The sequence below is a fragment of the Ovis canadensis genome, chromosome 1, assembly GCF_042477335.2.
Source record: "Ovis canadensis isolate MfBH-ARS-UI-01 breed Bighorn chromosome 1, ARS-UI_OviCan_v2, whole genome shotgun sequence".
NCBI classification, from domain to species: Eukaryota; Metazoa; Chordata; class Mammalia; order Artiodactyla; family Bovidae; genus Ovis; species Ovis canadensis.
The window spans coordinates 34,110,888-34,182,976 of record NC_091245.1 but is presented as its reverse complement, the minus strand read 5'-3'; the positions used below and the strand labels follow the sequence as shown (position 1 = coordinate 34,182,976).

At 38.9% G+C, this 72,089-nt stretch overlaps 1 protein-coding gene across 3 annotated transcripts; it reads left to right on the top strand.

The window, feature by feature from the left end:
- The first annotated feature begins 16,489 nt into the window (after nt 1-16,489).
- On the top strand, nt 16,490-58,322 carry MYSM1 (Myb like, SWIRM and MPN domains 1). Of its 3 annotated transcripts, none has more exons than XM_069592827.1 (21): nt 16,490-16,595; nt 20,936-21,011; nt 22,636-22,706; nt 24,699-24,776; nt 24,867-24,890; nt 26,003-26,081; nt 28,933-29,031; nt 31,351-32,117; nt 36,426-36,556; nt 37,727-37,830; nt 39,584-39,661; nt 41,277-41,365; nt 43,832-43,886; nt 44,225-44,275; nt 44,996-45,070; nt 45,868-46,056; nt 46,699-46,831; nt 52,623-52,728; nt 52,903-52,960; nt 53,952-54,129; nt 54,229-58,322. In XM_069592827.1, the coding sequence occupies exons 1-20, from the start codon at nt 16,531-16,533 to the stop codon at nt 54,117-54,119; spliced, it is 2,496 nt and encodes an 831-aa protein (XP_069448928.1). In that variant the 5' UTR covers nt 16,490-16,530; the 3' UTR covers nt 54,120-54,129; nt 54,229-58,322. The 3 variants fall into 3 exon arrangements, with proteins under 3 accessions (XP_069448928.1, XP_069448921.1, XP_069448931.1); XM_069592820.1 differs by having other exon boundaries at nt 53,952-54,115; nt 54,229-56,680; XM_069592830.1 differs by lacking the exon at nt 24,867-24,890 and having other exon boundaries at nt 53,952-54,115; nt 54,229-56,680.
- The last annotated feature ends 13,767 nt before the right edge of the window (nt 58,323-72,089 follow it).

Here is a 72,089-nt window from a genome sequence, read left to right as displayed (position 1 = left end):
CTATCCGTTATAATGAAGTTAAGATTTGATGAAATGTGGTCATTACTGTATAAATCAGAACATAATGCTAAAATAAAGAGGTCTAAAATTCCTTTTCAAATGTAAATATACCACCCTTCCCTGCTGCTGCTAAGTCACTTCAGTCATGTCCGACTCTGTGCGACCCCATAGACAGCAGCCCACCAGGGTCCCCCATCCCTGGGATTCTCCAGGCAAGAACACTGGAGTGGGTTGCCATTTCCTTCTCCAATGCATGAAAGTGAAAAGTGAAGTCTCCCAGTTGTGTCCAACACTATGGTGACCCCATGGACTGCAGCCTTCCAGGCTCCTCCATCCAGAAGAGTATTTATAGTTGAGGAATTTAAGTCCTAATGGGTACATAAAAATAAGTAAGGTAGGAATAATTACACAAAAGCACTTGTAAATCATTTTTGTTCATAATAATAAAGCAATGAAAACTCACTGCTATTTACTAATTAATAATAATGTATATACACAATTCATTTCCATTTACTTCACCTCCCTGACATTTTTCAGGATCCCCTCTTCTGGTCACAATAAGATGGGTGTAAATTGCTTTACACACCTATAGATAATATTCACACTAAGAACAGTTGTATTTTCCAGAATTTGGTCTTCCATCCACATATTCAGTTTTGTCTTCAACTTTCAGCATGGTTTCCCAGAGATGAAGTGCAATGTATGTGCTTATGATAAAAAAATGAACAACAAATAAAACTTTTCTGGGGAGGACATGTTTTCAGTATTCTCAGCTGAGTATATCTGATACGTATATCTCAATCAACAAACCTTCCAATTGGTAATTTCCTCTCCCTCATGCCCTGCATACACCCAGGGCTTCAGCCACAGCAGGTTATTGCAAATCCCCAGAAGTGCCTTGCCCTGTTTGTGCCTTCTTGTCTTTGCTCCTGCTTTTTCCTTTTGCCTGCAATACACTCTTCCTGTCTCTCTATTTGGAAAACTCATGCTCGACTTTCAAAACCCAGGTCTAACAGTGCTGTCTTAGCCTGGACTTCTCCAGGAAAAAAAGACATGAGACCAGAACTTGAAGAGGGTAATTTAACCGAGCGCCAAAGGTTATAAATGAGGACTGGAAAGAGTTTAATGATGAAGAAGTCAAAGATAGTAGAAAAGTTTGTTATTGCTTTGATCCTTTCTGTGGGCAAGTTGGGCTCCATCCTGCAGGGATCATTTGAGAATCTGCATAAGATATACTTCAGAATTATTACTTGTGGGATGGAACAGAGGGGCATCAAATCCTGTTCCCCATCCTTATAGGATGTTAACATCCTTGCTTTCTCAGACTGTGCATGCATCAGAGAAGTCCTGGTACAGAAAATGAGATACTAAATAATCTGTAGTGCTATCAGATTATACCTGAATGAAGCTCGTTACCTTGGTAACAGCTGGAGAAAAAGGTGGGCAAAGAGAATGAGGCCATGAAGAAGAGGTCTTGCTTTCCCAACATGTACAGAATATGTCTTTCCCCATCAGACTTCCAGAGTACCAGGCACAGTCCTCTGTCTCGTGGCATTTGTTCTGTTATTTTCTAATGAACAGTTTCTATATTGGGTATGAACTTCTTATCAGTGCTGACAAGATGAATACAGACACTAACCAGCATAAACCATATAGACTTAGCCCTCTGCCCCGATTGAGTCAAAGCACACGTGTTATTTTGTTTTACTTAAATTTTTTTCTCTTGGGTATTTTACCTTCTAGTTTTATTGAGATATAATTGACATACAACCCTGTTAAAGATGTATAACTTCATGATTTGACTCGTATACGTAGTCGCTCAGTCTTGTCTCTCTTTGCATCCCTATAGACTGTAGCCAGTCAGGCTCCTCTGTCCATGTGATCTTTCAGGCAAGAATATTGGACAAGGTTGTCATTTCCTACTCAAGATCTGACTCACATACATCATAAAATTACCAGAGTAAGTTTAGAGAACAACCATCATCTCATAGAGATACAAAATTAGAAAAAGACATGAAAAATGTTTCCTTGTGATGAGAACTCACAGGATTTACTCTCTTAACTTTCATATATTAACAGAACATTAACACAGGAGTGTTACTTATATGTGTCATGTTGTCCATTACATCCCTAGTACTATTCATCTTACAACTGCAAGTTTATACCCCTTCACTATCTTTATTCAAATCCCCCGCTCCCTCACCACCTCCCTGCCTCTGGTAACCATGAATCTGATCTCTTCTATGAGTTTAAAACACACATTTTCTTTTATTTTTTAATTAGTTAACTTATTTTAATTGGAGGATAATTACTTTACAATATTGTGGTGGTTTTTGCCATACGTCAACATGAATCAGCCACAGGTATACATGTGTCCCCCCCCATCCTGAACCCCCTTCCCGCCTCCCTCCCCATCCCATTCCTCTGGGTTGTCCCAGAGCACCAGCTCTGGGTGTCCTGCTTCATGCATCGAACTTGCATTGTTCATCTATTTTACACATGATAATGTACATGTTTCAGTGCTATTCTTTTAAATCATCCCACCCTTACCTTCTCCCACTGAGTCCAAAAGTCTGTTCTTTACGTCTGTGTCTCCTTTGCTGCCTTGCATGTAGGATCATCGGTGCCATCTTTCTAAATTCCATATATATGCGTTAATATACAGTATTTGTCTTTCTCTTTCTGACTTACTTCACTCTGTATAATAAATAAGCTTCAGTTTCATCCACCTCATCAGAACTGACCCACATGCATTCCTTTTTATAGGTGAGTAATAGTCCATTATGTATATGCACCACAACTTCCTTATCCATTCTTCAGCCAGTGAACATTTAGGTTGCTTCCATGACCTAGCTATTGAAAACAGTGCTGCAATGAAATTTGGGATATATGTGTCTCTTTTAGTTCTGGTCTCCTCAGGGAACATGCCCAGCAATGCCATTGCTGGGTTGTATGGCAATTCTATTCCCAGCTTTTAAAGGAATCTCCACACTGTTCTCCATAGTGCCTGTACCAATTTGCATTCCCACCAACAGTGTAAGAGGGTTCCCTTTTCTCCACACCCTCTCCAGCATTTATTGTTTGTAGACTTTTTATGATGGCCATTCTGACCAGTGTAAGATGATAGCTCATTGTGGTTTTGATTTGCATTTCTCCAATAACGAGTGATGTAAAACACACATTTGAAATTAATGGGAAATGTTATGGTGGTTGGTCTCTCAAGCAGTTGACATGACTGCTCAGAAAAGACGTTATGATGTAGTGGGAAAAAAGTCAGGTGGACTGAAAACAAAGTCAGCAGAGGCAAAACTGATGACACATGATCCTGGGAAAAGGAATCATTTTGACAGAAGTATCAGTTACATTTCATGGGATTTTTCTTTTCTGAAGAAATATGACATGTGTCATGTGATTCTTAAGAAACAAAACGCATTTTCAACCACTCAATAAATAATCTTTAATAAATTTCAGTGAATTCATCCTGCTGAAATCTAGCTTTAATCTCATTAGCTCACTGCCATGACCCCCAGACTCACTAAGCATAAGAACTAATGTTCTTATAATGACACCTAAAACTCTACAAAACGTGGTCGTATTTCTAGTTTGGCTTCTCCAAATACTCTCCCGTTTGCTCAGTTTCCTGCATGCTGGCCTCTACGAGGCACACTCCCACCTGGAGTCTTTGCACTGGTTGTTTCTTTCACCTGAAGCCTTTTTCCTGACATCAAGGGGGCACCTCCCTCAGCTTTGCAAGACTCTGCTCAAACGCCACCTTTCTAATAAAGCCTACCCACAGCCCCCTCTAATCCTGCCATACTCTGCCACTCTGAACTTTTGAGCCTCTTATCCTGCTCTCCATTTTTCCTTTTTTCATAGCATTCAATCACATCTAACAAATATACAATTAATTGTTTATTGTTTATTTCCTTTCCCTCTCTGCTAGGATGTGAGTTCCCCCAAGATAGGGAACTTTGTCTTTGCTACTCATTGTCATATCCCAAGCAGTCTGAACAGTGCCAGACGTATAATAGCTGCTCAATAAACACTTTATTGGCTTGAACTGAATATCTTGAAGTTCTGGAGATAATATGCTTCCTCATGCAGAAAAAAAGTCATTGATGAAATTCTCCAAACTTTGACTGTACACTCACTAAGTGCTAGGCGTGGATAACCTAGACATGATCCCTATCCTAAAAAAGGTCCCAGGCTACTGTGGACACAGGTACAGTCACAGACGATCACAGGCCAGAGAGATGGCACCCTGACACAAGTATGCACATTGGCTGTAGGGTTGCAGAGAAGGGGATGTTTGTATATGAGTGGTCAGGAAGATGTCAAGTGAGGAGACAACACTAAAGCTGACTTTTCACATAGAAATGGAGCTACCATGATGATTAAGGGACGGACATTGGACTGGACTTTGTGCACAGGAATTCTACCACACGTGAGTTATAGAAATGACAGTCAGTGTGGATGTTGATCTTCAACAGTCCTTTAGGATCAACGCAGGGTAAACTATTTTCCTCAGTTTATCTTCTGCCTTCCCTCATTTCCCCCTAAAAGTATAGACTATAAATAAATAGTCAGACTGTAGAACTTCGTGTATCTCTCCCTCAGTAAGGAAAAGGGACTTTGGGAATCTGTTTAGGCTTATAATTTTCCCCTTCTCGATTGGGTTTTGTGCTTTTGGTCAGGATCATAATTCAATTACTATATGTATTTCTCATTTAAAATATCCATTGATTATGTGTTTACAAAGTTTTTTGTTTCCAATTAAAACAAAACTTTGGCCTTATTCTTTCCACTTAATTCACCCAGCCATTCAACAATTTTTAAGTGCTTGCTATGTACAGGCATTGTGCTAGATGTCAGGGAGAAGAAGACCAGAAGCATTTTCCCTTCCCTTAAGAAGATTTTAATAGCAGGACCGGCAAATGTGAAGAAAAGAGAAAGAACACTGAAGCCTCATATGTTGTGTGAGAGAAGGATTTAGGGCAATGATCACAGAAAGCAGGTCAGGTGTAGCCCACCCAAGTGTTTGTTTGGTTCAACAGTGTTGGGTTTTTTTCTTTCTTTGAAAAAACAAAAACAAAACAAAACCTGAATTGCTTTTCACAAATTAATCTTGATTTCTGGCTGGTCTTAAAAGAAAAATCAGATCTGACAATTCCAAGCCAGAGCTTCAAAAGGGCAACAGAAAGCCAGAGTTCAGGCAGGGCCAGCCCCTTCAGAGGGAGTGGTGAAGCAAGGGAAGGAGGGAGAGAAGCAGAGTGCCCCTGAGAATGTGGATGGGCTGGGAATGGGGGAAGAGATGCAGATTTTAAAAAATGGAGGTCATGTTTTGTCAGTGGTCCAGTGAACTATGTGTAAACCTATATGAACTCTAACACTGCCCATGACAATGTTTAATAAATGTCTGCGAGATGAGTAAGAACATGATCAAAGAATTTTATCCTATAAGAGATTAATTCATAGGTCATTTTACAAATGAAGAAGCAGGAGTCTGGAGAGGCTGAATCATTTGCCTGTAGTGGTTCCCAGACTGTATCAAAGGCTGGAGGAAACAGAGGGGAAGTGCAGCATGGAACGGACAGAGGGCATCTGCTGTTTTACCTACCCAGCGTCCACTTCTCCTCTCTCTGGATATGGGACCCTTATTTTGGTTGGGGAGCCACCATTTCTCCTATTCCATGTGAGGCTGGTGAAACTGAGTCTATCTGGCTTCTGGAATGGCATGTGACCCAAGCCTGGCCAGCCACACTGGAGTTGCTGAGAAAAAGGCATAGTTTTTCCACAGGGGACTGTTGAGAAGAAAAGATGCAGTTCTGAATGATGCTATTAGTACCGAACCTGAGATAGCTTCCTTGGTGGCCCAGATGATAAAGAATCTGCAATGCAGGAGACCTGGGTTCGATCCCTGGGTCAGAAAGATCCCCTGGAGGAGGAAAAGGCCACCCACTCCAGTATCCTTGCCCAGGAAATCCCTTGGACAGAGGAGCCTGATGGGCTTCAGTCCATGGGGTCGCAAAGAGTTTGTCACGACTCAGCAACTAACATTTTGCGATAGCATGATACAATGAAAAGATGATAAGCTATATTTCCTGGATAAATTGCTTCATTATTTTAAACCTTAGTTACCACATCTGTAAATGGAAATAACCATTTCCTTACCTCAAAGGGCTGTGAACAAAGAACGCATGTAAAATGCCTGGCACACAGTAGGAGCTCATTAGTGCTGGCATCTTTTCTTTTCCTTCCGAATAATGTCAGATGGATGTAACACTGCTGTAATTAAAGTGTAAGAAGTGCGTTGGCAGACTTTCCTTACAACATATTGGGAACAGCTTTTTCAGTAGCTACCTTATGTGATTTCAGGGAATTGGGGAGGGGAAATAAAATAAAATGCAGCCTGCTTTCCTGGAATAATTCAAGCCATATCTAACGCTTGCCAAGTGTAGCCTATAATTCTATGTCTGCATTCATCTATTATCTCACCTCTATTTAGATAAAGTGGTTTTCCTCCCCACTAACTGCCCATTTTATTTTTAAAATGAGAGCTCTTTTGAATCCATGGCAATCATTTAGCTGACAGTTTGGATCATAATGTAATAATAACATTAGTGAACAGTTGTATGACACTTCCCGCTTTTAAAGCACTTTACAAATCTGAGCTAATTAGCATGGATATTAACATGCCAGCTTTTTTTGTGGATTAATATTGCCATTATACTCTGCTGTTTCAATAAAAAATGCAGTGATCTTTTTTCACCAGAAATGAGGGAAAAGGAAATGAATAAGCTGCCTCTCCAATGGACTCAGACACAATGTAGCAGAGATATGAGATAGACACTTCATTAACTGAAAGTTCAGGAGGATTTACAGGTATGGTACCTTCTGCTAATTCTGTTTTAGGATCAACAAAGGGAATAGAGTGTATTAATGGAGGGCAGAAAATTTGTAAACCCAAGACAGGTTTCCAGCCTTCAGAATACACTTTCTACTTATTTCTAGGCCAAAACACCTAAAAGAAGAACCTGATTGTGATTTATTCTTAAACCAAATGAGGAAAATATCAATTCACATAATATTGCAAAATACCCTATTCTTTCTGTTGTAAATGGGAATGCAACAAAGTAAGTGTAGAGTGAGAAAGACTTGGCTTGGAATCCCAGCTCTGGTACTCAGCTATGTAACTGTATCTGAATCTTGGTTTCCTCACCTCTAAAGTGAAAGCGATCATGCTTATTTTGCAGGATTCCTATGAGGTCTAAAAATGATCTTGCCTTACACACTCTTAGGGGTTTAATGGGTTGTCATGTTAGCTTTGGTTCACTCTCTGTCTGCAACTCATCTTCCTCCCTTTCCCCATCTAAAATTACTCTGACATTCATTCAGTTTATAGGAAAGCAGAGAGTCGCGATAAATTAAAATGTTCTTTCCTATATTCATGTTACATATTTTTAAACAAATAATTAAATTTTAAAGGGACCAGGAATAAATATGAGTTCATTTTAATGGGAAAAATCTAAACATGATTACTTGAAAGCTTGTCTTTTACATACTATGAAAATGTAGAGATATCTCAGTTATATTTGATCATTTCATCCTGTGCTGTTTTCTCTCTCTTTCTCTCTCTCTCTTTTTTTTTGGGGGGGGGCATGCTATGAGGCCTCTAGGACATTAATTCCCTGACCAAGGATCAAACCTAGACCCTCCGCAGTGAAAGAGCAGAGTCCTAACCACTGGGCCACCAGGGTATTCCCCCAGAGTGTGTTCTTTGTATGAAATTAGTAAAAAGTGATGCAAAGAGGTGTGACAGTGGGAAGGTTGCTTGGGACAGTTTTACCTGTCAAGGCTTCCTTGGGCCAACTTCAACGTCTGACTTACCTTCTCAATGTGCAGAGTGGTCAGGCCCGAGAAGCTGACTGACACTACTAGGAAGGCTTGCAAGATTGATGTGGCCACCAGTCTGGGTTATCGTTCCTTCCATTGAGCAATTTATAGACTGCTGCATGTCTATAAATCTCACATCAGCATAATCAATCCAATCTCTTGTTTCTATGCGAAGATCATTCACAAAATCTGAAGGTTGCTATCTGAGAGGAGAGTTAAATATGTTTTCAATGTAATGGTTCTGTACTATTAGTCATGGCCTTGTGTGACCATTTACTCAACAGAAAACAAATGCCTGTACACCTTTGCCTTTTATTGCTTAAAAAAATGATACAAATAACAAATAAATTCTCATTGTTAAGGTTCAAACTTTGTTTTCTTATTGTAGTGATTATTTTAGGGTTTATGCTATACAACCTTAATATGTAACAATGATGAAATAGTCAAGTGGTATTATATCACTTTATATAATAACTTCACAAAAATATACAGACAGACTTCATTCTATTGTACTTCGCAGGCACTGTGTTTTTTGCAAATTGAGGGTTTGGGTCAAGGCTGTGTCAAGCAAATCTATCTGTACCATTTTTCCAATAACATTTGCTCACTTCATTTCTCTCTGTCACATTTTCATAATTCTCACAATATTTCAAACTTTCAAGTACTATATATTTATTATGGTGATCTGTGATCAGTGATTTTTGATGTTACTATTGTAATAGGTTCTTTTTTGGTATTTTTTAAATGATGTATTTTTAGACATAAAGCTATTGCACACTTAATAGGCTACCATATGGTACAAACATAACTTTTGTGCACTGGAAAACCAAAAAATTTTTGTACTTGCTTCATGTAATATTCTCTTTATTGTGGTGGTCTGGTACAGAACATGCAGTATCTTTGAGGTATGCCTGCACTTGTATCCCTCCCTTTCGAGACTTTATATTATTGTTCTCATATATTTCACTCATATATATGCTGTTAATCTCACATTACATTGTAATTACTTTTGTTTAAACAGTCAATTCTCATTTAAAGAGATTTAAATACTGATAGGAACAGATTGAAGGGACAAAAGAGACAATTAAATAGTTAATCCCACTAGGGGATTATAAGTAGGAAAATACAGGAGATCTCTGTAAGTTAATAATTACTCAAGAAAGCAGATTTGCTTAACCACAAAAGCAAGCAGGCTTGCGTAGCAACAAAACCTTGCAACAGAAGCACAGGACATGCCCCCAAACAATAAAACAATGGATGCATGAGACCCCCATACTGTCCAGTGAGCTCAGTACATTAATGATTTCTAGAACATGCTCTCCACACACCTAAAAAACAGTAATTTTTGGACCTAGCTTGACCACAAAGGGACAAGAAAACTTCCTTTTTCAACCTGGAAGAGGAGCTGATGATGAAAACATTCAGTTCAGTTCAGTCGCTCAGTCATGTTCAACTCTTTGCGACCCCATGGACTGCAGCATGCCAGGCCTCCCTGTCTATTACCAACTCCTGAAGTTTACTCAAACTCATGTCCATTGAGTTGGTGATGCCATCCAACCATCTCATCCTCTGTTGTCCCCTTCTCCTCCAACCTTCAATCTTTCCTGCATCAGGGTCTTTTCAAATGAGTCAGTTCTTTGCATCAAGTGGCCAAAGTATTGGAGTTTCAGCTTCAACATCAGCCCTTCCAATGAATATTCTGGGTTGATATCCTTTAGCATGGACTGGTTGAATCTCCTTGCAGTCCAAGGGACTCTCAAGAGTCTTCTCCGATACCACAGTTCAAAAGCATCATTTCGACGCTCAGCTTTCTTTATAGTCCAGCTCTCACCTCCATACATGACCACTGGAAAAACCATAGCCTTGACTAGATGGACCTCTCTTGGCAAAGTAATGTCTCTGCTTTTTAATATGCTGTCTAAGTTGGTCATAACTTTTCTTCCAAGGAGTAAGCGTCTTTTAATTTCATGGCTACAGTCACCATCTGCAATGATTTTGGAGCCCCCCCAAGAAAGATAAAAAAGCAAAGAAAGACAAAGAAGGTCCTCTGCCTCTCTTTACTTTTTCTTTGATTGTAAAACTGTTGCCCAGTAAGTTCTCAGGGTGTGGCATTTCTAGCCACCCATGTGTAAGCCTCACAAGCCTCCTGTTCTAGTAAATCACTTTTCATCTACCACTTTGCTCTCACTGAATTCTTCTCTGTGCTGAGATATAAAGACTATAGGATCAGAGTTCTTCAGAGACCCCTGAAATGACACTTAATGGTTTCGATACTAAGAAAACAAATCTTATACATTTACCATGTCATTACCATCCCTGTACTCTGCCTTCTTTTACAGGGATTCAGATTTCCATCTATCATTTCTTTCTGCCATATCATTTCATTTCTTTCTATAATTTCTTTCTTTAACATTTTTTGTAGTAGATAGGTTGATGATGTGTTCTTTCAGATTTTGTATCTCGAAAAGGCTTAACATTGCCTTCATTTTCGAAAGATATTTATACTAGATATACAGTTCTCTAAGCTGCCTTTTTCCTTTCAGTAATTTTAAAATGTTGGCTTACTGTCTTCCTGCTTCCATTGTTTCTGACAAGAAATTTATTGTCATTCTTATGTTTTTTCCTTTGTAGGGAATGTGCCTTTATTGTCTGAAAAGCTTGCTTTTCTATCACTGGTTTTGAGAAATTTGATTACAATGGGCCTTAGTATAGTTTCTTTATGTTTTCTAATGCCTAGAATTCTTTGATTTTCTTGGATATGTGAGTTTATAGTTTTCCTGAAATTTGGAAAAATTTTCCTTTTCTCCTTCAAATACTTTTCCTGATCCCTACCATCCATTTTTCAGAGCCCCCAACTGAGCGTGACGTTATCCTACAGCTCATTGACTTTTCTGCTTATTTAAAAGTGTTTTCATTTCTCTGTATGTTTCATTTTGGATAGTTCTTTGATTATATGCTCAAGTTCACTAATCTTTTATTTTGTAATGTTTAATTGTTACCTGTTTGATATCTAGTAGACTGAAGTTGAAGAAAGTGGAGAAAACAACTAGACCATTCAGGTATGACCTAAATCAAATCCCTTATGACTATACAGTGGAAGTGAGAAATAGATTTAAGGTACTAGATCTGATAGACAGAGTGCCTGATGAACTACGGATAGAGGTTTGTGACATTGTACAGGAGACAGGAATCAAGACCATCCCCAAGAAAAAGAAATGCAAAAAAGCAAAGTGGCTGTTTGAGGAGGCCTTACAAATAGCTGTAGAAAGAAGAGAAGCGAAAAGCAAAGGAGAAAAGGAAAGATATAAGCATCTGAATGCAGAGTTCCAAAGAATAGCAAGGAGAGATAATGCAAAGAAATCAGCAATCAATGCAAAGAAATAGAGGAAAATAACAGAATGGGAAAGACTAGAGATCTCTTCAAGAAAATTAGAGATACCAAGGGAACATTTCATGCAAAGATGGGCTCAATAAAGGACAGAAATGGTATGGACCTAACAGAAGCAGAAGATATTAAGAAGAGGTGGCAAGAATACACAGAAGAACTGTACAAAAAATTTCTTCACGACCCAGATAATCATGGTGGTGTGATCACTCATCTAGAGCCAGACATCCTGGAATGTGAAGTCAAGTGGGCCTTAGGAAGCATCACTATGAACAAAGCTAGTGGAGGTGATAGAATTCCAGTTAAGCTATTTCAAATGACACTGTGAAAGTGTTGCACTCACTATGCCAGCAAATTTGAAAAACTCAGCAGTGGCCAGAAGACTGGAAAAGGTCAGTTTCATCCCAATCCCAAAGAAAGGCAATGTCAAAGAATGCACAAACTACGGCACAATTGCACTCATCTCACATGCTAGTAAAGTAACGCTCAAAATTCTCCAAGCCAGGCTTCAGCAATACATGAACTGTGAAATTCCAGATGTTCAAGCTGGTTTGAGAAAAGGCAGAGGACCCAGAGATCAAATTGCCAACATCTGCTGGATCATCGAAAAAGCAAGAGAGTTCCAGAAAAATATCTATTTCTGCTTTATTGACTATGCCAAAGCCTTTGACTGTGTGGATCACAATCAACTGTGGGAAGTTCTGAAAAAGATGGGAATACCAGACCACTTGGCCTGCCTCTTCAGAAACCTATATGCAGGTCAGGAAGCAACAGTTAGAACTGGACATGGAACAACAGACTGGTTTCAAATAGGAAAAGGAGTATGTCAAGTGGAAACAGTGTCAGACTTTTATTTTTCTGGGCTCCAAAATCACTGCAGATGGTGATTGCAGCCATGAAATTAAAAGACGCTTACTCCTTGGAAGAAAAGTTATGACCAACCTAGATAGCATATTAAAAAGCAGAGACATTACTTTGCCAACAAAGGTCCATCTAGTCAAGGCTATGGTTTTTTCAGTGGTCATGTATGGAGGTCAGAGTTGGACTATAAAGAAAGCTTAGCGTCGAATTGATGCGTTTGAACTGTGGTGTTGGAGAAGACTCTTGAGAGTCCCTTGGACTGCAAGGAGATTCAACCAGTCCATGCTAAAGGATATCAACCCAGAATATTCATTGGAAGGGCTGATGTTGAAGCTAAAACTCCAATACTTTGGCCACCTGAAGCAAAGAACTGACTCGTTTGAAAAGACCCTGATGCTGGGAAAGATTGAGGGCAGGAGGAGAAGGGGACAACAGAGGATAAGATGGTTGGATGGCATCACCGACTTGATGGACATGGGTTTGGGTGAACTCTGGGAGTTGGTGATGGACAGCGAGGACTGGCGTGCTGCGATTCATGGGGTCACAAAGAGTCGGACACGACTGAGTGACTGAACTGAACTAAACTGAGTGTGTATATGCTAACCTCCTAATTTATCCTTCCCCCACCATTCTGATTGGTAACCATAGTTTGTTTTCTGTGTGTGTCTTTTTCTATTTTTTAAATAGGTTCATTTATATCTTTTTTTAAATTCCACGTATAAGCGATATCATATGATATTTGTCTTTGTCTGTCTTACTTATTTTTGTATTCTTATAAGTACTCTTGAGCTTTTTTTGTCAGGGGGAAGGAAGGTATAGTTAAATTTACCAGAAGCAGTTTCATCCTTTCAGATCCTATCTTTATGCTCTGTGTGAATATCAATTTCTTCTAATTTTTCCCATTTTTTTTCCTCCATATTAGCACAGGGCCTTCTATTTTGTAGTCCCTAGAATCTAGAACACTACTTTCAAATTTTAACTAATCAATATCTTCAAAAATGTGGTATAAGAGAGTATTCATTCTGGGATAAGTGCCTCCCCCTGTGATCCTAGAAGGATGGGGAATGTATTAATAGAACTTATTATATCATCTTGAAATTGCATGTTTGATAGATTTTATGAGAGCAACGAATGAGTCCATCTTTTTCAATGCCATTTCTCTGAGTACAGTAGGAATATAAGTATTTATGAACTCTGAATTTTTTATTCTAGATTCAAATGGGTGAGAAAATGAGTCTTTAAACAAATTGCAGAGGTTTTTTTTTTTTTTTTTTTTTTTTGCAGAACTCTAGAACAAAGAATTTTAAATAATAGACTGGGCTTCAGGAATCCACTCAGGTTATATATGGGGTTATAGCTGTATCTCTGTAGGTGCATGCATGAGTGCTAAGTTGCTTTAGTTGTGTCTGACTTTTTGTGACACTATGGACTGTAGCCCACCAGGCTCCTCTTTCAGTGGGATTCTCCAGGCAAGAATACTGGAGTGGGTTGCCATGCCCTTCTCCAGGGGATCTTCTGGACACATGGACCAAACTCGTGTCTCCTGCAGCTCCTGAATTGCAGGTGGATTCTTTGGGGTTGGGCTAAAGCTTCACAGAGCCTGTTTCACATAAGTCAGCAAAGCAGGAGCATAGTGTGGGTTATGTGTGGGGAGGCTTCAGGCTAGTCCCCCTATTTAAGAGGCCTTTACATTTAGAGGCCTTGGGGGCATACTTGAATTCTGTGCAGGACTTCCTTTCCTTCTTTCCACATATATTTTAATGCCTAATGATGGTGGCACTGGGCCGGAAAGCCTTCAGTTCCTTGGTGCAAGAGATGCTGTTCTCATGGTGTTCTCTGTCATGGTCTAGTGTCATTTGATATCACGGGTGTCCAAGGTTCCCATCTGGCCTGCTATGTAAAGGTCAATAAAAGGCATCTATATTCTTTTGATTATCTGGGTATGCCCATCTTTCTATCTTACTGTAAATCACATCCAACAAATACCTCAGAATGCCTACTCTGTTACAAGCAAGCCAGCTACCACTAGAACTGGTCATTGGATAAGTCCTTTGGCAACAGGTAAAGCATCCTCACATGCACGTGACACCACCCTCAGGGCAGAAAGCAAAGAGGAACTAAAGAACCTCTTGATGAAGGTGAAAGAGGAGAGTAGAAAAAGTTGGCCTAAAACTCAACATTCAAAAAACGATGATCATGGCATCTGGTTCCATCACTTCATAGCAAATAGATGGGGAAATAATGGAAACAGTGAGAGGGTTTATTTTCTTGGGCTCCAAAGTCACTGCAGATGGTGACGGCAGCCATGAAATTAAAAGACGCTTGCTCTTTGGAAGAAAAGCCATGACAAATCTAGACAGCATATTAAAAAGCAGAGACATTATTTTGCTGACAAAGGTCCATCTAGTCAAAGCTGTGGTTTTTCCAGTAGTCATGTATGGATGTGAAAGTTGAACATAGAAGGCTGAGCGCCAAAAAATTGATGCTTTTGAACTGTGGTGTTGGAGAAGACTCTTGAGAGTCCCTTGGACTGCAAGGAGATCAAACCAGTCAATTCTAAAGGAAATCAACCCTGAATATTCATAGGAAGGACTGATGCTGAAGCTGAAGCTCCAATACTTTGGCCACCTGAAGTGAAGAGTCAACTCACTAGAAAAGACCCTGATGACGGGAAAGATTGAAAGCAGGAGGAGAAGGGGACAACAGAGGACAAGATGGTTGGATGGCATCACTAACTCAATGGACATGAGTTCACGCAAGCTCCAGGATGTGGTGAAGGACAGGGAAGCCTGGCATGCAAAATTCCATGAGGTCACAAAGAGTTGGACATGTCTGAGCGACTGAACAACAACAACAACAACAACAACAACAACAACAACAACAAAGCATCTGCAGGTTGACCTAAGGATGGGGCACTATACAGTTTCTGAGCACTGGACACCGGATCTTCCTCTGTGATAAACTTTGCCTCCATCTTCTGCCATCACATTCATAATACAGCTCATCTATGGCTTGAGCATAAACAAAAATGAGATGGAAAAAACTCACAACAGTGTCGGAAGAGGACTCATTCCATGAATCGATTGACTCATTCATCAGTATAATATTTACCAAGCACCTACTGTGTGTCAGACACTTTGCTGAATGATGATAGTATAAGGACTAGTGAAAAGACTAGCAGATACAGTGCTTATTCTTAGTGAATTCATCAACCAACAGTGGAGGCAGACAAGTGAATGAACAGCTACAATAACGGCAGTGATCCAAGGGAGAATAATCCATAAGGCCAACATCTAATTTCTTGAGAAACCATAAATTATTTGAGAGAAATGGCATTTGTCTTTCACAGTTCCCAACTACATGATGTGTAGAGGGTAAGCACTCAGTAAAGAGTCAAGAGGCCTAGATTCTGGTCCCAGCTGTCTTTGACCAGCTATCTTTCCTTTCCATTAGTTATTTCAGTTTTCAGAGCCTGTTTCCTCATCTGTAGAACTCATCTGTAGATAATATCAGTCCGGATTAATTCACTGTGCAATTGTGAAAATTAGTGGTCATGAGAATGATATTTTAATTAATTGTAAAGATCTCTACAAAATAAAATATGTAATCATAAGTTATACCCTTAATTTTTTTGATAAAACAGATGTTCAGCACTTCAATAAGTACTGAATAATTCCTTAAAAAAGAAAAAAAGGAAAGGAAAGAAAACCAGCAGGTAAGGATCACTGTTGCCACCTTCACAGTTCAAAGCAGGTCTAATCTGTTATTTTCAGCACTCTAGATAAAAATATTAGCTCTTCCCTGGTGGCTCAGACGGTAAAGATCCCCTGGAGGAGGACAGGGCAACCCACTCCAGTATTCTTGCCTGGAGAATTCTCATGGACTGTAGCCCACCAGGCTGTGTCCATGGGGTCGCAAAGAGTGGGACCTAACTGAGGGACTAAGCAGCAGCAGATTATTATTATTATCCCCATTTTACAAATCAGAGAAGTGAGGCGCCAAAGAATTTATGCAAGAGCACAGTCTCTTCAAAACCCAAGCCTGCGCTGCTTGCCAAGGCTTTTGTTGAAGCTTAGTCTTTAAGATGTGCATGACTATTTCGGGATTTCTCAGCAAGAATACCGAAGTGGGTTGCCAGTTCCTACTCCAGAGGATCCAATGTAGGGATCGAACTGGCCTATCGCAACCGGATTCTTTAGCACTGAGCTGCTCCTCAACAAAACCCCAGAACCCCAGAACTCCTTAGCATCTTTTCTCCGAAACCCCGCTTCCCCAGCCTGGAAAGAACTGGCCGAGCCGTCGACTCCGCCCCATGACGTACATGGCCCCGCCTTCAGGCCCTCCACTTCTCGCGGGATCTCTCGGGAGGACGGCTGGGGTCAGGTCCCATCATGGCGGCTGAAGAGGCAGATGTGGATATCGAAGGGGACCTAGTGCCAGCGGCGGCACAGTCTGGGTGAGCAGTTGAGACTGGGCTTGCAGAGACGAGGAGGGGCACGGCAGTGAGGAGGTACCCTCCTAAAGGCCGCGGTTCCGGCAAGGGCCGGGGGAGTGGAAAACTATCCCCTGGGCCAGGGTCTCCTGCCGGCCTGAGAGGCGCGCCTCGCCCATCCCGTCTGTGGGCTCCTCCTGAGCTCAGAGGGCGGGTACCGTAGACTAGCGTGGGACAGCCCATTTACCGGGATCCTGTGAGGGCGCTGACCGCGCCTAGCACATTGCATACTCTTAAGCAATTAGATTGCTTCTTCCCTTACTTCCTCTCCAGAACCCGCCTCCTTGCCACCGCCCAAAAAATAATTAGAACAGGGGCGGTCCCTGGACAGAACCCAACTTAGGAATTCTTGTTCCCTCGCTTGCAGGCCGTGTGACCTTGGGCGTGTCGTTTTATCCCTACTAGCCTCTGGTTTCCTCTTCCACGTAGGGGTAGTTGTGAAAAACTTCCCGACATGCAGCGTGATCTAAAAGAAAGGGGTGGGACTTAACAGTTTGACAGCTGTGTATTGACCCAGCTAGATGGCACCCCACTCCGGTACTCTTGCCTGGAAAATCCCATGGACGGAGGAGCCTGGTAGGCTGCAGTCCATGGGGTCGCGAAGAGTCGGACACGACTGAGCGACTTCCCTTTCCCTTTTCACGTTCATACACTGGAGAAGGAAATGGCAACCCACTCCAGTGTTCTTGCCTGGAGAATCCCAGGGACGGGGGAGCCTGGTGGACTGCCGTCTATGGGGTCACACAGAGTCGGACACGACTGAAGTGACTTAGCAGCAGCAGCAGTTACTAGCAGTGTGACTTTGGGCCTCAGACAACTCATGTGTAAGCTGACTGTCATGTTATGTGCTTCATACGGTTATTGTGAAGATCAAATGAAATGATTTGGGGATGTGCTCTAGTATAAGAGAGGTGCTCTGTAAGTGTTGTGTTCTTTACCTTCCCACCACGGATAGTATTTTGAGGACCCAGTGAGAGGTCACCATTTAGTACCAGTTCCTGCAGAGCAGGCCAGTGTGACTTTTAAAAAGCAGCCTCCAGCTTGAGATATCTAGCTGTTTGACTCCTTGCTTGCAGAGAAAGAAATTGATACATGCGGTTTTAAAGATGTGCTTTCAGAATTCTCTTTTAGTAATAGAAGAGGCTTAGACTGGTCAGGATCAGAAGACCTCAGTTCTCAACTCAGCCAGCTGTGTTGCTTATAACTATGAACAAGTTCATTAGAAGTCTCTACATTAAGCCAGGTAAAATTGTGAGGCTTAGACCATTTTTGACCTATAAAATAGCAATTTCACATGATCCAGCCTAATAATAGCACCTTTGTAAATTGTGAAGAAGAGTACCAACCCTGTCCATGAGGGACTGAAACAGAGCCGTTTAAAGTTTTCCTGAACTTAAAACACTATAAAAATGAGAAGTAACTAAGTCTCCTTCAGCTGTTTAGACAAAACAGTACAAGTCTATACAAATGAACAGAAAGCCTTTGATAACAGTCTTTCACATTTGTGTAGATCAAGTTAATCTTGACCAAGTGCTTTTGCATGCGTGGTTTGATTTACTTTCCACAATAAGTGTATGAAATAGGTGTGAGGGATTCTTATCTGAAGTTCAAGGCAGATGAGCTGCCCTTGGAAACACTAAAGATTATCTGAGAGCACTGACTCTTCCCCTTTTTCCATGGGTTTTTCTTTATTTTTATGATTGTGTTTTATTTCTCTTTTTCTTTTTTCTTTCCTTTTCTTATTGTTTGTTTGAGCCCAAAGTCTGCTGATGGCACTTACAGTCACATTAGTCTCATGAAACCAGTAACTGGTTGTTGGTTCCTGATGGTCATCATCATTGTCTCACACAATTCTGTAGAGCATCATGAACATTACAGTCTAGTGACAGTTGTTCCCTAGTGTTGGTACTCTAATCATGTGGAATTTGGTGTGAGTAAACACTTAGATGCCCCTCTGAATTTTTCAGTTATAGCTGATCATGACATCTTGAGGGTTAATTGAAAACACACTTTTAAGTCCTTGCTAAGTGCTGGTTACCAAGGTTAGAAGATGCATTGAAGTGTTTTGTTTCCCTTCTACCATTCTTTCTTATCCTCTGTTTCTTCTACTTGTTCTTTAAATCATAGTATTTCCAAGGAATTTTTGTCATAAGACTTCTTACTAACCATACAGTCCATCTCTCAAGGCTTAAATTTCTGTTTAAGTTGGACCATATGAAATTTTCCCAATGTTCTACCAATTTTGACCCACACAAATGACATTTAATCTTAAATTCCATCTAATAACAGGCTGATATTGCCCAAATCTGTCACCAACTCAAATCTCTCTCATGATCTTCAGATCCATTTATCCATTTTCCTGAATCTATTTGCCCTTGGGTGAGCCACAAGCTCCTCAATCTCACTTTATAGAAACTTTCCTTACCCAACCTGCCTCTTCAAGTTCCCTAGTTCAATAAATGGCACCATCCACCCACTCATGCAGGGAAGAGACCTAGATTTTAACCTTCTTCCTTACCTCTCTCCTATTAGAGAGTCTGTAGATTCTGAGTATCCTCTCAGATGTGTTCACTTCTTCCTGTTCACATTGCTTGTGCTTTAGGTCTAAGTTACTGTCACTTCTCTCTAGTATCTATGTAATCACTCCCTCTTAACTGCTTCTTGTCTCTTTGACCCTCTTTTAGTCTTTTCTGAAGTTAGAGTAGTCTTTTCTTACATCCAGATCTGATGATGGTACTCCCAACTCCCTAGAGACCTGTGTGATCCATACCCCACCTACCTGTTCATTCAGTCATTCAACAAATATTGATTAGCATTTATATGCCTAGCTCTGGGTTTATAGTACTCATCCAAACTAAGTCCTTGCTTTTATGGAACTCACATTCTTATTGGATGAGACAGAGAATAAACTTTATATTATAGCAGTTTCTAAGAGGAATAGCAGTTTCTAAGTATAGACTGGGAAAAGTCACTAACTAGGAAACTTTTATAACTTCAAAACATATAGAAGCAAATTTTAAATTTAATTATATCACAGATTGGGCCTCCTCAAACTTAACTATTCATATGAAGTGAACAATGTGACTTGCAGTTCAGTTCAGTCGCTCAGTCGAGTCTGACTCTTTGTGACCCCATGGACTGTAGCATGCCAGGATTCCCTGTCACCAACTCCCAGAGCTTACTCAAACTCATGTCCATCGAGTCAGTGATGCCATCCAACCATCTCATCCTCTGTCATCCCCTTCTCCCGACTTCAGTCTTTCCCAGCATCAGGGTCTTTTCCAATAAGTCAGCTCTTTGCATCAGGTGGCCAAGGTATTGGAGCTTGAGCTTCAGCTTCAGCATCTGTCCTTCCAATGAATATTCAGGACTGATTTCTTTAGGATGGACTGGTTGGATCTCCTTGCAGTCCAAGGGACTCTGAAGAGTTTTTTCCAGTACTGCAGTTCAAAAGCATCAATTCTTTGGCGCTCTGCTTTCTCTATAGTCCAATCTCACATCCATACATGACTACTGGAAAAACCATAGCTTTGACTAGACAAACCTTTGTTGGCAAAGTAATGTCTCTGTGTTTTAATATGCTGTCTGAGTTGGTCATAGCTTTTCTTCCAAGGAGCAAGATCTTTTAATTTCATGGGTGCAGTCACAATCTGCAGTGATTTTGGAGCCCCCCGAAATTAAGTCTCTAACTGTTTCCATTGTTTCCCCATTTAAATGGTGGAAGTAACTATGACTCTCTTAAGTGTGACTTTAGAGAGTTCTAATTAGTTAAAAGGCTGAGAATTAACAAAGTTGAATCCCTCATAGACATAGAAAAGCCCCCAGATAACTCAAGTTAATTTTTGTTATGTGAGTTAAAACAACAGATTTGTTAGATCTCTTCACTGTACTGTCCTCCTTCAAGTATTTTCTTTTGTTTCTTCTATTTCGTCTTGCTTTTTCTTCCATTTTGAGAGTGGTACTGTTAATGGGTGGCTTTTATGCTTTAGATATAACCAGGAGAGTCATAAAGTTGAATTCCTGTATAGATGTGCATATTCATCAAAAGAAATCTGAAATGTTGGTTCATAGCCACAGAATATGTTGTGTGTGGTTGCTGTTTGGACGTAGTTTTTTCCTCATGGAGTTGTTTATTCTTGGGAGACAGAGAAGTAAACAAACTTGATATTTGGCAGTTGAAATAGGATGGAGAAAGGAACTAAATATTTGTTTACGTACGAAACCTGTCAGTCACTGTGCTGTGTAAATTATATTCATTAATTGGTATAATTTCACTTTTATACCTATTTTCTCAATTATTGCAGAAGTGATGAAAATACAGCATCAGTTTTACAAGATCATTATCTTGATTCATCATGGAGAACTGAGAATGGTCTTATTGTAAGTATTTTGTGGAAATATCAGGTATATTAAGCTATTACTCAGTGCGCAGAGTATCTCTCTCTCTCTCTCTTTTTTTAACTTGGTGCTAGTTCTCAGTGGTCACAGAGGTAAGACAGTGAAACCTTTTTCTTAAATTAAAAATAGAAGGAATTTATTCTTTTTTCCTTTGAAAAAATGGCCTTCTGGGAAACAACTTTGGAGCCAGCTAGATTTAGGCACAAATTGGTGCTCTACCACTTATCAGATTTATGAACCACAGTTTTTTCATCTAAAATATGGGGATTGTTGCATGATTCATTTCTTCATTTAACAGTTATTTATCGAGTCCTTGGGCTTCCCTGGTGACTCAGTAAAGGACCCCCTGCCATTGTGGGAGATGCGGGTTTGATCCCTGGGCAGGAAGATCCCCTGGAGGAGGAAATGGTGACCCACTCCAGTATTCTTGCTTGGGGAAGCCCATGGACAGAGGAGCCCGGCGGGCTACAGTCCATGGGTTCACAAAAGAGTCACACACAACTTAGCAACTGAACAACAACTATTGAATACTTACTATGTGCCAGACACCAGGCCAGGTTTGGGGGAATACAACCATAATCAAGACGGACATGGTGAGGGAAACTGAGAAGGTGACATTTAAGTTGAAAGTAGAAGTAGGGATGTGAAGAGTAGAGGAAAACTATATGCAGAAAGAACAGCAGCACAAAGGCTGTTGTTGAAATCCAGTATCTAGAATATAGTAGGAAAGGGGGAGAGGTGACAGGTTGGGGAGGCAAATGATGGCCCTGTCACACTAGCAGGAGGCAGGAAGAAAATGAAAAAGACTAGTTAGGAAACATTTCTAGGGACCTAAGCAAGATTCGGTGATGGCTTGGCCTCAGCTTGTGGCAGAAGTTGACAGATTTGAATTATGTTTGCGTGGTAGAAATGCTTGTTATATTGGGTTTGGGGATTGAAGGAAAAGGAAAGAATCCAGAATGATTTCTGGGTTTCAGGCTGGAATAGCTTGGTGACTAGTAATGCTGCTTACAAAATTGGGAAGGCAGGAGAAAAGCTGGTGAAGGTTATGCTTTGGTAAATTTTGTTTTGAACATGTGAAGTTCTAAGAAGCCTGTTAGGTATCCAAGTGGAAATTTTGAGTGGGTAGTTAGTTATAACCGTCTAAATAGAGCTTGGAAAAGAGACTTGGCTGAAAATGTTTACGTTTTGAGAGTTAAAAAGAAGTATGGAGAGATTGTGGCTTAAGGGGAAGAAAGGAATTGTGGTGAGTTTTGGAAATATTAATAGGTGAGATATCTAGCAAAAGCTTAGTAGTATCTTAATTGTTCCTCATGCAGGATAACCATTATTACTTTATCATGAGTAGGAGCCAGAGCCTAGGAATCTAAGGCTCAAGTCTCTTCTTTCCCACTTAAAACGTTAGTTACTGCTTCTATGAATGCATCTGTGAAGTAGTGATGCCTGTCTCAGCATTATCGTAGGAGTCCAAAGATATGTCTGTGTTCTCGGTAAATGGTAGCTTTATTATTTGTAATCATATTATTGTGTATTTTCATTTAACAAAATAGTAATTGGTTTCAAAAAGCAGTAAATAAAAAAAATTATTCTTCCTTTTTTTTAATAGCCTTGGACTCTGGATAGCACCATCAGTGAAGAGAACAGAGCTGTCATTGAGAAAATGTTGTTGGAAGAAGAGTATCCTTTATTCACTATGAGGAAAGTAAAGATTTCAGGGTTAAAAATTCATTAATGCAAAACTTACAAAAGAGACCACTGTTAGTTGCTAGATGTAATGCTAGGGTATGATGTTACCTACCTATTCTGTTTTACCACTAAGTCTGAGATCTGACCCAATACTTTTGAGTTTCTGTTGTCAACCAACTCTTTCAGTTACCTTAATATTGGACAGAAATTATAGAGATTTTTTGGTTGTTGTTGTTTTGTTTTTATTTTTTATCTTTGCCATGCCACATGGCATGTGGGATCTTAGTTCCCAGGCCAGGGATTGAACCCATTCCCTCTTTAGGGAAAGTGTGAAGTCCTAACTGTGGACCAGCAGGGAATTTCCTATAGAGTGTTTTAAATCAGCTAGAATCCTTAGTTTAAGTCCAGATTTTCTAGTCCAGACCTCCCATTTTCAGTTGTATGAGATATTAATTCGTCCAAAGACACAGAATGAGAATATGTAAAAGTTCTCACTTCTTATTCTACCAATTTATAGGTGTTACTGGGGGCAATCTAAGTAAAAAACACAAAACTATAGAATGAAGATTTTTTTTCTCCCAGAAGTTGTAGGTCCTTATTGACAGTTCAGCCACTGGCTTCTTGCCCTGTTTCTTTCATCTGTTTGTGATATTTGCAACTTAAATTTTGGGGAACTCATATATTTTTTTACATGTAAAATAAAAGGATTGAATAAAAAGTTTTCTGATTTTCTGATTTATAAAGATTGTTAATATAACTCTAATTAAAGTAGTGAGTGGTTTGTTTTCAACTCTTCTGTGTTTCATGGATTTTTATCTCCTTTTTAAGCCAGAATTTCTGTTCCTTTTACTCCCAGTTATTGCTGTGTTGTTTTCAGGGTGTCTGTGTACCTTTAATTCTCATGGGTAACCCCCTTTTAGGCTTTCTTACTCTCCAGCCCTCCCCAAACATTACAGCTATAGCCTGGATCATCGCTTTTCAGTAGAAAAATAGTGCAAGTCACATATGTCCTTTATAGTTTTCTAGTAGCCATGTTTAAAACAGGGGAAATCAATTATAATAACATTTTATTTGACCCAGTATATTTAAAATATATTTCAACATTTAATATGTAAACATTGAGATGTTTTACATTCTTTGTTTTATACTCTTTGAAACCCAGTGTGCATTTTATATACTTAACAGTACATCTCAGTTTGTGCTAACCACATTTCAGGTATTCAGTAGCTACACATGTGGCTATTAGCCAATGTGTTGAACAGTGTCATTCTAGATTAATGAATATTTAGGAAGTCAGTGGTTCACTTCCAGACTTGGGAACAAAATAATGATAGTAAAAGCTGTGCGAGCTCTTGGATGAACAAGGATAGTGCTTTCTTCTATCCTTGTCTTCAGCACCTGATATCTGCCATGATGCCTCGTGCACATGACACACAGTCAGTATTTGCTAAGTGAAGAATCTAAAAATATAACAGTATAGGCTAGGTTTAATCAATCTGAGAGGTAGATTTGACCCAAGCGTTCGTTATATTTGTTAGGGTAGAGAACAACCCTAAAGTCTTCTCTGTTACCTTCAGAAATGTGAAAGCAGATACTCCTGAATTATCCTGGACAACCAGTCAGCATCTGTTAATTCTCCATATGTGTTAGGAAAAAAGATTTAAATAAAACATTGAGGATATCTCTTTTCTTAGCCACTTCTAATAGGGAAGAAAGAGAAACTGGCATTTAGGTAGTACACATTTTGTGCAGATACTGTGTATGTATGACTTCACATGTAATATTTAATCCAGATAAAAACCCTATAAGATACAAACATTTTTGTTATAATTATTACACACCTGGAAAATTTTTTGAGAAGAATTGGTTTCACTTGAATTTAAGTGTGATTTTCAGGATATGTGAGTGCCTGCTTTATACAAATTGCATAATAATTTATAGGACTTTATTATTGTTTTAAAAGTTTCTTTAATAATTACACAGGTATTACTTATCCAATAAGTCACTTCCAGGAAAATTCTGGCTTGATCAAAAGGAAGATGATAAAAAATACTTGAAGAGGTAAAATCAATTTATAATGCTTTTAAAAGTCTGAATTGTATTTTTAAAAACTTCACAGGTTTCCTTATTTTCTTTTTTCATGTGGTGCAGTCTGCAGAAAACAGCAAAAATCATGTATGTACTTACATTTTATACTTTAACATTTTTTGATTAGTTTAAAATTAGGGGAAAATTAAACAAGTTATAGTTGGCCTGTGGAAAAATCCTCTTGACCTTGGGTTTACACAATTATAAAATCAAAAATTTCTTGTACAAATGTTGGAATGTTACAAGATAATTTTATTGTATTATTTATTTGTCAGAACCTTTATGGCCCTACATAGGCAATTTTATTAAACTATGGGAAAGGTGGTTTTCTAGGGATTTGTGGGGAAAATTTTTTTAAGCTGCCCTCTAGTATATTATGAATTGACTTGATTTCTGTTGCCCTGTCAGTTAATTTTCATTTGTTTCAAATAAAACTTTAATTTGAATTTGTAGTTTTTAAAAATTATCTAGAGAAGTTAAGTATTAACTGTTTTATAAACATCCTTTCCCTATAATTGAAGAAGGTTTGATATTATTCAGTGTTTCTAAGCTTGCATGTTGATAATCCCTTAGAGGGTAGACTTGTAATTACCAAGAGTTTGAGCACTGAACAGACTGGCTTTTGCATTTTGGTGAACAAGCAACAACAACTAAAAAATGAAGTTAAAGAAAAGATTAATGGTTCACATCAATTAAATTAGTTGGCTTCATCTCAATTTTATTTTTAATTTCTTAATGTCCTGCATTTCAAAAGCAATAATGATAGTGTCATAGTACTTTCACCTCTTTTCCGGCTTGATATTTACGTAGATTTACATAGAAGAATCAGATGGTATTTCTGGAGCCCGGTTTATCTCCGACAAGCCTCTCAAGTTTTGGAGATGTATTAACATTTGCTGCTTTGTGTCCAATCTAAGGAAGCCTATTTGTTATTTCCTTTGATGTCTTTTAGTGTTATCTTCACTCAGACCCAAGGATTATGTCTTTGGGGGCTCCTGTCCTGAGCTAGAGAAATATATAAGACAGGGTAAATCTGGTCCCCCAGGTAGAGGCTGCAGCCTGCTTTTTCTTCTCTTCTTTTTAATTCTTAGACTCAAAAAGTATTAAGTTTAGCCCATGGCTATCTATAACCTTTAGCTGCATAAATATGGAATGTTCCATTTCAGAAATTTTTTTGCAATTCCTCTTTTTCCCCTCAGGGTACACTCTCCTACAAAACCAGCCAGTTACTCAGTAAAGTGGACGATAGAAGAAAAAGAGCTGTTTGAACAAGGGCTGGTAAATAGAGCAATTTTTAATTTATAGTGAAATAATTCTAGAAGCAAATATTGATAGAATTATAAGGTTAATTTATAGAGACTGAAAATTTCATTTTAATTATAGTAATCACATTTATAGTTTTTCTGTAGTTAAATGATGTAGTTAGAATGATTATGTTTGTAGTGTAGTAGGAGAGAATTCCTTTTAACTCATACTTAAGTTACTAAAATATTAAAATATTGATAGATTTGACTCAATATTTTAGGTAGTTTTTCACCCCTTTTTTGGTACTAATAAAACCCAAGAAATTGTACTATATACGTTTTACCAACCACCTGTACTGAAAGGCAAACTTATTTATAATTACCTGATCTTTTCTCTTGGGGAAAAACTTGTATTTGGAACAGTCTGGGTGATCAGCTCAGTTTTTTTCAATTCCAATTTTGGCATTTGTGCACATAATCTAAATACTTTAATGGATATAGTTAAAGACCAGAAACATTCCTTTTGCATCAGTGTTTCACTGAGATCTATTTAAATATTCACAGTTGCATAATGGAAAAAAAAATGTACACAAGTTTCTAATTATGAGAAAGTGCCTTAATATAATGAAACTTAACAAAATATGCAGGAATTTTTTTAACTGTCTATAGTAGATTATTTTTTTTCTTTAAGGTACATATTACTCAATTAATTTTGAAATTATATATATTTATATATTATATATGTAGAATATGTAATATTATGTAGGATTCATGAATGCAAATTGAAACATGGTTAACATAACTACAGAAACTATTTTGAGGGTTATATCTCCTCCTGAGATTTTTCTCCTATACTTCTGATGCTTTTTATACTGATATTTTAGTCTGTCGTGTGATTGTCATTTATATAATCTAATTAACCAGTCGTATATTTAAGATTGCTGACAACTTTAGTGTTTTGTCCATTACCAAAGATCAGAATATACACACAAATGGATTGTGAATTTTGGGGTTGTTCTTGTTGACATTGGTGGTAGTTATAGAGGCTTAGCTCCATGGTTCAGAACTCAAATGGCACCTTAAGTTGTAGAGTGTTAAGTCTCCTTCTGACTTCTGTCTCAACCTTTAGTTTTCTTTGCCTGTCACCTGTTCTTGTGAATCCTTCCAGAGATAATTTGTCCCTATAAAAGCAAGTGTCTTTATTTAGGTACATATGTAGATATCTATATCTATCTGTGTATATATAAAGAGATATTTTAAACCTAAAATATTTTCCCACAAAAATACATGGAACCATTGATTGTATTCTCAGCCTGTGTAACTCAGTATCATTTGCTTATAATCTGAATTCTCTCCAGCTTGAGAGTAGGAAATTATGTGGTACTGAATGATGAAAGAAGATGTTTTTCCCTCTTGTCCCTTTGCTCTCTTTTTAAATTGGTGAATGTTTTCTTTGCTTCTCTTGCTAGTGTCCCCTCTCCAATTTTCATAGTGCCCAAGCCCCTAGAATCCTAACTAGTCACACTTTATCCAGATCTTTCCTATTTCCAAAAGAGTGCTCTATGCTACCAAATTACATATTTGCCTTCATTACACAATGTGTGTCCTCAGTCACTCGGCTGTGTCTGACTCTTTGCGACCCTATGGACTGTAGCCAGCCAGGCTTCTCTGTCCATGGGATTTTTCAGGCAACAGTACAGAAGCAGGTTGCCATTTCCTACTCCAGGAGATCTTCCTGACCCAGGAATCAAATCGGCTTCTCTTGTACCTCCTGCATTGGCAAGCAGATTGTTTACCACTGTACCACCTTGGGAAGCCCTTAGCACATACTACAGATAATTAAATCTTCAGAAAGTTGATCTCAGGTATTAGTTAAGAACTATCATAAGTTATTAATTTATACTTACTGATTTTCTCAGAAGTACTTTCAGTTTTAAGAAATTGTCCATATGTCAGATTTTCTATTGAATACCAGAAATAAGTATGTAAGTTAAGATTTATCATTTAGGTCAGGATAATTTATTGCCATTAGTCATGACTCTCTGGCATGTAAATCTGGCCCTGAGATCAGCTTCTCTGAGTTGTTGTTGTTTTTTTTTTTTCCTTTAAATAGTTTTAGGAAATGTAAAAAGATTGTTGAGCTTCTTTGGGAAATGGAGAGTATCTTGTGTTAGAGATAATGTAAAGGAGATTTATGTATCAAATGATAGACTTGATAATTAAAAATACTGTCTAGCTTTAAAATTATACTGCATTCATGTCTGTACTTGAAAACACACCAGAGCTCCCTCAAGTTCTCAGTTTTTCCCTTCACAGCCTCGATGTTAGTAGGTACACAGCCTTTGACCATGAAGGGATGTAGGGAGGCGTTGGTTGGAGGTCACTTTATTTGTGATTCAATCTTTTAATTCAGTTTACTGTGATATCTGAACAGTGTAAAAGTTTTTGTAATGTATGTTTTAATATGGAATCTGACTAAGAAAATTTTTTTGAAATTAATGTTGGAACATAGTCAGTTGATTCTATAATTGGAAAATAGAACATACAACCCACCTCCCTTTCAATGCACTTTTTTGTTGAGTTATCCTTAATTTTGGAACATCATAATGTATAATACTAATACATACTGTAGGAGTACATAGAAGTGATGGATCTTCATTTAGGTAGCTATAGAAAGAAATTTCTAAATCATCTTGGTCTGCTTTCATAAGTCAAGATTCAAAGAGGAGATTGTGGGCTTTGATTTTAAGAGTCTTAACTATATATGAGACTTGTGTGTTTTAGAAAACAAAAATAGATCATTTTACTTTTTTTTAATTTGGCAGTAATTTGGCATGTTAATTAAGCTAATCAAAAACAATTTCTTTTCCATTTTGATAACATAGGCTAAATTTGGCCGAAGGTGGACCAAAATTGCAAAGCTAATTGAAAGTCGCACTGTTTTACAAGTGAAGAGTTATGCGAGACAGTACTTTAAAAATAAGGTAAGCAGGATATAAATATCCTAGTGATCATATTTAAAATAAATAAAATTAATAAGCGTAAATAGTTCTTTAATTCAGGCATGCTTGCATACATGCTAAGTCGTTTCAGTCACGTCTAACTCTTTGTGACCCTATAAACTATAGTCTGCCAGGCTCCTCTGTCTGTGGGGATTCGAGTGGGTTCCTCCAGAAGATCTTCCCAACCCAGGGGTTGAACCCATGTCTCTTACATCTCCTGCATTGGCAGGCGAGTTCTTTTCCACTGGTGCCACTTGGCATTAAAGTCTTAATGTTCAGAGTGTTTATAGTGAAAATATTTTATACCCATAAAGTACCCTATAAATGTTTGTCTTCAAAAATCTCAAAGCATATCTTCAATGTATTGAGTATTGCTGTTAAATTAGTATTATTATGTTACTCCACTTAATTTCGTGCAGTTAAATAGGGCAAATTATTAGTTGCTCAAAAACATCCTATAAAGCAAATAGTATTCCAAAGAGAAAACCTTAGAGGTCATTGCTTCCTGGAAAATCTTTTTCCTTTTTAAATATTTGCATTAAACTTTTAAGAATTATTAGAGCTTAGGGGCCAAAAATACTAACATGATTCTAAAATCTTTTTAATAGCAATGAAACTTGTACAATTATTATAAAGAACTGTCTGAAAACTCTAATAAATTGCAGTGTTCAAAAATGTACAGTTACGGTCTAGTTCCTTAGTCTCGAAAGTAATTTGTGCTGTATTCAACCATGTAGTTCTGATATTTAGAATTTTTCTAATATGTTCTGCTTGAGTACTAGAAGCATAATTATATAGAATTTGAAAGTGTCTTAAATGAAATTTGGTGCTTTCTTTTCATGTAAATTGGGTTGACCCTTGAACAAAACAGGCTGAACTGAGCTGATCAACTTATATGTGGATTTTTTTTCAATAGTCAGTAATACAGCACTGCACCATCCCCTGAGGTGGAACTGCAGGTGTGGAACTGCAGATGCTAAGGGGCCACATAAAGGGGAGGCCAACTTTAAGTTATATGCAGATTTTCAACTGTATGGTGCTCCTGACCTGCTGTTGTTCAAGGGTCAGCTGTATTGGGTTTTACCCCGTATACAAGACTTAACCTAATTTAGTGTCATTTGGTCATAGGAGGTAAGTAATGGAATGAATTCATTGTAAATCAGTCAGTCTGCTCCCTCTTAATCAGCAAAAGCATTTTCCAGACAGCCTACTAAGGTCAAGGTATTGGGAGCCAGAATAAGCCTAATTTAGTTGTTTTTACCCATGCTTCTCTGGCTGGTATGTGCGGGACTTCTTGCAGTGTCAGTTTTACTCAGAGGCTTGAGATGAAAAGGTACATTTTAATATTTATAAAATTAATATATAATTAATACAATGCAAAATTTTGTCAGCAATTTTAAGCTAAAAATGAGAAACTTCAAATAAATAGGTTGTTAAAGGCTATTTCAGGCTAAATGTCCGAATTTCATTTTCCCTCCTGCTAGCCTTTCCTTTTCCTTTACATAGTAAGCCAGTTAACTATAATACAGTATCCTCGGAGTCTGTTATGATAAAGGATCTATACATAATCTCTTTTTAGGAGCTGTTATGTCTTGGGTATATTAGTTATTTGCAAGATTTTTCAAAATTATATATAACAAAGATTTTATTTCAAATCACATATACTCGTTAGCATTCTTTTTCTTATTGCATTACAACATATTTATGTTTATAACAGCAGGTATGATAGTTTCATGCCTTAAATTATAAGCTCTATAATATTAGAGCTACATTAAATGAACTTGCATAAGCCAGTTTGTTTCTATTGTCTTTGTATTTAAATGAAAGATGATTTTAATTTACTCAGTAAATATATGTGAGATAGACTCCTTTAACTAAAAGGAGTTTTTAGCATTATAAAAATGATCTGCTGAGGTATCAGATATTCTGAGAAATAAGCCTTCGCAATATCTTAAAAATACCTTGTATGATGGTTTTTGGTTAATTTTCTATGGTTGATCTGAGCCAGATTCCCATTTTAAGCTTCATACTGAAAACTAAGTATTAATAGTAGGTCATAATTATTTGATTAATAAAAGTCACCATTTGACCATGAATGAGTCAAATATATTTATGGAAATTTGAAGTGATGATCTTTTACACTTAAAATGTAGTTGTAACCCCTTCAGAAAAAGCACAGTAAAGATACACCTTTGACATGTACTCAGTTTAATAACTTTGTATCTTATTTTTTTGTGTGTGCCAGTGATTACATTTTAAACATGTTAACATTATGGATATTTTATCTTGATTTTTAATAAGGTAAAATTAGATGGTCCAGAAAAGGAAACACCAAATCAGAAGAATAGCAGTGGCTTCCAGATGAAAAATGAAGATGAAGCGACAAAGGCATGGACAGCATCAGGTTTAAGGGGACGTGCTGATCCCAACTTGAACGCTGTAAAAATTGAAAAGTTATCTGATGATGAAGAAGTAGACATCACAGATGAAACTGATGAGTTGACTTCTTCAGTTCCCCAAAAGGATCTTAGCAGTGTTCTCTTGTTAGACATGTCTAATAATGAAAGACCTGAAACCAGTAAAGCACTGGTTTCTGACAGCCAAGAAAATCCCATTTCCAAATCTTCCAAGGAATACCTTCTGACTATAAAGCAAGGTGAGATGGAAACACTTTCAAGCTCAGGAGTTAGACTTTGGACTGAAAATTACACCACCAGTGACCAAAAATTAGTTGAATTAAATGATCAGAAATGTGATAAGCTGATGAAGAACTGTGATAAACATGATGGGAATGGAATAACAAATGATGCCAGACAGTTGCCTTCTCCAGAGCCTTGTGAAGCTCAGAAAGACTTGAGTGATAATGAATTGCTTTTTCATTCCTCCTGCCAAATGGAGGAGGAGAGCCAAGAGGAAGAAGAGCTTAAGCCACCAGAACAAGAAATAGAAGTTGATAGAAATATCATTCAAGAAGAAGAAAAACAAGCAATTCCTGAGTTTTTTGAGGGGCGCCAAGCTAAAACACCAGAACGCTATTTGAAAATTAGGAATTATATTTTGGATCAGTGGTAAGGAAAAATTGTATTTTAGATGCTATTTTAAAGCTTATGAAACTCTAAAGTATGTACATGTGCCTGTGCAGAATTTAGTATTTTACAGTCCTAGTGTTCCAGAGAGCTTTAACATTAATACATTTCAGTAGGCAAGACTTGGTTTCTCATAGTGAAACCGTTTGAAAGTTTTGGGAAATGTTGTCATCTGTAGCTGTCTTAACCCATCTGTCTGTTATTTTGTTAGAGTCTGTGGTCCTAAAAGAAAAGGGATAAATTATTACCTGAAAAAGCAGTTTTGTAGGACACTGTTAGGAAGATATAAAAAACACTACTGAACTGGAAGAGGGGAAGAATGTCTATCTTACTTAGTTTATGGTGTACTTTGAAGTACAAAGAGAAAACTTTGGTGACAAGGATAGTATCATTTAATGTGGCTTGATTTCAGAAACTATTCTAAAAGTCTGCCTTAAGTGCTTTTGACTTTGAACTTCTGACATAATGTGTCAATAATTCCTTTATCAGAATATAAGAATTTTTTTAATATATTCAGTTTACCCTCTAAATTGTCAGTACCTTTTATTTGAATTACTTAGTGAGGGATAGGGAACAAGCCAAAAAACTTCCCACTTTATTAGCTTAAATGCTGTGAAAGTGATTTGCATTTTTCATAATAGTTTAATTAAGACATCATCAAACATTCATGATTGTTACTGCTTCAGGAGCTATAAAATTGTGTAGAGCCGTCTTTACAGAGGGCTTCTGTTCTGACCTAGGAAGATTACCAAAGGAAAAAACCAGGCTTGTTAAATCAGTAACTTTCATTTTACTCACATAATATTAATCATTTTTACATCTAAAGAAAGCCCTATTCTAAAAGAAAAACAAATTTTTTTTTTTCTCTCTCTTAACTCTTGGTTATTTTGCAAATGATTGAGGTTGGGAAAATGCTAAGTGAGGGTGGTATCAAAGTAAAAGAATACCTATAAGGAACCACTCCTGATATTTACATAGGGTTTTATAGTTTACAGAGAGCTTTTCTCTATCTGATTGTTCAGAACAATCCTGTAAACTAGGCAGGTGGTGTTTTCTCTCTTTGAAAGAATGAGCTTGAGGTCAGGAGGGGCTTAGGGAGCTGCCTTGGATTATACAGACCGGTTGTTGACAAAAGAAGGACTTCAACGCAAGTATCGACTCTGTAAATCACTCTTTCCATTATTCTACATTGCCTAGTTCACACTTAAAACAGAAAAATTAAATCTCCCTTGGCATCTAATTTTGTTTTTGGAAATAAGAGCATGAATGGCCAAAATTGAAGTACTTCAAAATAATGACTAAATCAAAAGTGTCTATATAAATTATCAAAGACAATTTAATGTTACTTTAATCAAATTTCATTTGTTACTTTGAATTTTGGATTTACAGGCAGAGTAATTTATATGGGTAGCATGAATTATATGGCAATAGTTTCCTAATGTCATTGCCTTAGTTCATGAAACCAGTTAAATATTGCTGTTTCAGTATGATGATTTAGCCGAACAGTATGAAAGCAAAAATAAATGTTTTGAACAGGAACTCAAACCTATTCTCTTCAGAAATAGAACAGAGTATTTAGAGACTGGAGGCGGTGTTAAAAAAAAAAATGAAGAGTTCAAGTTTTAAGATAAAAAAAGTCCTGCTAGATTTGTTTGTAGCTAGAAGATCTTTTCCATAAAAGCACATGCAGTTGACTCCCTGTTTCGGGGGCTATTTTATTAAAATAGTAACCAGTAATCATTGAATACTTATAAATGCCCAACATTGTATTTATCTCTAGTCCTCTTTGACAGCCTTGTCCTCATTTTACAGATGAGAGAAATGAGGTTGAGAGAGGGAACAGCTTGTTCCAGGTCACATTAGGTGGAGGTGATTCCAGAGAATGCAGTCTTGACCCATTATTTTCACACTTACCACTCTGGCCCTTGACTGACTTTTCACACTGCCTCGAATGCTTTTCCCCACTGGATTTTGGTGAATCTCACTTCCTCTTCTCTTTCAGTTCTGCTCAAGGGAGATTAGATGCCTTCTTTCTCTACCCTGTGTCTACAATAGCTCACATATCTCCTCCCTCTCATTCTCTTACCCTGTATTGTATATATCTTATAAAACTTCTTACCACTGAAAATACTATATTTTTATTTGTGTTTTGTCTCCCCTCTCTCCACCCCAATGGTAAATATAGGCTCCATGTTCATTGTTAATTGTTTTGTCCCTCCTGCTTAGAACAATGCTTGGAATACAGAGACAGATTGAAAGAATGAATCATCATTATATCATAAACAGATGTTTCTAGAGGCCTTACCATTTGTTCAGTGCTGTACTAATACTAAGCTCTTTGTTTAAAGCCTTTTGATTTGTGTAATTTTAATTAGACCAGTACAGTTTATAGTTGCATAGTTTTTGGTAGCTGGGTATACCCTGCCCGTTCCAGCTGTCCTGCCTTCATTTATGTAGAGTGTGTACTCTTCACCCAAGACACACTGAAATCCCGCCTTTTTAATGGAACTTCTGATATCGTCCCACATCCCATATTATCAATACTTTTTACCCTCACTGACCTTCAGAATTTATGATTTTAAATTTGGTTTCTGCTTAGGTCTTCCCTGAACACCCTATCTAAAATAGTCTATACCTCTCTGCCCTGCTGTATCCCCTTATCCTTATTCTGTCTTCCTAGCGCTATTGCTACCTGACAATACAGTATTTATTCATTCATTTATTGACTTACTAGAATGTAAGGTCTGGAAGTTCAGGAACTTCAGATTCATCTCTGTATCTGTGCCTAGAACAGTGCCTGATATGTAGGACACAAAATATATATTTGTAGTACAAAGATTGATTAAGGAATTCCTATGTTATGTAATATATCTGAACACTCAGTTCATAAAGTCTATGTTTGAATCCTGTCACTTCCTTAACAAAGTGCTTTAATTTCTCTTACCTTCTTGTTGCTTTATCTCAAAAATAAGAATAATAAAATCTACTTTGTAGAGTTGTATATAACCCGTAGTATGGCATCTGTTCTAAGTGCTCAGTAACTGTTTGCTACTCTTACTAAGTTCCATTACTAAGACTTCATGTTATACCATCTAGCATGGTATATTAAGTATATTTAGTTGTTGTTCAGTCACTCAGTCATGTCTAATTCTTTGCAACCCCTTGGACTGCAGCATGCCAGGCTTCCCTGTCCTTCACCATCTCCCAGAGCTTGCTCAAACTCATGTCCATTGAGTTGGTCATGCCATCCAACCATCTCGTCCTTTGTCCCCTTCTCCTGCCTTCCATCTTTCCCAGCATCAGTGAGAAAAGTGAAAGTGAAAATCACTCAGTTGAATCCAACTCTTTGTGACCCCATGGACTGTATACTGTATACAGGCCAGGATACTGGAGTGGATAGCCTTTCTCTTCTCCAGGGCATCTTCCCAGCCCAGGGATCGAACCCAGGTCTCCTGCATTGCAGGCAGATTCTTTACCAGCTGAGCCGCAAGGGAAGCCCAAGAATACTGGAGTGGGTAGCCTATCCCTTCTGCAGCGGATCTTCCCAACCCAGGAATCGAACCAGGGTCTCATGCATTGCAGGCGGATTCTTTACCAGCTGAGCTATCAAGGAAGCCCTCCCAGCATCAGGGTCTTTTCTAATAAGTCACCTCTTCAGGTTGACTATATTAGTTTAGTGACCAAAGTATTTAGTAATTGTTTTATTTTGTAAACCTCTTCTTTCTTTCAGTCTTTGGGTGTTTCTTGATTCTTTAGTATGGAATATAGTATCTGTTTTCCACTGAGAGCACTTAATGTTACTGGCATAAAGGTTAAAAGTAATATATAACTTTTAAGCATTTATAATGTAGCTTATAATTAAAAGATGCTGTCCAGCAAAGTTAAAGTAGATGAACCTAAGCAATGTATTAAAAATTGGAATGTCTAATACTAAGCATTTTCAACATATTATGAATATGCCCTTTTTATTCAAAGATTGAGGCTTGCATTTGGGTCTGTAGATAAATATGCTTCTAACTTCAAAGTCCTGGGAATCTATGGAGTTTTATGTTTGGGAAGAAATGATACTTGTAAAAGTCACACTGTACTTGTTAATGAGTGTATCATTGAAAAATATTTCATTTCAGAAAAAAGTACACTTGGGTATTATGTATTAGCATTGTATTTACTACACATTTACATATTGAGAAGGGGGTACATTTTAAAAATATTTCAAGTATTAAAAGTTTCCCCCAGAAGTCTTCTTTTATGTTTTTATTTATCCAAAATAATTGTACTTCCGTCTCTTAGGGAGATATGCAAACCGAAATACTTAAATAAGACCTCAGTACGTCCTGGCCTGAAGAACTGTGGGGATGTTAATTGTATTGGACGGATTCATACATACCTCGAGTTGATAGGAGCAATCAATTTTGGATGTGGTAAAAATAAAAACCCAACAACATCTTTTACTCAACGTTTTTTATCCTTACAGCACCCATTAATTTCTTTGATGGTCAGAATTCAAGTAGATTTAGTGTTGATAGAGAATACAGAAAGGTGCTCTAATGTTATAGAATAAATGTATTGAGATTTTGTTTTAAAACAGATTTCTGTTGATAAACTATATTTCCTTTGAACCTGCAGTCAAAATTGATGCTTTTAAAGGAAAAATATTAAGTAGTAGAAATGATTTAAGGATGCAGTTCTTTGTCAAGTAAAAGTAAATTTTATGAAAAGTCCAGTCAAAGCCCATTTAATTTGGAAATACTGTATTAATGCTAAACATATTGTCTAGCAGTATTTAAATAAAATAATTTTTGAGCCTTTATACTTAAATGTAATAAAAGTGCCAAAATATTTTTTGTGGTAGAAAGTTTCTTTCACCCTAGTTTTTCTCAAATGTAAAGTCATGCATATTTTTAATGTATTCTGCCCTTTTATTGAATTGCTGCTGCTGCTGTACATGAATGTTTTCATGTACAAGTTGCTGGAGTTGGTGCTAATCATACATAATTTTGAAGAAAGATAATAGTTACAATAGTTGGAAAGTGATAAGTTAATTAGAATGTTGTAACCCATGGTTCCAGTGGAGTATATTCTGTGTTCTTTGTCTATGAAAAGACAACCTGAAAACTTCCTACCAGAGATTATTTCATTTCATGTAGAGATAGATAGAATTTACAGTCTTCCGTGGGCCCTATCCTTCATTTTAGTGTCTTTTCTTGCCCAAAGCAAGGTACCAGGGATGGCTTTATAGGAAAGCTAAGATGCCATAGCTTCCCTAGCCATGCAAAAAAAAAGTGAAATCATGTTTACTGTATTAGAATATCAACATTAGCAAAGTAGGCTTAGCACTCATTTAATCAAAAATTAAACAAATGACCCATTTCCTAAATGTTTCATTTTATTGAGATTTCCTTATGAAAACAGCATTACTTTCATGTGAGAACTACCAGGTAGCACATCAGATGTGTATTGTGGAATAAGATAGAAACACAGATGCTTAAAAAAAACTTAGAAATTGGGTTATAATTGTAGATGTGTCTTCCTATTGGACAAATAATTCTACAAAATAATAGACTGTTTTCTTTTTTTCTGGATTCCAATAGAACAGGCTGTATATAACAGGCCACAACCAGTTGACAAAGTACGAATCAGAGACAGAAAAGACACGGTAGAAGCATACCAGCTTGCCCAGCGCCTGCAGTCTATGGTGAGCAGCCCCGCGGCTCACTGAATGATGGGGTGTTCTTTGCTCTGTTGAATAGGCTGTGCCTGCTTCTCTTCACCTGTTTGACAAATGACCATCTAGTAGAAGGTGTTTCTTTCACCCAAGCCGTTCACTTTTCTGTTTCCATTCAATTTAATGTTAATTTATAGGCAAAAAACAAACCTCCCAAATCTAAAAATCATTCACAGACTTTACACAGAAGCATGGTGTTTTGCTTAAAGTGGTCTTAGACTGCTTCATTTTGATATCCATATCTAACATATCTTTTAAAAACCATACATTTAAGCTCTTTTTTTGTTTCCATTTTCTTTTTGTTTGCTTAAAATTCTTGCCATAAGATTTAGCTTTTCGGAAGAGCTGTTTGAAATATTTTAGTCTTTTTTAATTCTTGAGGTTAATGAGTTTTACAGGCTTCCATGGTCTTACATGGCTCAGTGGTAAAGAATTCACCTGCCATTGCAGGAGCCGTGGATTCAATCCCTGGGTCAGGAAGATCTCCTGGAGAAGCAAATGGCAGCCCACTCCAGCATTCTTGCCTGGGAAATCCCACGGACAGAGAAGCCTGGCGGGCTGTCTGTGAGGTCGCAGAAAAGTCAGACATGACTGAGCAACTAAACAGCAACGAGTTTTACAGTGTCTTACAATGCATGCATCTTATTTTAAAAATAGGTGATCTAGCAAGTCTCCCAAAAGGCAGAGTCATGCTGTGGTCTTGTTGACTTTTACTAACTGTTGCTGTTGTTTAGTTGGTAAGTCGTGTCTGACTCTTCTGTGACCCCATGGACTCTAACCCACCAGGCTAGAGATTTCCCAGGGAGAAATCCTGGAGTGGGTTGCCATTTCCTTCTCCAGGGCTTTACTAATAAAACAGGTGAAATTGGTAATAGGTAAGGTAAATAGAGGAGAAGGCAATGGCACCCCACTCCAGTTCTCTTGCCTGGAAAATCCCATGGGCGGCGGAGCCTGGTGGGCTGCAGTCCATGGGGTCGCTAAGGGTTGGACATGACTGAGCGACTTCACTTTCACTTTTCACTTTCATGCATTGGAGAAGGAAATGGCAACCCACTCCGGTGTTCTTGCTTGGAGAATCCCAGGGATGGGGGAGCCTGGTGGGCTGCCGTCTATGGGGTCACACAGAGTCGGACACGACTGAAGTGACGTAGCAGCAGCAAGGTAAATAGAAAAGAATAGAAGATGAAAGAGCAGGTTTTTTTCCTCAGAGTATTTAGGCTATAAAACATGTCTACCCTAGTTTTTTTGTTTTTGTTTTTGTTTTAAAGAAAGAATGTTTTCATGTACAGTTGCTGGAGTTGGTGCTAGTCGTACATATTCGTAAGTCTGAGATACAATTATTTTGCTTCTAGTTTTCATTATTATACCTCTGGGTATGTATTGTTTCTAGTTTTCTACCATGAAGTTATTTTTGTGGTGGTTCTTCTTGGCGCTAAAAAGTATTATTTTCCTACAGTTGTAACTCCCATATGATGAAAGGAAATGAAAATTAAAGGAGAAATCAGAATAAAATTTCAAAAATCATTACTTACTTATTTTTGAGCCAAATGCTAACTGTTGAACATAAATTAATAAAAAATAGGCATTGCTGATCAGGGATTACAGTAATTTAATGGAGAAATTGATGTTTAGGAAATTATCATTTTGGTTTTATATGTTAATGTGCTATGATTTCTCCAAGCTAATCTTGTTACCTTTTGCTTTATTTTTAATTTCCTAACAGCGCACAAGGAGACGCAGAGTCCGAGACCCTTGGGGAAATTGGTGTGATGCAAAAGATTTGGAAGGGCAGACATTTGAGGTAACTTTGATCCCTTCAGATGACTCAGAAGTAAAAATTATTTTGTCAGTATACATTTGTGTATCTTTAATGTCACATATATTATACTTGTTTTATATGTCTAGATGTATAGGTCTCTTTCCCATGTTAATTTATTTGTCTAAAAGTCACCAATAAACAACAAAGAAAAAGGTACTGAGGATGCAGTTAACTAGAAGTGTGACTGGTTTTCAAAACCGTTATGATCTGTCCCAATATTCTGGTCTTTAGCCCCAGAATATCTGTCAGCGTGCCAGGGAGGTGTGCCCTGTTCATTTCAGTAAACAGTTCCTGAATGATGTTCTGATATACCAATTAAAATGTTGTTCTGAGCATTAGACATAAATTGAATTACGAATATTGAAGTATTATTTCTACTAACAAAAGTTATGGTTCTATACAGAAACATAGGCAGTGAATTATGTATGTACATGCGTGCACACACACACACCTTCTATGACTATATAATCTGTGAACAACCAGTGCAGTTAAATGGGAAGAATGTATGAATGTGTACTACTGGCTTTGTTACACTGGGTAACTGTATCAAATCTCAGGGTTTTATTTATAATCCCCTCAAAGGTTGAATAAAATGTATGAAGGTCCTAATACTCGGTACTCAGTAAGTCTTGCATATACCAGGTGTTCAAGAAGCGTTAGTTCTCTTTCTCTCTTCCCCATTCCCTGCCCCCAGCCTCACACATGAGTATTATTCTAGGCACAGCAATTAGTGACACATGGTCCCTGCCTTGAAGGAATTTACATTTCTAGTAGGAAAGATAAAACCTTTGGTGAGTTCCATCAAATTGGTTCCAAGAAATAAAAGATTGACTTAACAGGTATGATCAGGGTAGGTTTCAAAGAAGATATGATGTTTCATCTGTGACTTAAAGGATGAGCGAGAGAATCTCACAATGTGGAAATGTAGATGAGGGACTCTCGGCTGAAAGAGACATGTAAGTAAAGGTGCAGACATGTTCCAGACGTGGGAAAATACCAGGTATAGTCTGGAAAAGGTATGTAGTTCATATGGGCTGGAGAATAAGACTGATACGTGAGTGTGTGCACTTCAGTCGCTTCAGTCATGTCTGACTTTGCGACCCCATGGACTGTAACCTACCAGGCTCCTCTGTCCATGGGTTGCCATGACCTGCTCCAGGGGATCTTCCCAACCCAGGGATCAAACCGATGACTCTCGTCTCCTGCATTGGCGAGCGGGTTCTGTACCACTAGTGCGACCTGGGAAACCCAATAAGACTGGTAGTAGATAAGAAATGAGAGTTATTTTATTTTATATTTATGTAGGATTTACTGTGTTAGACACTACTGTCAGTATTTCACAAACATTAATTCATTTAGTCTTCACAGTAACATCATAGCGTTGTTATTATTATCATTCCCATTTTAAAGATGAGGAAAACAAACACAGAAAGCTTCAGTAACTTGGCCAGAGTCACCCAGTTAGTGTGAGGCAGAGCCAGGCATTGTCTCTGCAGAATCTGTGCACGTTAGCTTTATGCTGTGATGTCACTTTATTAATTCTCCCTTCAGTGGTTGATGGATGCTTTGATCAAATGGTGGGGTTTTTTTTTTTTAGCATCTCTCTGCTGAGGAGTTGGCAAGAAGAAGAGAAGAGGAAAAATGCAAACTTGGTAAACCTTCAAAAGTACCAAGACCAACAAAAAGGTATAATTTGACATTATGCAACTGTGATTTTGTTAATAATCATAAATGATTAGAAAACGTATAGAAGGAATATCTGATGTTGCAGCATTATATTGTTCACTTATGAAGTTTAAAAATACTGCTGAAAGTTAAATTTTTTTTTATTTCACTGATTGTTAATTTGGGAGACCATAGCAAAAGTTTTAATTTGTTCTTGTTCAATAAATATAGAATCCAACATATGTTGTGAGGCCTTGTTTATGACAGGTGGTTATTTAACTCCTTAGACATTATAAACCAGTAACCTCATGAAATGACTAATTCCCTCTTTTGGTTGGTGCTGAATGTTAGTGAGGCTCTTTTTTTTTTTTAATAATATAAAATATGTAGCTTGTAACATTAAGGGGTCACTGTATAAATTAAATGCCTTGATTTTCTAGACCCTCACTTCCTGCAGATGACCCATGAAATAGACTGTAGTTTTGTCAAGTGTCCCTTTTAAAACAAGATATCCAGGAACACCTCTTGGTTATTTTCAGTGGAAAGAGCCCTAATGCTCAGCAGTTAGATGTTCCTGGGTAGGTTACATAATGCCTTTATAAGCCTTAGGTCCTCATTTATAAAATAATAACTTTAACAGCACTATTAGCTATGTTTTAAGCATATCACATGTATTAACTCATTTAATCCTCATAACAACCCTATGAAGTAGTTAATATAATCATTCCCATTTTATAAATGAGGAGACTGAGAGGCACAAAGAGGTTATATAACTTGCCCATGCTTGTTAATGGTGCTGGTGTCGTTTAACCTAGGCATTAAAGCTTAAGAATCCATGCTCCTAACCATTACATTATATATCACCTCTCTAAAAATTAAAATCAAACTTTAGAATTGTTGTGAGAATAAATTAAATAGATAAGCTACAGTCATCCATAAACTAGGACTCCTCATCTCATATCCAGACATTTGATTTCCTGAATCTAAATGTGAAACATACTGTAATTTTCAAGTCATTCTTCCAAGTAGGATCTTTTTGAATCCGGATTCACTTTTTTCATATTAGTCTTCATAGCTTTGAATCATCAACATTTCAGTAAGCTTGCCTTTTCCACCATTGATCACTGATTAAAATGTTAAACTGAAATAATGTGAACCTCAGACATCATTGTTGAATCAGCTGTATATTACCACAGTTAACCCAATTAACCCATTTTTCATCTTATGCAGAAGAATAATCATAGCAGATATCTTGCTTACATTTAATAACTATATTTGAGTCTTTATGAGTCTGCTAGTTTCTAGCATATCATTGTTATCAAAAGTGAAATTTAGGTGTATCTATCATGACTTATAGTTTCATGAGCCCATTATTCTTAGTCACCTCTTCACTTGCTAAAGGCTTGCAAAGCAGTTGTTAAATAACCTCTTCTAGAATTTTCCTCTGCTGCTTTTTTGATGAAAACAGGCCTGAAAACAGGACTATCCCTAGTCCTCCCGTCATTTTCCATTCTCTACAGTGCCGCAAAAAGTGTTGATGGTGGTTTCGATGATGGTTCTTCAGAGTGCTCTGGGATGTAATTGCTTTGTTTCTATTTTCTTAACTCTCTTGACTTTTTCTTTTTTTTTTCATTTTATTTGCGTTGATTAAGCACTTTCTAATTTGAACATCTTCCTCATTCAGCAAACGCTTTTTAAATGCCTACTGTTCTCAGTATTTGGAATATAGTATTCAGCAAAACAAAGTGTCTCATCTCTTAGCACTAAGTCTCTGGTAGAATAGGAACTAAATAGTTCTGCTCTTTCCCAGTTGTTAACATGAACATATTCCTTGTTTATTTGCTTTCTCTGGATGTAGCCTAACAGTTTTTATTTTTCTGAAACCTCAATTCTTTATTGGTCAAAGCCTTTCTAATATTTCTCTCATATTTATACATGTTTTTGTATCTAGCTTTGGTTAGGTGGCCCTCTTTCCATCTTTTATAATTCATTTTAAAAGATGAGTTTACCATAGAACTTTGTATATACATTAATTTCTTTAACAGAATTATTTGTCATTTATTCATTCAGCAAAGACTTACTGAGTGCTTCCTTTATCCTGAACACATTGTACTGGCATAAATGTTTCTGAGAAACGTCTGTCTTTCTTGAACTTCCTTTCCTATCTTATGTCAGAGTTAGGTTTCCATTGAAACCTGCTTTCAGTGTAGGACATGTCTGGCCATTTATAATGTTCTCTTTAGGTGTTAAAAGAAATTAAGACAAAATTACTTTCTCAAAGGTCCTGTTGTTTCTCAAATTTTTAGTCAAGTCCAGAAGAACCATTCTTCTTTCCAAAGGTTTATATCATAAATTCTCCTAGTTTATTATTTTTACACTTGGAAAGAATTTAGGTTTAGATTATTGGTATACATTTTCAAGTTTGTGAATAAATTATGTTATTGAAATTATGTTAGGAATGATTTTCTTTTCTTTTTCCTTTTCCAGCTCATTTGATCCCTTCCAACTGATACCTTGTAATTTTTTCAGCGAAGAAAAGCAGGTACTATTCATTCATCACAGAATGACCATAAATAATGCCCTCCTCTCTGACATGAAATATTCTTTTTCTATGTGTGCAAGGCATGTGTATACGAAAGGTTGGGTAAGGCAGGGTACACTAAGGGTCAGATGAGTGATACAGATGGAAAATGAGAAAGGATTTCTCCATGCTAGGGCTTTGAATTATACAAATATTTCTTTAAAAGTCTGATTGGTGCTGAGCCTTGGTTGGTAGTGAGAACTTGGTGTGATAGATAAAGGAGAAAAGGGTGGACATTCCAGTTAGAAGGAATAAAATCTCTATTTTTATGCTCCCCCCCCTTTTTTTTTATATTTCAGGAGCCATTTCAGGTGAAAGTAGCTTCAGAAGCACTTTTAATAATGGATTTGGTAAGGATATTATATTGTGTTTACTTAGTTATTCTGATTTCCATTCTTGTGTATTTTTATTGCAGGCATAAGAGAGAGTATGGAAGACGTGTATTTTGGATCTTAACTATCCTCTTTTACAAGGAATCTAAAAATAAGTCTTTTCTTTTGGAGAAAAGCCAAACAATTGCATGTTTCCATATTTTAGAGAAAATAAATTAATGTGAGTTTTTGCAGACTGTTTCTCATCATTAACCCTATTTTAATTTCCTAGTATCCTTGTCTGCTGCCTTCTAGATAACTGCAACAAAGCACAACTCTTATAATTTGGAGGCTCCTTGTTTTGCACTAAACTACTGAGATCTCCAATAGTTGTGTGTGTGTTCATGGTATTTTTCTAAAGGAGGACCCAGAGTAGTTTTACTCTGTATCCTTATGATACCTTTCTTGTGTCGGGAGAGCAAAACAGTATCTTCATTTTGTAAATGTAAAAAATGGCATCTTGGAATGTTTAAATGTTTGGTTCAGTTTCTCAGCCAGCAGTAAAGATAGGTCTTAAATCCTAAGTCTGTGTATGCTGAGCCTAGCATCTGGTTCCTCTACTGTGTTAATTCATTTTAGAAGAGTATAATTATCATACTTGTAAATGACTCTCCTATGATAAGTGAGATTTGTTCTGGTATTTTGTCAGATGGATTTGGTTTGTATGTTTGGACTAAGTCTATCTTGTATTTCTTTTAGCATGCTCATGTTTCTATGGCAGAAGTGATTGGTCTGTTAGGAGGAAGATATTCAGAAGCTGATAAAATAGTTGAGGTAAGTTTTCTCTGAAAATCTTAAAAATTATTTAGTCTTGCTGCTATACCAAGTGTTTTTATAGATTTCAGTGCATATAATTAACATATAAACTTTATGATATAAATGAGAATATGCGAATGTAGAAAGTTATTTGTTCCCTGGGACTTCCCGGGTGACCCAGTGGTTAAGAATCTGCCTTGCAATGCAGGGGATGCAGGTTTGATCCCTGGCCTGGAAATTGAGATCCTGCATGGCGCGGGGCAACTAAGCCTATGCGTTGTGCCATGCACAGCCACGAAAGAGCCTGCATGCCACAGCTAAGACCCGATGCAGCCAAATAAGTAAATATTTTTTTTAAAGGAGGAGGAAAGTTTTGTGTTCCTGGAGGTTACTGAACATTCCATGTATTGAGCACCTGTTTCCCTTTTCTACCGAGAAGGAGGGAACATTGCCAGGCCTTGGTTGCATATTGCCTTCACCAGTAAAAGCTTCAACTCCTAAGAGGTCACCTTATAATAGAAACTCGGTATACATTATTTGCTAGAAATTACCATAAATAATAGGGGTCATTGAATGACTTTTTATAAACATTAATATGGGCTGACCAACACTTCACTTGTCTGAGCAGAAAAACAGATTTTGAGTTCGTAGCATACAGTCACACTTTTGGAGAGTACTTCATTTGCAAGTTAAAGGGTGCCTGTGATAGAGACAAATAAAAGATTTGGCTTTAAAAAGTTTCTGTTCCTGTGTATGAATTCTGTATAGAATTATCAGGATTTCAGTATAATCATTTAAGGATTAATCCTTTATAGGTCTGTGCAGCAGAACCATGTAACAGTCTGAGTACAGGACTACAGTGTGAGATGGATCCTGTCTCACAAACACAAGCCTCGGAAACCTTGGCTGTCAGGGGCTATAGTGTTATTGGATGGTATCATTCTCACCCTGCCTTTGACCCTAATCCTTCCTTACGAGATATTGACACTCAAGCCAAATACCAGGTGTGTTTCTAGGTCTTTGTGTATATAGTCTGAAAATAATTGCACATTCTCTCCCCTCTCATTGTTTTCTATTAATTAAATATGCTTAGAAATAACATTTCTAGCAAAGTAATTACAAGAGTAATCTATGTATTTTGTTTAATACAGACAAGCCATTACAGTACGGTGATAATTCTTCCCATAGCCTTTAAAAATGATGGGCTGACTAGGACAGAGACTAGGTACAACTGAAATAATTGGAAATATCATGTATTTTGCATCTCTGGAAAAAAGTTTTGTTTTATTCTTCAGTTTTATATTTGATATCTGGATGTTTTCACTGTTGGCAACTGATTGTAACTTATTACCATATTGGTAAAGATTACAGCTGAAGGGTAGTGAATAAAATTTATATATGTATTCATGGAAAATGTAGATTATATAGGCCAGGTGATCTTTTCAGGTTGGGTTGGACGACTCTTAGCCTGAAAATTTTAGGGTATGGAATAAATTTAATCTAGTTGCTGTTTGGAAGTGAAGTTTCTAACACACCTTTGCATTCCCTTGTCCTCTCTTAGGTGTATAAGATGTTGGTATGGATAAATACTGACTTTTAAGCTTATGTAGTTGAACTAATTATACTTTTTTTTTTTTTAATTATAGAGTTACTTCTCCAGAGGCGGTGCAAAGTTCATTGGGATGATTGTTAGTCCTTATAATCGAAATAATCCTTTACCTTATTCTCAGATTACCTGCCTGGTTATAAGTGATGAAATTAGCCCAGATGGCTCTTATCGTAAGTTTTCAACAAAAACAGTTCTACTTGTACTTTCATTTTTTTGAATCTTAAAAATCACAGAATTTATACCTAGGCAGAGCAATTTGATGGAAAAGTCTGTGTCCTCAACTAGGGAATCACTGTTCACATACCATGTAGTACAGCCACCCTCTTTCCTTTTATGATTTCCTCCTACAGTAAAGCCCCCCTGGTTACCACAGCCACTGGGCAAAAACATTACAATGCAGTGATAACTTATAGCTAGCTAGTGTGTATATGAGGTCCTGGAGACACTGCAGGAAGCAGAACAGACAAAACCTCTTCTGTTTTCTTGAACATTTTTTGATACATACAGTTTTTCTCTGCAATGGCATCAAATAAATAAAAAGATAAAAAGAACAGTGACCACCCTACCACACACTCTCCATGACTTCCCAGTTTAGGCTCAACAGTGCTTATTTTTATATCTATCTCAAGAAAGAATTTGGGTTGGTTTAGCCCATCATGACTCAGTTCCTTTGGGACTTATGTCCACTGCTGTTCCAGTCAGCTCTGGCTGGATAGGGAATTAGACTAAGAAAAGCAGGGATGTTTAAGATGGGAATGCAGATAGAAGTGAAAGATCGGAGGAGACAGTTAACATCTCTAGGATATTTCTTTTTGTCCTGATGCCACTGCTCTGGTTGACTGACTGTACTCTCTGGGTGCTGTCACTCTACATTATATTCTTTCCCATTCGCTCGTGAGCTGCTTGAATGTAGGTACTATATTGTACTCATTTTCCACTCTCAGTTTCTAGCCCAGCGCATGGTGTAATGTAGATTTAGCAAATTAATTTCTTCATTCTTAGTGATGTCACTCAGATGCCCTGTCTCTGGTAAAGACTCCAGCACCACTACCCTCCATCTCATTTATCATTAGTTTCTGTTCTTTGTGCACCTGCAGCACTTGTTTCCTGCCTTCATGGTTATTTTCATCTTTTAGTATAATTTATTTAGCTTGTCTCACTAAACTGTGAGCCCCAAAGAGTGGGAACTACATCTTTGTATCTCCTGTAGCACCTAATCACTTGCCTTACATGTAGTTTTATTGAATGAGTAATAGTGATGTTAACTTTTTCCAAAATGCCCATTTTGAACATAGCACACACACATACATATATATGTGTGTGTGTGTATATATATCATTCTTTACCCCAGTATAATTTTATAAAAAGTTACAAAAGGAAGAATCACAGTAAAGTTGTTCTCAGTTTGTTTACTTATTTATTTTTGTTCTCAGTTTAAATCATGTCTTAATATCACACACTGCTAGATTTGGGGAGTGAACCTCTACTGTGCTGTCTGTACATTCACCTGTGGCTACATATGATGGCTTACGTTAATTAGAATTAAATGAAATTTAAAATTTAGTTCCTAGAATCCTACTTCTGGTCAAAATGAAATAACAAGGACCTGACTGATTCAACCAAAAAACTGGACAAAAGATAGAAAACAATGGTATTTAAAATATCAAGCAGTGAAGGATATGATTGCTGAGAGATGGGAAGCATAAAGCGAGCCCAAGTTACCCTGGCTTATTAACTTAAAAAAACTTCCAGGTATGGCATAATGAGGAGAAACCCACCCAGAATCTAGCTGATTCTGAGTTGACATGGTGGAGATAAGACCAAGGAGACCAGGGCAACTAAATTTGCAGGACAGAGAACCAGAGAGCAGAATGCTACCTGGAGAAACTCCAGAGATGTATAGAAGGTTCAGATGTAGTATTTAGCAAGATACAGACCAATGCCTGTGTGTGAAGAAACTACCCCAAATGAGAAGGAATCCCCCCAAAGATGAGCAGGCCCAGTGCTGGAGGCTCATGTAAGTTACCGTCAGACAGCACACGAGTGTCCATGTGAACATGAGTGCAAGAAGTTCTCTGGAGTAGAGCTGCCTCTTCCATTGTTAACACCGCTTGTTAGGTCTTAATCCTTGATCCTTTGCTCCTCTTGGAAACCTTCTGGTTCAAGAATTGATTAAAATTTCTCACAAGCCATGCGATACCTTGTATTACAGTACTTTGAACTGGGTGCTTGACATATTGATTTGTTTGTTCATTAATTTATGTCTAATGGCTAATCATTTCTCTACTTGTAATAGGCAGCAAACATACTTAGTGATTAGTTTTATTCTGACACTTGTGGATAAAAATAATCAGTGCATATGTGTGTAATTGAATTATTCTGCTGTATACTTGAAAATAGCATATTATAAATTAATTATACCTCAATTAAAAAAATAATAAGCCTATCAAAGTAATCAGTACAAAAGGAAATTTTTACTGGTTTAGTACCTTTTTTTAACTTATAAAATACTCATTACCAAATAGAGATGTATAATGTGTGTGTGTGTATTTTCTTTTTTATGAGCACAGACTGAAAATGCATTCATTTGTTTACCTCTATTTTAGTCTCATTTTTTACTTCCATTAAGAATAGGAGTTGCTTACCTGGATTCAGAGCCCAGCTCTGACATGCTTTTGTTATTTTACCTAGGGCAGGTTACTTAATATCACTCATTCTTTGCCACCTCTGTAAAATGAGAAAAAAATTATTACCTTGCTTACGGGGCATTGTAGACTGTCAGTAATGCATGTAAGTGCTTAGTAAATAATAGGTCTAAAGTAGGTAGTTACAATTACAGTTATAGCCTGTGCTTACTCGGTAATCAAAACATATCAAGTAAATGATTGTTATCACAAAAGGAGTTTGTGTGGTAGCTTATGTACTGTAATGTGTCACTCTTCTTAAGTTCTTGGAGGCGGAAAACAAAATGGAAGAGAATTGAGAAATGAAAAAAATCAGCTATCATCATGCTCTTTGTTCCCTTCTCTCCTTCCATACACCTGAAAAAAAAAAATGGGGAGAAAAAGCCTTTTTAGAGCATATTGACAAATTATGTTTGCATTGTATGGAATTATAGTTATGATTTTTTTTTTTCCCTAGTACCTTCTGATTTGCTGGCATTTTATTTACTTGAGAAGCTTTATGATGGCAAAAATGCAAGTTGAGAGGCAGTATGATGTAAAGGTTAAGAACGTAAGCTTGAGCCCAACTGCCTGACTTCAAATCCTGGCTCTATCTCTTGCTAGTTATGTATTAATAAGTCCAAGAACAGATTATTTAATATAGGCTTTCTGTGGCTCAATGTCATCAAAAAAAAGAAGGGGAATAATCCTGGTTGCTAGTTCATGTGGTGTTGGTGTTAGTTGCTCAGTCATGTCCGACTCTTTGCAGTCCTATTGACTAGCTCCTCTGTCCATGGATTCTCCAGACAAGAATACTGGAGTAGGGTGCCATTCCCTTCTCCAAGCTAGTTCATGTCAGTGGCCTTTATTGTTGTTATTCAGTCGCTGAGTCAAGTCTGGCTCTTTGGGACCCTATGGACTGTAGTACACTAGGCTCCTCTGTCCTCCATTGTCTCTCAGAGTTTGCTCAAATTCCCGTCCACTGAGTCAGTAATGCTATCTAACCTTCTCATACGCTGCGACCCCCTTCTCCTACTGTCTTCAGTCCTTCCCAGCATCAGAGTCTTTTCCAATGAGTCAGTTCTTCACATCAGGTGGCCAAAGTATTGGAGCTTCAACTTCAGCTCAGTCCTTCCAGTGAATATTCAGGACCTATTTCCTTTACGATTGACTGGTTGGATCTCCTTGCAGTCCAAGGGACTCTCAAGAGTCTCCTCTTGAGACTCCTCCTCCAGCACCACAATTCGAAAGCATCAGTTCTGTGGTGCTCAACCTTCTTTAGCTCTCATATCCATACATGACTACTGGAAAAACCATAGCTTTGACTGGACAGACCTTTGTTGGCAAAGTGATGTCTCTGTTTTTAAATATGCTGTCTAGGTTTGTCATAGCTTTCTTTCCAAGGAGCAGGCATCTTCTGATTTCATGGCTGCAGTCACCATTTGCAGTGATTTGGGAGCCCAAGAAAAGGAAATCTGTTACTGCTTTCACTCCTTCTGTTTGCCATGAAGTAATGGGACCAGATGCCATGATTTTTGTTTGAATGTCAAGTTTAAAGCCAGCTTTTTCACTCTCCTCTTTCACCTTCATCAAGAGGCTCTTTAGTTCCTCTTCACTTTCTGCCATTAGTATGGTACCATCTGCATATCTGAGGTTGTTGAAATTTCTCCCGGCAGTCTTGATTCCAGCTTGTGATTTATCCTGCCCAGCATTTCGCATGATATACTCTGCATATAAGTAAAATAAGCAGGGTGACAGTATTCAGCTTTGTCATACTCCTTTTCCAGTTTGGAACCAGTCCATTGTTCCATGTCCAGTTCTAACTGTTCCTTCTTGACCCACATAGAAGTTTCTCTGGAGGCAGGTAGGGTGGTCTGGTACTCCCATCTCTTTAAGAATTTTCCACAATTTGTTGTGATCCACACAGTCAAAGACTTTAGTGTAGTCATTGAAGCAGATGTTTTTCTGGAACTCCCTTGCTTTCTCCATGATCCAGTGCATGTTGGCAATTTGATCTCTCGTTCTCTGCCTCTTTGAAACCCGTTTATATATCTGGAAATTCTCGGCTTGTGTACTGCTAAAGTCTAGCTTGAAGGATTTTGAGCATAACCTTGCTAGCATGTGAAATGGGCACAGTTGTACAGTTGTTTAAACATTCTTTGGCATTGCCTTTCTTTGGGATTGGAATGAAAACTGACCTTTTCTAGTCCTGTAGCCACTGCTGTGTAAGTGGCCTTACATCCATACAAAATCCATACGAAAGTCCCCTCTAGGGACTTTTCTGGTGGTCCAGTGGCTAGGACTCCATGCTCCCAATGCGGGGGGCTCAGTTCCAATCCCTTGTCAGGGAACTGTATCCTGGATGCCATAGCTAAGACCCGGTACAGCCAAATTAATTAAAGAAAAATACCTTTATATAAAGCCTGGCACATAGTAAGCATTATACTAGTGTTACTATTATTATTATTGTATTGGCCTTTGGTAATGAATCACCTGAGCTTTTAAAATATACCACAAACATAACTACATGGGGATTTTGAAGAATCTATGAGAAATTTCTAAGTAGGCTCATCTTTTGGTATTTTTGCCTTTCTAACTTATGTAAGGGATATCTATCTACCCTTTGCACTTGTTTCCTCCAGAGTGACTCAAATGTAGTTACTGCCTCTCCAGAATTAAATCCAGTCCCTCCCTGCCTAGTCTTAGGTCAGCACACAGAGGGAGGTGGAATGAATGTAGACTCAGAAGTTAGACAAGACTGCTGGGTGTGAAATCCAAGCTCTTTGCTTTACTAGCGGAAACAGCTTGTTCAACACGTCTCAGACTCAGTTTTATGTGTTAAGTAGGAATAATGCTACCTGTCTTATAGCACTGTGTTGATAACCTGTGTTTTAAGAAAAGTCATTGGGATGGAACATAGCTTGGTTTGCCTAAGTCGATCCCTGTTTAAGCCTATGGTTCTGGCAAGTATATCTAAGTGCCCGCTTTCACTCCAGAAGCCTCTTGGTTTGGATGATGATTTATATGATCATCTTACCTGTCACAGTTCTTTGCATAAAATTGTCATGCAAATGGCACTGTTACTTTTCTTTGTTAATTGCTTGGCATTAATAGGCTTGATGGAGCAAGTTCATCCAGGCAATGCATAATTAATGAATGCCTCCTATGTTTAAAGTGCTGCTTAGCTGGTCTGCCAAGTTGCGATTGTGAAAACATTGATGGGAATTGTAAGTAATTAAAAGGAGATTGGAGATTCAAGAAATAGTTGGTGAAAATGTGCTTCTTTATGCTTTTCTAGGTTTACCTTATAAATTTGAAGTACAACAGATGTTAGAAGAACCTCGGTGGGAGTTAGTGTTTGAAAAGACAAGATGGATAATAGAAAAATACAGGCTATCCCAGAGGTATGTGCTGTGGTTTGAGAGGGTTGCACATCTGCAGTGTTCTCATTAAACCGTTTTAGGGAAAACCCAGGTAAATATAAAATTGTGATGTATGGCATCAGTGATAGTTTATTACAAAACGAATGCATTTATAGTATTTGTTTCATTGGTTTGTTTTCGTATTTCTTCCAACAGTAGTGTCCCCATGGATAAAATCTTTCGCCGAGATTCTGACCTGACTTGTTTGCAGAAAGTAAGCTTCCTTCAGTTTAATTGGCTTCATTGTTCATAGATTCTAAAGCTGTTCATCTTGATGTGTTTTCCCATGATGCCTGATGCTTTGTGGATACATTTTCTGTGTTTCTTTTATTGCTTTTTCCTTTCTAAAATTAATTTCTGGGAGATAATTAGTAATGTGTTTTGTTGCCCACGCTTGCATATAGAAATAATATTGTTTTAGAACAAAATTTGCCAGTGTTGGCTGATTATTATTGTACACAATGGAGAGCATTTTTCTTATTTTATTAAATTCAAAAGCACCATGTTTCCATTTAGCTTTAACAATTGATCATTTTTAGAAGTGGTAGTATAAATCTAACAAATTTAAACGGTCATTTCACTTCTGATAGAAAATAAGAGTCTTGAATTATTTCTAGTTTTGTTTCTATGAGTGTATTGAGAGATTGACAAGATTTGTCTTTCTTTTTTTCTTTTGGTAACAATTTGGAAATAGAAAATTTTAACTTATTAAGTTTCTTCTTTAATATTTTTTGCCCTCTCCTATTGTAGTCACTTTCTCTTTGTTCTATTGGAAGATTAATATACACATTTCCCGCCCGGGAACTAGACTCTAGCATCCTATATTTGAAATGGTACAGTCTTGTATTTTAATGTACATAGATTTTTATCCCATAGGATTCTTTGCTTTGTAAATAAAACTACTTAAAGCAAATCCACAAGTTCATAGAAAGCGTGATACATACAGTCTCAAGTTTATCTCCTTATATAAAATCAGAGGGAACTAAAGCATTCCTCAACAATGGTTTCCTACACTTCAGCTGTACAATTATTAAACACAAATTTATCTTCAACCTTCTTTAAGGAGAGTGTTTCTAATTTAAGCACTAGAATTTTTCTAAGTTAAGCACTATAAAATAGATTTGGAAAGGGATAAAATGATAGTAATGCAAACCCTCTTCTTATACTTTTATGTATTTAACTATAAAACTTTTCTTTTCAACTAGCTTTTGGAGTGTCTGAGGAAAACTCTGAGCAAAGTGACCAATTGCTTCATTGCTGAAGAATTCTTGACTCAAGTAGAAAATTTATTCCTTTCCAGTTACCAAAGCAAGCCAGAGAATGGAGTGGCTGAAGAGAACTGTACTGTGGGGCAAAAGGAATTGTTAATGTAATTATCTTAAAGTAAGATATTTTAATCTTGATACAGTAGATCCTACTTTGAGAGTTATAACCTTGAAATTATTGTTTAACTGTGGTACGGCTTTGATTTTTTGTTGCTAGCTCCTGAAATCCAAACTTCGCCACATACACCATCTGGCAGGAAAGAGAGGTGGACTTGTTTTCGCATGTGGTACTCAGTGTTGTGCGCAGTGGGGTCGGCCTGCAGGCTCAGTCCTCCACGGCCAAGCGGCGTGAGCTGGAGGGCGGCCTCCCTGCTGTCTCAGGCTGATGGATGGGTTGCGTCTCGAATTTGTACTTCCCCTGAACTAGTCGTTCCAGTTTTGCTATCTCGTGTCTCATTAGGAGCAGCTCCGTTCTCTTCATGTGGTTTTTTGAGGCTTGTTTATGGTTGCAGATGAGATACGGACGGGTGGTCACTGAAGTAATGAACATGGTTGAAAACTGCTGGTTTAATGAATCTAACAACATGCTATGTGAGGCCAGGGGAGGCCTAGAGAAGAGACCTAAAGGAGAAAATCAAATTACCAGCTTTTTAATTACAGATATTTGCTTCCATTTTACTTTATAACCACACTGCTATAGGATATGCCATTTTATCAGCTGTAACATTTTGTGAGGCTTTCAGATACATAATATAAGTAGCTTCAACTATAGGTGCCACTTAGATTAGTGTTTGTGATAAAACTCAGTTAACTAGGACACAGGTAATCATAACCCTTAAAGTAGATTTTTGATTTTTCCTCCTACTCCCTGCTATGAGGAGAAAGAGGCAAACTACAGTAAAGCTTAAATAAATCAGATTTGATTTTAAAAACAAAAAATCCTTCCAGGACATATGTATTCAGCCCAGTTTTGTATACTTGCTGAATCCAGAACAAGGGTCAGTGGGCCTTTTATGGAAAGGGGCAGTTAATAACTTAGGCCTGGCAGACTACATACCATCTCTGTCGGTCATTCTTTATATTTTTAACAACTCTTTCAAAATGTAAAACCATTTTTAATTCATGAGCCTCACAAAAGACAGGTTGCTAGCTGCTGTCTTCCAAACCCTGGTCCAGAGGATTGCAGATATTTAGAATTTATTTTCAAGTGCATGAGCCTGAGCCACGGAAAGGTCTTGCATCATCTTCATCAGTTTTATTGCATCTAATCTGGGTATGATTCTGTAGTTTTACCTTTTTTTTGGTTTAATGAATATCCAAGGAAAATAAGTCAGTGTTGGAAGGAGCAGTGAGCCAGTTTTAGACGATCTAGGTCTTGACTCAGTGTTGTGAATTGGGGAAATACAGTCTACCTTCTCTGGGCCTAAATTCACGTATAACTGAGGTCTAAATCATCTTCCCTGCATCCTACGAGGTCTAAAATCTTGTGATTCATTCTAATCATTGGACCTATTCACCTGGAGCTTATATTTTGAGATGGTACAGTTCCAAAGTTAATTTTAAATGTTTTTTAAGGAAAGTGGTAGTATTTTCCATTTTTCTATATGCCTTTAGGATCAACAGTGAAACATAACTTACAAAGCAGTTACTTTGGGGACCAGGGATATTAGAACTGTAGGCCAAAAATAGGAACCCTGAGTTCTTACCCGAGTTCTCTCAGCAGCTTTGTTGTGTGACAGTCACATAACCTTCTGTGCTGCAGGCTCCTCACCTGTAGTTCAAGCGCAGAAAGTGTGCTTCTGTGAAAGGAAGTGGCTCACTCCTCTGTGCTCTTCCTTCTGACGTGGTTTCTTCATTATACTTCAGGAACAGACCCTAGAAAGTGGTATTAATTAGCTTTCTTAATTGACATTTCCCTGTTATATTGATGAATTGGGGTTGGAAAATAGTGAAAATTGAGAATTCTGTTCTAAGTCTGGGTCCTCTGCGTGCTTGTGGGTTACTACATTTAGTAACCTAAGCCATACTATGAGGAACTCAAACATGGTACTGTTCAGAGTTTAGTGCTTTGGGAGCACAGTTTTTTTAAGTAATACTTCCTGACTTTTTTTCTGATGATAGAGCACATTTATCTTTTTAGAAGATAATTTTTAAAAAACAGAAACCATAGTTAACATTGTAGTATAAACCTTTCATTTTTTTTTAACATCATGTAATTTTGATTACAGTCTGTGATTTTTCCTCCCCTCCTCCCTCATTCATTCCTTTATATTTTTTTATGATAGTCTTAAAACATTTTTGCAGCTCTCGGTGCCCACATTCCTATCACTGCCAACCTTGGCCTGCCGAGGGCAGTAGGAGTCAAGCCTTGAGAAGCACAGGAAGTCTTGAAATGAGTGGCAGTGTGGAAGTTTGAGAGGTAGGGTCTTAGAGGGAAACTTACCTTTAGCAATGTTTACAGAATGGAGATAGGACTTGAAAACATCAGAGTCTCTTCATCCTGATTTGGTCCTTACTTTTGTGCAGTGACAATAAAATAATGAGCTTAGTTTCGTTTTATTTTTTTTCTTTTTCCAGCTTGCCTACTGGAAATTGACATTACAATTACTTCACTAGGATTAGCTCTCTTTTACAGTCTCATCCCAAAGTAATATTCAAAAAAAGAAAAATCAGTGGAATAAGATCCTCAAGACCAGAGGCTGCCCCTGGGTAATTTCAGCCTCGGCCCATCGGCCCTTAGTGCTGCACTGTAACTTCCGTGGGCCTTAGACACTTTGACCTCTTTGACCCTCTTCTTCCACAAAAAAACTACTAAAAATTAATGTTACAACTGCATTAGTATGAAATGAATTTAATATTGTATATGCATACCTCCTTCCATCTGAAAGTGTTTCTTGTGTTATAAATTTAAAAGAAAACATTTGGGAGGGCCTCTAAATGTATTATAAACATGAGACCTGGTGTCTAATAGCTCAGTGGGCCCTGCCTATATTCTGTTACCCCTCCCCTATAAACCGACCTCACAAACCCTAGCGGAGCTTTGCCACACAACCACAAACACTGCAGTTCCTGTGGCTTTAAATCCATAGACATGAACTTTGATCTTTACTGACTCCAACAACATTCAGGACTTAGTTGGAACCATTCATCCCCCAAAGAAAGATGGGCTGCAGTGGCTAATTTTAGTTTTCAGGTGGATATTTTGTTCTGATTCTTAATACAAGCCACAGCTCCTGCCACCTTTTCTTCCTGCATTTCCCTCAAGCTCTTCTGTCTTCATCCCCACTCCCTCACTCGGCACCTGTCGGTGTGTAGGTATGAGATCCCTCATTGTCATGTGTTGAAAGCAAGGCGTGAAGAATAGAGTTGAACAGAAGCATTCTTGTTACCCAGAAGCTGACTAATGCTTTCCCAGCCTTCTCTCCGTAACTTTCCTCCCCCACAGGAGTGGGGCAAGGGCTGTGACGTGCAGATTCTTTGGGCAGCGAGGAGACGGTGGCCTTGGCATGCCACCCTGAGTGGGCCTCCTGTTTACCTCCAGTTTACCTTCTTCCTGTTTATCTTACCGGGTCCTCATGAGCTGAGCGGGGAGGACCTGGAGAAGCGGGTACAGGCAGGAGGCCCTAGGACTGATGCTCTGACCCGTCCCTGCACCACCTGGAAGGTAGCTACCATCTCAGGGGACATCCAGCTGGTGTTAGCTATACTCTTCTCTACCCAGAGTTAGAGGCTCAGTCTAGTCACACATTATGACATTTAGGAAGACTTACTTCACACAAGCACAGAGATAAAAAGACATACATTTGTGTCATCATCTGTTCCATCAGAGTTACTACAGCATTTAACAAAGAAATGTGATTATTTCCAGTTTACAGTAGTTTAATAGCTTTCTTACAAATTAATATCATATTTTGCAATATTTCCAGAAAACCACTGTGGAGAATAATGTAATATGCTTTAGCATAATTCCTTACCTTTTCTTAAATGGCTTTAAGCATGCTGTTCCCTCAAACTCTGTTTTGTCATTTAACCTGTAACTTGGGCTTTCTGGTATTTTCTAAATCTTTTCTTTTAAGCTTCGTTAAATCCTTTCTAGAGCAAGGCAAAGAATATGTTATCCCAGCTAAGTTAAGAGAAAGTCAAATATCCCAGAGAAGCTGTGATTATGCCAGGGGCTCTATACCAAACTAAATTTGAGAAGGTAAAATTAATTCATGATATGTGGGTTGTTTTATTCCTTTGACTATATTTATGAATATATTCGTAAGAACTCTTAATTTCTGCCAAAAAAAAAAAATGCATGATCTGCCATCTTTGAGGTTTCCTGGAGTACTCTCTTAGGAATTAAGAAATATGTTAACTATGATCTTATAGTTTGTATTCCTGTTTCATAGGTTACCACAGAACATTTGTTTCATATGAATTATAAAATAATATTTAGATTCTAGCATGATTTAAATAGATGGGTCATATATATCTTTAAATTTGTGGATCTGATGTGTAAATTGTGTACTATGTACAAGTTTGCCATGATTATTAATAAGCCTGTTGCTGTTATTTTCCCCAAATGTTATTAATATCAGTGTTTATGGAATTTCTTTTATTAGTTTGAATCTTGGAACATTCTGTACTAAAATATAATTTAAACCATTTTGTACAATTAAATATGATGCCATGTTGTGTATATCTGTATTAAAGAATATTGTAAATATTAATGTTTATACAATTATGAAAAGCTTTTCCTCAAAATAAGTGAATTCTCCTTGTACTTAAATTGTGACATAAAATAACTGGTTTTAAACTTTGGGGTTTTATCTTATAAAAATTTAAGGGAAACATTCTAAAGATTGTATATAAATAAAATTTTGAAAATAAAGTGGTGAATCATTTGGTCTCTGTCTAAATTATTAGCAGTATACATGCTGATTACAAACAATGCCCCCATTAATTCAGCAAGTATTTGTTGAGCATTTTAGGGACACAAAGGTGAATAAGGTCTTGGTTCCTTTCCACAAGAATCCTACTACCTAATCTTACCACCTGATAAATGACAAGCATATAGAACCTGATATAGGTAGGTAAGACACTAAGATAAAAACTGGAACTGATTATAAATGCCTGTAAGACTTCAAGGGTAAGAGGTGTGTAGATAAATGAGAATTCTTTAGAATGTAAGCAGTGAGTTGATTGCCTGGAAGAGATCACCTTTAAACCTTAATGATATTTGGGGAAGATGTTCCAGGTAGAAGGTGTTTCAGAGATAAGTGACCTTGGAGCATAGACATGGAGGTAAAGAAGGAGAGTTAGAGAATGCTGAGTCTTGGCTTTAAGAGAAAAGTCTCACTGCGGAATTAACTCATTAACTAGTCCTTAACTTCTCAGTTCTTACTTTCTGCAAAACCTATCAATTTGAAAAACAGAACAAGGTCAGACTTGTGTATATTCAGTACATACATATCTTCAATGTCTGTCCTTTTATTGAGGACTTCTTTCCATTCAGCACATAAACATCTACTTATTCTTTGCAAACAGTGGATAGCACTCTATAGTACAAGTTTGCCATTATCAACTTTGAACTGATGAACTTCAGATTTCAGATGTTCCCATTTTTCTGTGAAAAGTTATTTTTGTTTGCACACTTCTAAAACTCTGAATAGATTCCTAGATACTTCACTGCTAGATGAAGATCTGGGTATAAATAAAAATAGATTTATATTTTGTTAGTAATAGAAAAATTTCCATTTCTACAAGTGAACTCTTAGTAGTACAGTTCATTATCTTGTTTACAGAACCAATTTGAATTCAGGCTCCTAAATGAAAATAATTTAGGTGGCAAAGTATAATCTTAGGAGTTCTAATTCCATGAGGCATTTATTTCATAGGACGTTCATTCCTGTGTATAGCTGTTAATGGATTCCTGCTAATCAAGCATTTGCTATAATTTTGATGGCCAGCATCATACTCAGTCTGTGTATGGCTCCAGACCAGGATTGTCCACAGACCTATTTGTACTGTAATAATGGTTTTTCTCACTGTGGCTGATGTGTTTCTACATCACTGATTCCCAATTATCTTCCCATAGAATGCTAGCTTAAAAGAAAATAGTATTTGCCGCAGCTGCTGCTGCTAAGTTGCTTCAGTCGTGTCCGACTATGCAGCCTCATAGATGGCAGCCCACCAGGCTCTCCTGTCTCTGGGATTCTCCAGGCAAGAACACTGGAGTGGGTTGCCATTTCCTTCTCCAATGCATGAAAGCAAAAAGTGAAAGTAAGTCACTCAGTCGTGTCCGGCTCCTAGCGACCCCATGGACTGCAGCCTACCAGGCTCCTCTGTCCATGGAATTTTCCAGGCAAGAGTAACTGGGAGTGGGTTGCCATTGCCTTCTAGTATTTGCAGAGTTATAGCTAAATTAAAAAATCTGCTTTTGTCTTCTGTATTTTTTCTATCAAAACCAAGCTTTATCAGTTAATAATTCTGATAACTTGTTACCAGGTATAATCAAGGATTCCTTGCCCACCTCCTCCATTAACAAGTTAACCTCAAAATGTGGAATTGGATAGTTCTGAAAGCAAGTTAACTGCTTAGATTATTTTACCCAGATTAGTGATGACTGAACTTTCTTGTGTTCCAAAACATCTGTTAGAATTCAACAGTAATTATGGTATCTTTAACTATCAATAGGCTTCCCTGGTGGCTCAGATGGTAAAGAATCTGCCTGCAGTGTGGGAGATGGGTTCAATCCCTGGGTTGAGAAGATCCCCTGGAGAAGGAAGTGGCAGCCCACTCTAGTCCTCTTGCCTGGAGACTTCTATGGACAGAGGCTACAGTCCATGGGGTCACAAAAACTGAGCTTGGAACCATCAATAACTAGGATATTGTCCACACCAGGCTCCCTTTGTGTAACAAAATAGTTTAAAGGAAATCTTGATAAGATGGTTTTCAGAGCAGAATTATCTTCCTAATCACAAAAAATGAGTGGGCTAATCTTCCCTGCCTCTCCTCAAACACACACCCTTCCTGAGAGAGAGTTTCCTTTTGTGCAAAATCTAATTCGATTCTAACACCACAGAGTTGGAGGGTATGTTAGGAAAATTAAAACTAGCTGTTGTTAGCACCCTCCCGCCTAATTTTCAATGTCTTAACACAGTAGGTTTATTTCTCACACTGCAGGGTCTCTGCCTGGCTCCCCTGGGCAGCTCCCCTGGGCAGCTCCCCTCCCGTGGGTAATTCAGGTAACCAGGTTCTTTCACATGTGGCTCTGTCCTGTGACTGTAAGTAGCCCAGGTGTCTTCCACTGGGGACAAGTGGATAAGAAAGAGAATCACACATGATAATTTACCTTGGCTTGGAGTATCCACATCATTTTTGCTTTCTGTTTTTGATAAAAACTAGTCATATGGTCCCACCCTGACACTAAGAGGGGCTGCTCAGTAGAGTCGTGACTGTGCAGCCGCTTCCCAAAATTCTACACTGTGGAAGGAGAGCATGAAATCTCATTAGTGACTAGCCATTTCTGTTACACGTGGCTAGGGTTGGTTTTTTAAAACATTATGAATCCATCTTCAAATGGGCCCTAAATTACCGTGCCAGAGCCCTAATATTAAAGTAGAGGGCATTACCTGGTGGTCCAATGGTTAGGGTTCTGGGCTTCCACTGCAGGGACCACGGGTTTGATGCCTAGTCAGGCAACTACGATCCCACAAGCTGTGTGACATGGCCCAAAAATAGGGAAGGAGGAAGGAAGAAAAGAAATGGATGACTTACTCCCCTCAAATCAAAGAGTCTTAAAAGTTAGAAAGGACCTTGGAAATGTTTGGGCTTAGATTTCTATCTTCTAATATGAATAAACCAAAGTTCACAGAAATGAAGCAACCTGTCCAGTCACATAGGTCAAGTTCGTAGCAAGGTTATTTCTAGAAAAACTCCAGTTTTGCTATTGCACTATCCTTTTGAGTGATTCCAAATTATTTTTAATTTCACAGCAGAAAGTACTATTCTGAATATTTTACGTGCAATTCAAATGTTAAATATAATTTGTTTTAATTTAAAATATAATTTTGTCTTTTAGAACTGCAAGGTCTAATAAACGCCCAGAATGTGAATTTTATGGAAAAGTTGACTAAAGAATTACTATTAGAAGTGATAAAATTAATGGCACTTTGTTGGCTTTATATAAGATTAGATTTATTAACTTTAAGATTCAGTTCAGTTCAGTTCAGTTCATTTCAGTCGCTCAGTCGTGTCCGACTCTTTGCGACCCCATGAATCGCAGCACGCCAGGCCTCCCTGTCCATCTCCATCTCCCGGAGTTCACTCAGACTCACGTCCATCAAGTCCGTGATGCCATCCATCTCATCCTCAGTCGTCCCCTTCTCCTCCTGCCCCCAATCCCCCCCAGCACCAGAGTCTTTTCCAATGAGTCAACTCTTCGCATGAGGTGGCCAAAGTACTGGAGCTTCAGCTTCAGCATCATTCTTCCAAAGAAATCCCAGGGCTGATCTCCTTTAGAATGGACTGGTTGGATCTCCTTGCAGTCCAAGGGACTCTCAAGAGTCTTCTCCAACACCACAGTTCAAAAGCATCAATTCTTTGGTGCTCAGCCTTCTTCACAGTCCAACACTCATATCCATACATGACCACAGGAAAAACCATAGCCTTGACTAGACGGACCTTCGTTGGCAAAGTAATGTCTCTGCTTTTGAATATGCTATCTAGGTTGGTCATAACTTTTCTTCCAAGGAGTAAGCGTCTTTTAATTTCATGGCTGCAGTCATCATCTGCAGTGATTTTGGAGCCCAAAAACAGAAAATCTGACACTGTTTCTACTGTTTCCCCATCTATTTCCCGTGAAGTGATGGGACCAGATGCCATGATCTTCGTTTTCTGAATGTTGAGCTTTAAGCCAACTTTTTCACTCTCGTCTTTCACTTTCATTAAAGAACACCAAATCTTGGCTGTTTGCTTATAATCCACAAAGCTACATTTGTTCCATCATTTTAATGAAAATGTTAATATCTAAAGCCACTAGAGGGCGCTCCATCACAGTCTATGAACTCGACGATCTCCATCCGGTAGTGTTCATTGGCTTTGCAACGTCAGGGAAAGTTGCTCATCTGGCTAAATTTATGAACACTGTAAAACATTCACTTGGCTAGTACCTTGAGCTTGTGTGATTTTGGGTTGAGTGTCCTTGTTTCATGGCTCCAAGTAGCCATTTTCATTTTTGAAGTTTTCATTTTGAAGGTATTACAGTAATAGCATGCATCCTTCTAAATGCTGTACATATGATATCACATTTGTTCCCCACAACATCCCTGCAAGATGTTTTATTATTCCCATTTTAAACTTAACTTTAGAAAATTCTCTGGCGGTCCAGTGGTTAGATGGAGAAGGAAATGGTGACCCACTCCAGTATTCTTGCCTGAAAAATCCCATAGACAGAGGAGCCTGGTGGGCTACTACAGTCTATGCGGTCACAAAGAGTCAGACATGACTGAGCACACACCCATGCCAGTGGTTCAATCCCTGGGCCGGGAACTAAAATCCCAAAAGCTACATAGCACAGCCAAAAATAAATAAGTAATAAACTTAGCTTTAGAATGTTTAAGTAACTTACACAAGGTCTTGCAGTAAGAAGTAGCAAAAACAGAATTCAAACTGTTCAAAATCAGCTCACCAAACTATCATGTTACTGGTTTCAGAGCTGCAAGAAACCTAAGAAACAATTTAGTTCTTAATGAAAAACTGAATTTAGTTCTTTGCTTTTAGATGAGAGAAATAATACCCGAAGACGAGGAGTGACTTGTTCAAGTCACAGATTCAGTCAAGGCCAGATTGAGAAATCAAGGTCTTCCCATTGTCAGGGTTCCTGGATCACATTGCAAGGGAATCCCCGCCCTCTCTAGGGCAGTCAAAGAAATCCTGTGCTCACAGACGCTGCAGCATGCTGCACCCTAATATGGCAGATGAAGTCATTGGATTATACATACAACTGTCTGTTGCCTAGACAATAGGGCTTCCCAGGTGGCTAAAGAATCCACCTGCAATGCAGGAGACTCGAGTTTGATCGCTGGGTTGAGAAGCTCCCCTGGAGAAGGAAAAAGCAACCCCCTCCAATATTCTTGCCTAGAGAGAATCCTGTGGGCAGAGGAGCCTGGCACGCTATAGTCCATGGGGTTGCAAAAGAGTCAGACATAACTTAGTAACTAAAAACAACCTAGACAAAAGAAATGGACCTCATAGACAGAAATTTGCTCTAGCGTGGTTCCCTGTCTTTCCTATTATAGCCAAATCTGAAAGAAGCAAATTCATAAAAATACCTTGCATTTTCAAAAGTAATTAATCTCTCTGCCTCCAATAGGTCCCCCTACCTCCTCCGCACTCCAGAAGGATTTTCTTTTTTATGAAGCATGGATCTGAAGCATGTCCTTTCTCTGCTGAAAATTCCCCAATAGCTTACCAAGCTTTCTGCACCAAGTCCAGCTCAGAAGACCCTTATCCATCTCACCTCTTACCGGTCTTCCTGCCCTTCCAGTCCAACACACAGACATAGACACAAACACAGACACACAGACACACACACACACACACACACACTTGCACTCTCTGCTCTAGTCACACTGAACTACTGGATAAATCCGTGCATGCGCCAGCTTCCCCTGCAGCCTGTCCATGCTGCTCCCCCTGCATGGGACACCTGCCCCTGGTCCCACTGTTGTCTTACTTCTGTGAAAACTTCAAACTCAGACACCACTCCTGCCTAGACTCCTGTTCTTCACTCTTCTACTCTTCCCTCCAGACTGGGCTGATCCCATTCCCTGAGCCCCTCTGACATCCTGTTCTTACCCAGGCACGTTGGATCTCACTTGTCTCTGTACTTTTCTGCCACCTTCGCTGGCCTGTGAGCCTCTGAATAGCATGGACCTTAACTTTTAAAACATTTTATCCCAGTGCCTATTATGATGCCTAACACGGATTAACAAGGCACTGAGAGGCAGTCTGATGAATGAATAAACGAGTGAATGAATGAAAGAAAGCAGAAAGCAAAAAAGGAAGGCAGATCTCTTGGTCGGGGGTGGAGGGGAATCAGTTCTCTTGCACTCAGATACCAGGTGTTTTTGTTTCCCACTATAAGGAGGGGAAAAGAACAGGCAGGACTCTTTGTTCTGAAAAATGAGCCCCAGAACGGAGTTGGGGTGGGGGTGGGGGGAGGAGCTGAGGGACCGGGAGAAGCAGCATGTCTTCATTAGCCTAAGTGGTGTTGAGAGTTTCTGGAGACAAGAATCAACTGATTAGCGAGGGCCACTTGCTCCAGAAGATGTATCCTCCTGCAATTTCCTCAGAAACACAAAGACAGGTGAGATTATAACGCTCTAAACATAATTGCATTTTCTAATCAAAAGTGCAACAGAACTCGGGTAATTATGAACCTTCAGTAACTTAACCATTTTACATTCCGGGTATTTTCATCACTGAGAGCTGCTGGAGTGGGGTGGGGGAGGTGGGATGGTGCTCAAGCATTTGGAGCCGTTGCTTTGTGCTCTTTTCTGCAGCATCTCCACGGAGGAAACAACTCTCAGTGGAGGAGCAAGCGATGAGGTGGCAGCCACCTCAAGGTAACAAAAGCGCCTGAGTAACTTGAGGCCAGGCAGTGAAGTGGGCTCCATGTTCTGGGGGCAACTGGTGTTTCTCTGTTGGGCAAATGGGGACCATAAGGACGTCATCTCAGGCTGTCTGAGTGGAGCAAGAGGGGCAGTGCCAGCTGACATCCACGCCCTTTCTCCGCCCTGATGCAAGCCCTTGAACGGCACCATCTTCTCATCCAGGGACTCAGCACAGCCCTGGCAACAAATGGAGGGTGGAGTGTGCTCTGGGCAGACCCAGAGTGGACTGATCTCTCTGCTGGAGAGAGAAGAGTGACAACAAAACCCAGAAAAACAAAAACACTAACCAGGCCTTTGTGGAACTGGAGGGCTCTTTTTATGGCTGTAGAAGGAAAAGAAAAGCATCCTGCTGAACTTTGCTGGTGGTCCAGTGGTTAAGACTCCATGCTGCCGCTGCAGGGGGCATCGGTTCAATCCCTGGTCAGGCAACTAACAGTCCATGTGCTGTGTGGTGTGGCCAAAAGATTTTTTAAAAGAAGAAGAAAAGGATCCTGCCAAGCCCAACTCCTCTCCCCAAGGTTTAGGTATGCAACAGCACTTCCTCCTGGCCCTCAGACACAGGACCCAGCTGTGAGTCTTGCAAGGCTCCATGTAGCAGGCTTTTTTTTTTGGTTTTGCAGATAGGCAGGGCCACATGGAGGGAGCCCTGGAATTCCAGTGAGATTTCTCTGTAAAGTGGAGCACAGTCAGAGAAAGCCATTCTGGGCAGAAGGTACTGGGGCAGCAGTGACGTGGTGATAAGAGAAGACAGTGCCATGTGGGGTGACGTGATGGTTCCACGCAATTGGTACACACAGTGTGTAGGGCCATGACCTAAAATGTGGAAACGGGGTCATGCCTTGAGGTTGTCAGCTGCCATCCTAGAGAGAGGTGTGTCTGTGAGCCGCGTGAGAGAAGATTCAGGCTGTCAACAGTCACCATCTTCAAATCCCAAAATGAAGGGATTCCGCTAAGTCAGTAGTGTGCAGGCTTTTTTTTTTTTTTTTTTAGGTGGAGATCTTAAAATTTTAAGGCTTTTCAGGTGACTCAGTGGTAAAGAATCCACCTGCCAATGCAGGAGATGCAGGTTCGATTCCCAGGTCAGGAAGATCCTCTGGAGAATGAAACAGCAACCCACTCCAGTATTCTTGCCTGGAGAATTCCATGGACAGAGGAGCCTGGAGGGCTACAGTCCATGGGGCTGCAAAGTTGGACACAACTGAGGCAGTGAGCACATGCACATTTGAAAGCTTACATAAAATCAAGCTCTTGTGACAAATGGTAAAACAAGTATTATATGTAAAACAGACAACAGCTCAAAAGTAGAAATAATCAATTGGCCATCAACTGGAAAATGGATAAACAAAATGTGGTCAGTCCATACAATGAAATGATATTCAGCCATCAAAAGGAACAAGATACCAATAGACAGTACAACAGAGATAAGCTTTGAGAACATTGTGTTCAGTGGAAGAAGCCCGTCACATTCATGCATGTGAAATGTCCAGAAAAGGTCAATAACAGAAAGAGAAAGTAGACTGAAGGTTGCTAGGGGCTCCAGGGAGGAGGGAATGGGGAGGAGCTGTAATGGATACAGGGTTTCTTTCTGGAGTAATGAAAATGGTCTGGAATTAGTGGTGGTGATGACGACGATGATGATGGTTAAACAACCTTGTGAATTCCTAAGAACCACTGAATGTGCTAAAACCGTTACTTTAGAATGGTGAATTGTATGGTATGTGGATTTTTGTCTCAAAACCAAAACAAACGAAAACCAGATAACGCAGGACTGATGTGGGAGAAGGAGGAGAGCCTGTAGCCTTCACAACTGCTTTGACCATTTTGTGTCTCTGCCCATCTTCCATCCAGAGCTTTCTAGCCTGGCTTTCAGCGCCCTGGGGAGCAAAGTAGGGGGGAAAGTGGGGCTTGTAAAATTGAGAAAGTAAACTTTCACTTAATTTTCCTGTTTTCCCCCGATCCAGAAAAGTTCTGCATTCCTAGTGTGCTTTCTCCAGATGCCGCATAGGCGGTGACCTAGTAGGGTTGGGGAGGGTCAGGTGCTCACTGAGGTGGGAGCAGGAAAGCATCAAGGGGCAACTCATCTTAAGTTGCTGGGTTTTGTTTTTGTTTTTTTTAAAGCTGGAGTGGATTGCCGTTTCTTCCTCCAGGGGATCTTCCTGACCCAGAGAATGAATTCCCGCCCCCCCCCTGCCCCCCCCCACCGCCCCCATCTCCGGCATCTCCTGCATTGGCAGGCAGATTCTTTACCACTGAGCCACCTGGGAAGCCCCCTTAAACTGCTTACTTATCTGGTACTTCCTCCCTTCTCTTCTTACCAGCCCTCACCCTTTTAGCCCCAGCTCCATCCCCAATTCAAGCTTCGCTAATGCTGTAGATTCCTGACCCTTGAGGGGTTAGAGAAGTTCTACAGGTAAATGGGTTACTTCTTGCCTTTCTCTGACTTTCCCTGGTCTGCTAAGTCAGGCCTCTCCTGTTTCTCTTCTACATCACACCTGTCAGTACAAAGCAAACACCACCACTCTGCTGTGTTTTTCTGATGTTCCAGGAGAGATCAGAGGTTAACTGTCCACAGTCAATCTTTCATCTTTAACCCAGAGGTAAAGCCATGGCTTTCCATATTTCTTAAATTCCCTTCAATTAGCACACAATTTTATAGTTGAGAAAAAAGACAGAAGGAGAAAGGTGAACATTTTGGAGGTCAATTTGAAAGCACTCGGAAACTGTAAACAGATTTGAGAGTGAGGCAGGAGTCCAGAGAGACAGGAGGGCAGAGGTGCCATTGGCAGAGATGTGGGGTCGGACTCCAGAAGCAGGTTCGATGCGATGAGTCAGTTATGCTTCTCTGTTCTTCAGGGAGGGATCCAGTTTTGAGCTATGACCACAGGACACATGGGGAAAGACCAGCTTTCCAGAATGAGCACTTGGGTGTGCAGTGTCCCAGGATCTGACCCAATGCCCCAGCTGCCCCTGACCTTGGAAGTTGGAGCCATGTGACACCCTATAACCCTGAACCCAGGCTTGTCCCTTCCCCATATTCTGGAACTAGTTCTAACTCTAGTGAGGGTGGGTGAGATACAGGCCATCCTGGGCTCTGGAGCGTTTAGCATCCGGGAAGCCCAACCACAAATTCCCCTCCAACTCATACCTCAACTCTAATAACCATCCAGTGGAAAAGGCCCCAGCTTACAGCCCAGTTCTAGCACCAGCCTACCCAAACATATTTCCAAATCCATATGATCTGGGCCTGCTACCAAAGCCTAAAATCAAAGCCAGAACACACACCCTGTAGCTAGATCCTTGTTAACCTGCGGTCAATAGTCTTTGGCACGCCCTTTGATGATTCTCAAGACCTCCGACCCAGCTCCATCCAGAGCCAAATGCTGCTTCACCCAGGCACGTTCATGATCAGTAAGGCAGTTAACGCAGCCAACATCATCTTCATCCCTGGAGCCTTGAGGTCAAGACTCAGGAATAAGAGAAAGAAGCAAGTCTCATTTCAGTTAGCTGCTCCAGGCTTACCCTCAAGTGGATCTCAACCCCTGGGCTAAGTCCAGACCTGGCCTGTCTTTCCAGAGCTTTCTGGAGCACTCAAAAGCTTCATGATGAAAAGAAGCTCATTATTAGAGAAACAAATCAAAACAACAAGGAAGTGTCACCTCACACCAGTCAGAATGGTCATCAGCTAAAAACTCTACAAACAATAAGTGCTAGAGAGGGTGTGGAGAAAAGGGAACCATCCTACATTGTTGGTGAAAATGCAAATTGATTCAACTCTGGAGAACAGTGTGGAGGTTCCTTAAAACCTAAAAATAAAACTACCATAAGACACAGCAATCCCACTGCTGGTCACACACCCTGAGAAAACCATCACTGAAAAAGACACATGTATCCCCAATGTTCCTTGCAGCGCTGTTTACAATAGCTAGGACATGGAAGCAACCTAGACGTGCACCGACAGACGAATGGATGAAGGAAGCAGCTGTGATACATACATAGAACGGAATATTACTCCACCATAAGAAAGAGTGAATTTGAGTCGGTTCTAGTGAGGTAGATGAACCTAGAGCCTGTTATACAGATGAAGTGAGTCAGAAAGAGAAAAACAAGTATCATATATTAATGCATACATACGGGATCTAGAAAACTGGTATTGATGAACCTATTTGCAGGGCAGGAAGAGAGGTGCAGACGTAGAGAGAAGGGACTTAGGGACACAGAGGGGGAGTGAGAGGGTGGGACGAGTTGAGAGAGTGGCATTGACATATATACACCGCCAAGTGTGAAGTAGATGGCCGGTGGGAAGCCGCTGTACAGCACGGAAGCTCAGCTCAGTGCTCTGTGATGGCCTAGAGGCGGGGCTGGGGCTGCATGAGGAAGGCTCAAGGAGGGGACTTGGGTACACACAGCTGATTCACGATGTAGTACAGCAGCAACTGACACAACAGAGTAAAGCAATTGTATTCCAATTAAAAAAAAATGATTCAATAGATTTAAAAAAAAAGCTTCATGATTTCTTCCCAGTGACAATAGATACATTTTCCTGTTGCCCAGATTAGACCTGGGAAGGTCCCATCTAGAGCCTGCTCAGCCAGTTTTGCAACATAAATTCAGAGGAAAGACTACACAGGAACCATAATAATAAGATTGCATTTTCTATTGTAATCGGATCTTACTGGTCCTCCACTAGTAATTACAATAAGTGCTTTTTAAATGGTTAAAGCCAGTGAGGGGTCAGGGAGCCCTGGGATCAAGTGGAAGAAATAGACAAGATATCTAAGACATCTTCCTGGCCATTGGCATTTTTGCGGCAGTGCACAGGTTTAAATCCACGCCATCACTCACTATGTATGTGACCTTGGGCAATGATTCTGCGTCTCAGTCACCCATACTGCCTGGCTCATTTGGTTGTTGCAAGGAAGAAATGAATTAATACATGCAAAACACTTAGAACAATTCCCAGGATGAGGCAGGAGCTCCATAAATATTAGTGATCACCATTATTGATTTTATCATTCATATTATGATTATAAATGATGTTGGTATTACTTAAATACAATTATTTCTTTATTGTGTGTGTTAAGTCACTTCAGTCACGTGTGTCTCTTTGCAGCCCCATGGACTGTAGCCCACCTGGCCTCTCTGTCCATGGGATTCTCCAGGCAAGAATACTGGAGTGGGTTGCCATGCCCTTCTCCAGGGGATCTTCTTGATCCAGGGATCGAACTTGCCTCTTTTATGTCTCCTGCAGTGGCAGGTGGGTTCTTTACCACTAGTGCCACCATTGTGAAAGCGAAGTCGCTCAGTCGTGTCCGACTCTTTGTGACCCCATGGACGGTAGCCTACCAGGCTTCTCAATCCATGGAATTCTCCAGGCAAGAGTACTGGAATGGGTTGCCATTTCCTTCTCCAGGGGATCTTCCCAATCCAGGGATTGAACCTGGGTCTCCCACATTGCAGGCAGATGCTTTACCATTTGAGCTACCAGGGAAGCCCACCATTACTATTATTTAAATCACTCAAGTTTCAGTGTGGGAAACAGAAACCACTGTAGGTGTTTTATGCAAGAGGGGATTTAACACAGGAAATTAGATGCTTACAAAACTACTGGAAAAGAGCTGAAGGTGTGGGCTACAGTCAAGGCCTCCAGGAATGACTGCCAGGTGAGAGGTCAAGGTTGCTAGAATCTCTGAGGTTGCCCCTGGAGCCTGCTGGAATTGAAATCCCACCACTGCTGCTTCCGCTGTCTCTGAGTGCTGGGGGGTTATGTCAGTCACCCAGAGGATAGGATGCTGGTGAAGGAGCCCTTGTCAGCAACTGATGGACAGACAGATGGCAGATGCACAGAAAATTCTCATCTCCACACTTGCAGCAATAACACGCCAAAGACGCAGGAAGATGGCTTTCCCCTCACGCCTACCTGCCAGGTCTCCTGAAAGAACATCCAAATGACACGACCTAACTAGCATGTGGAACTCTAAGGGTCTGGAAGTGAGGTTGTTTGTTTTCCAATTGTCCCGATGAGAAGGAACAGGAACAGATGTAGGGAGAGACATCCAGTCAGGCAGCCAAATGAGAAGAATGTCCTAAGCTGAAGGCACCCCTCTGTCCAGAAAGTGGGCCTCACCTGAAGGGGGAGGCCATTCCTAGCACTGGTGCATCAAACCAGATGAGGAGGGAGTCCTGCAGCAGTCCAGTGGTCAAGACTCCCCACTTCCACTACAGGGGGCACAGGTTCGATTCCTGGTTGGGGAACTGAGATCCCATATGCCATGCAGCATGGCCAAAATTTAAAAAAAAATTAAAAGGGAACTCTCTTACACTGTTGGTAGGAATGCAAACTAGTACAGACACTATGGAGAACAGTGTGGAGATTCCTTAAAAAAACTGGAAATAGAACTGCCATATGACCCAGCAA

Excerpts from the sequence above, each read along its gene's own strand:
- MYSM1 (XM_069592820.1), top strand. The coding sequence starts at position 16,531 with ATGGCGGCTGAAGAGGCAGATGTGGATATCGAAGGGGACCTAGTGCCA. Across the intron at positions 29,032-31,350 it reads GACAGTACTTTAAAAATAAG|GTAAAATTAGATGGTCCAGA; the intron begins GTAAGCAGGATA and ends ATTTTTAATAAG. Across the intron at positions 46,832-52,622 it reads TAGCCCAGATGGCTCTTATC|GTTTACCTTATAAATTTGAA; the intron begins GTAAGTTTTCAA and ends ATGCTTTTCTAG.